This window comes from Martes martes (genome assembly GCF_963455335.1).
Source record: "Martes martes genome assembly, chromosome: 4".
Classification (NCBI taxonomy): Eukaryota; Metazoa; Chordata; class Mammalia; order Carnivora; family Mustelidae; genus Martes; species Martes martes.
The window spans coordinates 175041705-175103261 of record NC_137891.1 but is presented as its reverse complement, the minus strand read 5'-3'; the positions used below and the strand labels follow the sequence as shown (position 1 = coordinate 175103261).

The 61557-nt window shown below is 54.7% G+C and overlaps 3 protein-coding genes across 4 annotated transcripts; all 3 read left to right on the top strand.

Annotated features, from left to right (window-relative positions):
* The first annotated feature begins 20329 nt into the window (after positions 1-20329).
* On the top strand, positions 20330-23318 carry C1QA (complement C1q A chain). The gene is made up of 3 exons (XM_080801444.1): positions 20330-20424; positions 21315-21484; positions 22508-23318. The coding sequence occupies exons 2-3, from the start codon at positions 21322-21324 to the stop codon at positions 23080-23082; spliced, it is 738 nt and encodes a 245-aa protein (XP_080657570.1). The 5' UTR covers positions 20330-20424; positions 21315-21321; the 3' UTR covers positions 23083-23318.
* Positions 23319-26553: 3235 nt separating this feature from the next.
* Positions 26554-30392, top strand: C1QC (complement C1q C chain). Its single transcript, XM_080801445.1, has 3 exons — positions 26554-26617; positions 26926-27119; positions 29558-30392. Exons 2-3 carry the CDS (start codon positions 26939-26941, stop codon positions 30112-30114), a joined length of 738 nt encoding a protein of 245 aa, XP_080657571.1. The 5' UTR covers positions 26554-26617; positions 26926-26938; the 3' UTR covers positions 30115-30392.
* A 4514-nt stretch (positions 30393-34906) lies between these two features.
* On the top strand, positions 34907-40244 carry C1QB (complement C1q B chain). 2 transcript variants are annotated; one of them, XM_080801442.1, is made up of 3 exons: positions 34907-34985; positions 38133-38330; positions 39502-40244. In XM_080801442.1, exons 2-3 carry the CDS (start codon positions 38156-38158, stop codon positions 40074-40076), a joined length of 750 nt encoding a protein of 249 aa, XP_080657568.1. In that variant the 5' UTR covers positions 34907-34985; positions 38133-38155; the 3' UTR covers positions 40077-40244. The 2 variants fall into 2 exon arrangements, with proteins under 2 accessions (XP_080657568.1, XP_080657569.1); XM_080801443.1 differs by lacking the exon at positions 34907-34985 and adding an exon at positions 35796-35871 and having other exon boundaries at positions 39502-40223.
* The last annotated feature ends 21313 nt before the right edge of the window (positions 40245-61557 follow it).

Genomic DNA, 61557 nt, shown 5'->3' with positions numbered 1-61557 from the left:
AGTAATACTACTGCTGTCATAGTAATACTGCGGCTTGTAGTACTCATGGTAATGCTACTGCTGCTATACTGCTGCTGCTAATAGTGTTAGTAGTAATACTGCTGCTAGTAGTACTAGTAACAATGCTGCTTCTAGTAATAGTAGTGATAATATTGCTGCTGATAGTAGTACTAGTAGTAATGCTAGTAGTAGTAATGCTACTGCTGCCACTAGTAGTCATAGCAATACTGTTGCTAGTAATAATGCTACTGCTGCTACTTCTAGTCATAGTAACACTGCTGCTTATAGTACTCATAGTAATACTGCTGCTGCTAGTAGTACTCATAGCAATGATATTCCTATTGTGCTGTAACTACTATCATTGTGTTGATGAATGGAAGCATTTCCCATCCTGAGTGTTAATGACCAAAAAAAGGACATGGGTGAAAATCAAGATGGTTGGAATTGAGGCCCATTCATGGAGGAGCAGGGCACACCTGAGGGAAGCCCCCAATTTCTCTCCACCAGCCATTTCCCAGGGGTGGGGGGGGTGGCGCACATGCAACAGAGATTCTGCTGGACCAGGCCCCAGTTATTTGGAATTTGCCCAGCCTGACTTTGCAGCTAACGAGACAGGTAGGAGTCCCTCAGATGGACACAGGCATCTCGGTCACTGGAAAAGCTGATGCTGGACGATGGGGCTGGCATCTAAGGACTAGTGGGTTTCCCATGGTGAGTCCCAGGGTCCGACAGACTCACTGTGCAGGGGACACCATCCAACCACAGGGGAACAGGGCACACATGGGCTTCCTGTAGGCAGTCTGGCTCCCAGAAGGAAAGATCCCATCACGCACAAGCTGAGAGCCCTTGGCCTGAGCACTGTCCCTCTCTGAGCCTCTGTTGGCTACTCTGTGAAATGGGGACAAGCACAGAGCCTACCACACAGAACCATGGCTGGGGTTACAGGGTGCAAATGAGGCAGAGGAGTGGCAGGCAGAGGCTGCCTCCTAGGCTTCCCGGCCCCATGTTCTCAGGGCTAGGACCTTTCACTGGGTCTGAACCCCCCACAGATACCTGGGCACAGGTGACCCACAGAGGGGTCCAGCAGCTGCCCCACCCCGCAACCATGGAGCAGCCGTCAGCAGCAGCTCCGAGCCTCCCTGCATTGCGTGCAAGACAATGCCTGTGACTGTGAGGAGGAGAAGGCGGGGAAGAAGCCGGGAAGCCTGGGGCCCAGGGGAGCACCCTGCCTGCCAGTCTCCCTCACGCAAGGGGCTTGACACGCAATGTGCAAATGTCCACCAGACCTTTACCTCACTCTTTCCCCCTCCCCCTAAGCACACCCAGGGAAGCTCAGTGACCCCAGCCTCTGCCCCAACTCCAGTCTCTGTTCACTGTCCGTCCATCTGTCCATCCATCCGCTGAATGGGTAGACAGGCTGCCTGCCTCTCCTTTGATCTGCTTCCTGGACTATCACTAAGCGTGTCTGTCTGCCTGTGATTCTGTCCATCTGTCTGTCGGTTGTTAGGCTCCTTGTGGGTCAGACTGACTGTCAGTCTGTCTTTCTGTTGGTCTTCCTCTCCGTTTTCCCATTAAGTCTCTCTGTCCTCCCCATGGACAGGCTGGCCTCCCATTTCTCAGTCTACCTGCTGTCTGTCTTCACAACTGTCTGTCCGTCTGTCTAGTTAACTCTCCTTTTCCTGGTCAGCCTGTCTTTGAGATTGTGTGTTTTCCTCTGTCTACCTGGTGGTCCATCTGCCCTGCCTCCAATCTGTCTGCTTGTCTGTCCCCCTTGTTATTCTCCACCCCCCCCCTTGTCTCCATGCATGGAGCTGGGTTCACTCTTCACCAAAAGCCACCTTGCTTGGCCCTTGCTTGAACTAGGACTGGTTGCCCCAGTGAGGCAGAGCAGGCAGCCAGTGAGCCAGGACCCTCTCCCCCCAGCTCTTCAGACCCACTCAGCCCCTCAGCCTCTGTGGCACAGCCTCAGCCCCACCCACCTCTCTCCAGCCCTGAAGTCTTACAGAAAGATTTATCAAACGGTATTTGGGGGAGACTAGGTTCAAATTAATGGTGAAAATAAGGTTTTATGATTCCATTTCGGCTTTATTCCTCTACTGATTTTCTCCATTACCACCGAGCATCAATTGTGAATGGCTGTTCTCTGCAGTATTTATGGTAATGCAGGTTAATGTCTGAGTTCGAGGAGCTCAATTAGCAAATTCACGGACAAGGGGGTCTGTTCGCGCTTCTCTTGTGAGCCCAATGATTCATTAGCCACATGGAGACACTGGGTTTCACGTCCGCATACAAAATGCCAGCCGCGGTTCTCCCAGGTGTGTGGTGCTTCGTTCGGAGCTGGTGTTCAGGGACCAAGTGGCTCTTTGTTCCCTGTACCCATCAGAGTCCTTGGCACAGAGTAGGACCTCAATCTTTGTTTGGCACTCAGCCTTGAGCACACGGCAGTCATCTCTAAACATTAAATCAATCAATTAATCACTTTGTTCTCCGTGCCAGGCCCAGAGCCTGAAACAAAGGAGATGTTTGATATTCGCTAAAGAATTGGTACATTCCCAATCTCCTGTGCCTAACATGCACTTGTCACATGGTAAAAGCTGGGTGAGTGTCTGTTGACTGACCAACTGATTGATAATGAATGAATGAATGAATGAAGAATGAATGAATGTCACTGATCTTTTCCAGTAGCATAATCGTCTGGATCCCCAGAATCCCATCCTCAGGGTGACTAGAAGAAACGGGATTTCAAGGAGGGGTCCCAGTATGGAGAGCCCGGGGCTGGAGGAGACATGCAGAGCTCCTGTTCCCACCTGAAGACCAGACTTGAGAAAATGGAACCGCCATTTCCAGGGTCATAGCTTTGGGGTTTGCGGGGCTGAGGCATCTGGACTGAGTACCTACCTGTTCTCTGATAGTTGCCCAGCCCTGATTCTCAGGGTGGGGAAGCTGCGCAGAGAGAGGAAACTGGTCTCTCCAGTGCCTTCCCAAGACTGATCTTGGTGGAGACTCGTCTCTTGATGATGCAAGGCTGGGTGATTATTCTCCTTTTACAAATGTGGAAACTAAAGCCCAGAGAGGGGAAGTGCTTTTTCCAGTCACACAGCACGTCAGTGGCTGAGTTGGAATTTGAACACAGGTGTTCCGTGTTCTTTCCTCTGCTTCCTGCTGTTCCCTAACCCCATCCCTTGTCCTCTCTGGGCCTCTGATTTCGCATGCCCTCTCCCACTAGAATGCCAACTCCATGAGGACAGGGATCTTTTCTGTTGTTCACTGATGTCTCGCCGGTGCCTGGGACTGGGCAGGCAAATTACAGGAGCGTGCACTAAAGCCTTGTTGAATAGTGAGTGAACGAGGAGCACCACGCCCACCTGTGAGAGCAAGAGCATGACAACCTTCCCGGTATCTCCCACTCTCGCTGCCCCTACTGCATGCGTCAGGTGCCAGCGGCTCTCCAGTCTTCCAGCAGTCCCGTGGAGACAACGTCGATCTGGTCCTAATTTTCAGTCAAAGAACCTGAGTTTAGAGAGGTGACTTGGCTTGCTCTAGGTCTCACGGCTAGTGAGTGGTAGAGTCAGGATCAGGATTCCAAACCAGTGCATTCTGTATCCAAGCCCTGAGCCCATACCCACGGACCACCTGTCCTCTGCACCCCTTGCTTGAAGCTGAGCCCGCCCAGCTGCCCACGCACCAGCTCCAGCTAAGGCTCACCCCTGGAATGACGGCTCCCCAGCCCCAGGCAACCTTCGGGGTGGCCTCCTGGGGCTGGAGCCACAGCTGTGACAGGGAGACCAAGAAAGGCCAGGCCCCAGGGGAGCGAGGCGAGGCCCTGGGCCGCTCCCTGCCCGCTCTGCCTGCCTGGGGTCTCATCAGTGTCAGCAGAGGCCTCTCCGTGAGATGCGGTTGACGTTTCTTGCACAACCTGCCATGGGCTGCCTGTCTCTCCCAGGAAGGGGCTCGAGTGGGAGGGGGTGTGGCGTGAAAGGCAGGCAAGACAGCCGGGCCCCGGGGACAGGCCCAGTCTGCCCTCTTTCTCCAAGTGCTTGACAAAGAAAGCAAATAGATCTCCAGCCCCACGCTAAAGACTGGCAAGAACAGTTGTGGGCACTTAGGGTCCGTGTGTGCCGGGCCCCGCACCGAGCATTTCGTGGGCAGCCTTTCCTTTGCTCTCACAGCTACAGATAAAGGAGGCCCAAGGAATAGCCCCATTTTGCAGTTAGGGAAACCGAGACTCAGAGATGTGAAATGGATTGCCTAAGGTCACACAAACAGAGCAGCGGATGTAAAACCAAGTTCTGTTTGACCCCAAGCTCTCTCGCCCTTGAACTCCACCCTCAACAGCCTCAGCGGAAAAACAGAAGCCACGTGAACATGGCCCCTGGTACCCGGAAACCTCCTCTTGCAGCTTAATGAGACTGGGGTGTGAAGAGATGCAGATCCCCTCCTGCTTCTACCACAGACTCTCCTGCTGTGTGACCTTGGGCAAGCCGCTTAACCCTTCTGATCTCCAGCTGTGACATCCTCAAAATGGAGATTTATGCCCCTATGTCTGAGGGATCGTCTTGCTCACCTGTTCCCCAGAGGCTCCACCACCGGCCTCTCTGATTTCCTGGGCTCGGCAAGACTTTCATATCAGAAAGGAGGAGGGGGCCCGTGGCAGTGAGTCTCAAGGAAAACAAACAGCACAGTCTGTGAGAAGGTCCCCAAATGTGGACTGGGACGGAACCAGTCAAACCCTCATTAGGGATCTGACGACCAGAGAGGAGTGACTTGCCCAAGGTCACACAGCCCATTAGTATCCAGGAAAGGATTCCCAAGCCAGCACCTTCCCCCACGCGGCCGCCACAGCAGTCAAAATGTTCAAAGAAAATCAAAAGCTTTACCTTTGGCCCTTAGTTTTTTCTTTTTAAAAATCTTTATTCCTTTTTCTTTGAAGAGAATAAAACATTGGGGTTCTGGAAAACTCTTTCTCCCCCACCCTTTTAAAGAAAAAATAAGCAAACTCAGTCTAGAAGACCCTGAGGACAGAAATGGCATGTGGGTTTCCTCTGCATGCCCCCCCCCACCCCGAGACCCGGCGGCTGTCTCCTGGAGTCCCTGGTGGCCGGCACCATCGTGGAAAGGCCCGGCGGGGGTACTTTCTGGACCAGCTGCTGCATAAGCAGCTAGCAACTTCAGACAGACTGGAAAATCAGGCGCCACTTCAAAGGCTCAATGACAGGCGGCAGCGGAGGTGGGAGCAAGGAGGTGGCCTCCCCTGACGACCAGCCATGACGGGGAGGCACTGAGAAACAGCCAACAGAAGGACAGGCACACCGCTCCCCACCAGCGAGGATGCTCTTACAATATTTGTCAACCCTGAGCTCCAGGGGGTGGATGGGCCTGCCTGGGGGGTGTGGGAGCACAGAGCAGGAGCCCAGGGTCTGGGACAAGGGGACCTGACCCTCCCAGAGCCAAGCTTCACGTGCAGAGCTGTGGGTGTCGGGCAGAGGGTGGGCAGCTGGGAGCCCAGCACGCCCCTGCCTGGCTGAGATGGAGGAGCCGGAGAGGCCGAGCCCACTGACCAAGCCCCCCTAACCGCGGGTGCCAGGCCGCCAGCTGGCCACGGCCCACCTCCAGGCCCCACGACTCCTCTCTCACTTTGCGGATGAGGGGCAGCTGGGCTCACCGGCGTCAGACAGGCAGCAGGAAGCCCCGCTAGAAGGGTTGGGGCGTGTGTGTGCCCAGATGCGTGCATGAGCGTGCGTGTAGGTGAGTGTGCGTGTGTGTGCGCGCGCATGCGCGTGCGTGTGTTTACGGGTGCACTCATGCTCTCCTACACACAGGTCTTCGGCACCACATCTTTCCCGTCACATCTTGCTGGGGTTCCTTGATTGCTCCCCCCGCTTCAGGGCCCCTGTCACCCTCACTTCCCTCTGTCCTCCCTCCCCCTCCTCAGAGACAACCCAGGTTGCAGACCCAGTCCATCACTCCCAGGCCCTGCGACCTCAGACGTGGGTCACCGCCTCTCCCAGCCTCAGCTTCCTGTCTGCGAAATGGGACATATGGCTCTGCTGGCACAGAGCGGCGGTAAGTAGAGCTCACGCTGGCGCACACAAGCCCCTGGTGGCCACAGGCCCTCCCCCCGACCTCCCAACCTCCAACCTCTTCGCTCCTCCTCTCTCAGTTCCTTCCAAGCCCTCTCTGTGCCTCTGTTTCCCCATCTGTAGCATGGCGATGACACTCCCTATCTCCCAGCCTTGTGGGGAAGATTAGGAGAGACCCATGGTGGCAGGGCCGGCGGGTTCATCACGGCTGCCTGTGTCCCTCATCATCCTCCTATCTTAACATTGGCACATAAAAGCGAGTTGTTGTTACTGAATGGGAGGGAGCATTTGTGTGTGTGTGTGTGTGTGCACGCACGTGTGTCACAGCTGACGCTGATCTTAAGCGTGCTGCAAAAGGGCTTATTATACATGTATACACCCCTGAAAACACCACTGAGATAAAAATGTACAGCATCCCCAGAATCCCAGAATGTTCTGTCTCCCAGGCCATATCTTCCCCAGAGCTAACCACTCTTCTAGATCCTTCCCAAGTTTTCGTCTAGAAAATCTACCAGGTTAGACCGCACACAGGAGGGAACGGGCAAGAGTGAGGCGGGTGGGGGATGGGTGTGAGGTGGCACCAGGGCACAGATACCCAGGCAGGGATAGAGCAGAGACTGCGTTCAAGGTGGGGTAGTAGGAAAGTGCTGGCTGTCAGAGAAGGCCCCTGAGCCTGGGGTCTCAGGGGACCCCTTCTCCAGGAGGCTGCTGCTGCCCGAGGGGAAGACAGGAAGCATGCATGGTGGCTTGCATTCGTGTGCATCTGGGGCCTCTGGGCTGGGCCGGCCCGGCAGAGCCAGAAACGTGGGCAGCTGCTGTCCCCGGGCCTTTGATGTGACAGAGATGGAGACACACACACGCCCGACAATTAATTAATTGTGACTTTCACCATGCTGCGGCCGTTTCCTATTGATCTCCACCGGTCTGGAGTGAGAGAGACAATTAGGAGGGAGCACAGTGGCAGTGGCTAATTACCCACAGAATGAAAACCGTGCCTTTCAATTTATTAAACTTTTATCACAAAAATAACCGAGCTGCCCCCTCCTGCTGAGAAGCAAAGTGGGGATGCTCTGGAGGGGCACCCCCAGTTAGCCTTTCCCAGATGTTGCAAGTGCTGCGAACTCTGAACCGCCTCCTTGCGGCAGAAGACCCCGCACACACACGTGAGCACTGGGAAACAGCTGGGGGAGGGAGCCATTACGTCCCCGAAACCAGCCCGGGGGGCCTGCGGCCTGGGTTGGGAGCAAAATCAGGCAGCCAGTCAGATGAAATCAGGCAGAGGCCGTCAAGGGATCTGGAGGTTTAGAGGAGGCCTGGGAATGTCTAAGTCAAGCTGCAAAGGCTCCCAGTGACCACCCTGCCGGCCCCCTGTCGAGTGCCAGAGGTGGTGTGGTGTGCAAGCAGGGCCGAGGGGTCCCGCAGCCCCCGGTTCAAGCCTCAGCCAGGCCTCCAAGGGTTGTTGCCGCCTACCGCTCCGCAGTATCTGCCACTCCGGTGTTACAGACGTTGACACGCAGCTCTGAGAGCCAAAGCGCCTGCTCGAGGCCCTAGGGCTGCCTGCGCTGAAGCCCCGAGGGAGCTCTGCACTCCTAGTCTTTCGCCAGGTGGTCTGGGGCAAGCGACACCGTCTCCCAGAGTCCCCCACTTCCACATCCGTAGACTGGGAAGGATCATGCAGGACAGTTGTGAACATTTAGAGATTAGGAAACAAAACAAAAACCCCTGCCTGTCCTGCAGCGCGGCTGACCGTCGTTGCCCTCACAACAGGGAAACTGAGGCTGAGACGGCCTCACTGGCTCCAGGCAGGCACGCAGGCTGCACGGGGGCCGGGAGAGGGTGCAGAGGATGGCCAGCCAGCATGTGCTTTCTGCTCCAGAGATGTCTCTAGGTTCAGACCTGGCTCTGCCTCTTGCTGACGTCTGTGGGGGACCCTGAGTGAGTTACCCACTGATGAGACCTGGTACCCTTAGATGGGCCCGGCTTTGGGACACTCCCTGATGAGCGCCCTCATACAGAGCCAGCCCACAGCCCCACAAGGAGGCGGGATAGCGCCTGCTAGAGACGAAGATGCCAGCACCCCAAGGAGGTGGGGAGGAGGAAGCCGAGGCAGCATGAGCAGAGACTGGGGAGCACCCGGCCTCTAGGATCCCAAGCCGGGTCCCTCTCTCGGCACAGCTGGTGTCCCGGCCTGGCTCCCAGGAACAGTGGGCCCCATTGCCTAGGCTGGTCCCAGAGGCCGGCCCACAAGCTTTGCTTCCTCTCTGCCCCACCGGGTCGGGCCAGTTTCTGGAAAGCCCCCTGCAGCCCCAGATCCTGTGGGGGCTGGTGGGAATGAAGTTGGGATGCTTTTCCCTCCAGTCAGTGGGTGGCCAGTGGGTGCCAACCCCCACCGGTGTGTCCCAGCAACCGCCCAGAGCCATGCAGCTGCAGAAATTGGGTAGGGGGGCCCCAGAGAGGGCTTCTCAGAAGCCCCTTTTGCTGGGGAGGCCATGGCTGAGACAGGGGCCACTTGCCCTGTTTCCCCCTGTGCCTGCACCCCAAGTCCCCCAGTAATGCCCGTGGCAGCCTTGCAGCGAGGGCAATGGGAATCATGTTCTTCGTGTCACGGAGGAGACACGGAGACTCCCGGGGGCAAAGCAGCTCTCTCAAGGCAACCTGGGCACCTGCTGACTTTGAACACAAGCTCCTTCTGTGGGCTCAGCCTTCCCATTAATTTGGCCACGGTTCCCTGAGCAAGCACTATATATTTCTCGAGTGAAAAGTATCTGGTATTTCCTAAGCTCTTGCTGGATGCTTGGCACTGTTCTAACAACATTACCGTAGCGACTTCGTTCCTCTTCAGCACAGTCACGTGAGGGGCTTCTGTCACTACCCCTAGTTTACAGATGGAGTCACTGAGGTGCCAAGGGGAAAGGACTAAATTAATTGGCCACATATCGTCCAGGGAGGGAGGGCCAGGGGCCGGATGTGAGCCCAGGCATCCAGACTGCTTCTCTGGCACATGAGTAGGGGTGAAGGAAGCAAGCGGGAGGAAAGGGTGGGGAAGGTGCCACGTACAGGCCACATACAGGCCACGCACAGGCCACGCACAGGCCACGTACAGGCCACACACTGCATCAAGCCGGAAGAAGGTAACTCAGGCCCTCTAGGATTCACAGTCTGCTGGGGTTTCTGTTCGATTCAAGGAATTCAATGTCCATTCTGACCCTTCCTGACCTGTTATGGGGTCTGGTCACAAGGAGCCTCCAAGTGAGGCATCCTCCCTGCCCGCCCAAAATATGGGAGGTCTCTTACCTGGGGATCAGGGGCTATGCTGGAGAGAAAAAGGAGTCTGTGTCCCTTGTCCCCCTGACTCTGTCCGTCCCCATTTCCTCTGGGAAGGACAGAGCTAATGGGAACTTTGGTCCCCTTTCAATCAGATGTCCTCATGGACCATCTCCTGGTGGGGGGGCAGACCTCAGATCCCCATCAATGAAGACAGATGAGGCCCCTGGTGCTCTCACACCCACCATTTCCTACTGCCCACCTCCCTTCACTCTGGAGGGACCGGCTCCCTGGGCCCTCCCACCTGTACGTCCCCAGGGCTTGCTCAGTTCTGAGGCCCACTCAGAAGAGGAGTACACAACTGTGGCCTCCGGTGCCTTTTCTAGCTTGAAAAGACAGTATGGCAAGACCCAGCAAGCCACATTGCTTCTAATGGGTCACACGGGTACAGTAACATGCTAAGATTCAGGGGTCACCTAAGTTGGACGCAGTTTGGAAGGGGACTCTCACTTTTACTTTTCTTCAAGGGGACATTATCTCCACCATATTGAAAGGAAATTCCCCATTCTGGAAGGGTGGGTGTAGGTGAGACCAGACACCGATAGCAATAATCTAAGGTTTAAAGTAATAAGAGACTCGAGCATGGGGCAGATGGGGCGTTGGGTGCTACAGGGGTAGGAGAAGGCCACGGACGGAGGGTAGAGAGTGCTTCCGGGAGGGCTGGGTAATTCGAGATGGGACTTGGGGACTGGGTGGGCTTGGACCATGGAGATGGTGAAGGGCAGGCCAGAAGGAGAGGAACTGACAGCAAAAGTGTGGAGCTGATGGGACAGCAAGATGACCAGTGCACTGTGGGCTGGGTGGGGGTCTGGCTCTGGATCATTGGGAACTCTGGATCCCGGCAAAGCCCTTGGGGTGGTCCCTGAGTCGTGACAGCCACGGGGTCTCATGCAAGCAGAGACTCCAGCAGACACTGGACACCCACCTACATGGCAGTATTCAGGAGCCCAAAGCTGCCAGCAACCAAAGTGTCCATCCATGAATGAACCAATAAATAAAATGTGAAATATACACACAAAGGAATATTATTCACCTTGAAGAAAGAAGAAAATTCTGACACCTGCTACAACATGGAGGAAACGCGAGGGCTTTACACGGAATGAAATAAGCCAGACTAAAAAGAGGACAAATAGCGTATGATTCCACGTACACAAGGTCCCTGGAGTCATAAGATTCATAGAGACAGAAGGTGGACTAGTGGTTGCCAGGGGCCGGGGGAGGGGAGGGATGGACCGAGTGTTTAATGAGGACAGAGTTCCAGTGTGGGAGGATGGTAACCGTTCCGGAGACGGCCGGTGGTGAAGATCACACAACAGGGTGACTGTAGTTAGTGCTACTATGTTGTACCCTTAAAAATGGTTTAAATAGTAAACACTTTTCTGTACATTTTGCCACAATAAGAAAACAGGTGGGATCTCAAAGACCAGGCATCGAGAGAGTGCAAGATGTGGTCAAGCCAGAGGGAGCAGCGAGCCTCCAGGTCTGATGATACAAATCCTAATCCCAGACAGGCTCTGGTTAAAGGCACGCCCAGCATATGTTGCACGCCCAGGCACTACCTAGCTGTGTGCTTTAAGCAAGTTGCTGGCCCTCTCTGAGCTTCCTTCATCTCATCTGTAAAGCAAAGATAATCCTAGTTATTTCTCTTCTCTTGCAGGGTTGTTGCAAGGGCCAAACGAGGTTGTAATAACAGCTGTTTATTGAGCAATTGCTATAGCCAGGCACTGAGTAAAGCCCTCTATGTGTATTAACTTGTTTGATTCTCATGACAACCTTAGGAAGAGGGACTTTTATTGTCCCCATTTTATAGATGAGAAAACCAAGGCTTTAGGAGGGAAAATGCCCACTTGGAATTATCCAGTGGGAAGTGGAAGAACTAGAACTCAGACCTATGTCATGAGAGCCTATAAATACCGGGGAGGGAGTCACTGCTGCCACCTCCTTCCTCCAACCGGTCCTCCTCCTCCAAGGAGTCCCCCAAGATTCCCGCCCTGGGGTGACTCTTACCCATTGGGAGCTCCCACCTCTGGTTTCTAGGTGTCTCTGGCACCCCATGAGCTGCTTACTTTGGGAGTTATTCGTGTCTGCCTTCCCCAACAGAACGTAAGCTCTCCAAAAGTGGGTCTGGGTATTTTTCATTGTAGAATCCCAGGTGCCCAGCCTGGATGGCACAGAACTGCCGAAAGTCTGGGCAGTGGTGGGAGGTCCGGCTGAGGACAGGACCCTGGACAGCTCAGCAGAGCCAAGCCACCTGAAGCATCCTGTGAGGGCATTGTCATGACAATGACAGCCTTGGAAACGGAGAGGAGGAGGACGGTGGTGACTAAGAGTGTGAGGTTGGCGATCTTATCAGGGCGGGGCCCATCGGTCAGGATAGGGCAGTTATGCTGTAGTGTCAGCCCACTCATCAGTGGCTTACCACCACCAAGGTTTACTCATCCCTCCTGCAAAGCCTGTTGTGGCCCAGATGAGCCTCCGGGACAGTTGTCCTTCATGAAGACATGCTGCAAGCCATTCGGAGCCTGGGGCTCTGCCCTCACAATATGAGGTCTCCAGGAGAGCAGCAGGAAAGAGCATGTTGGCGGATCTGTACCATCGATGTTACTCCGCTCAGCATCACTGCGCCAACTAGCCCAGACCACACCTAGCTGCAAGGGTGGGCAGGGGACGTGCAACTCACCTGTGTCCCAGGTGTGCAGGAGCACTTACTATCTCTCTGCAAGTGACAAACATTCCACATATCACACCCATGACAATTCTTGCACACACATGATCCTGGGAGAGTCAGTAGAAAAGAGACCAAGGCCTTGGAGCCTGGAGTCAGATCTGGGTTCGAATCCCAGTCCCACTGCCAAACAAGTGATATCCTGGCTCCACGGGTGGTGGGCTCCCTATCACAGGAGGTGTAGAAGCCGAAGCTGGATGACCACTTTGGTCATCATCATCATCAGCATCATTGTACATTAATGTGTAATATCTCTCAAAAGATACCTACATTCAATCTACGTATAAATTATGTTTTGTTGAAGTCAAATGTCTATATAGTGAAATGCATGTAATGTAAATGTACCATTGGATGAATTTTCACCAAAGGGATACATCTGTGTAACTGACACTTCAGTTAGGATGTAGTCTATTTCTGTGACCTGGAACATGGGCTCACGCCCCCATCCCTGCAGGGTAAGAGTCCATGCTGAGGGCTGAGGGAGGTCGACTCAACGGAGGTAGAGTGGCAGCAGGACCTAGACAAGGGGAGGAGAGCGAGATGCCTGACTGGGGTGTAGCAGTGGAAGCAGGTGCTCACTCCCGGCATAGATTCTGCACTCGCACCTCCCGAGAGTGAATGCCTCCGGAAATTGTGCTCCCAGGGAGCTTCGCTCTCTTACCCTGGGCCCAGTGCAGAATTTTAGGTAAGACAGGAGACATACATGCCTGGGAGCAGGAGGACCATTCCTGCAGCCTTTCAAATCTTGTATCACAAAGTCGACTGTACCCTGGAGAGACAGACCAGATGGAGATGAGCCCCCAAGGGGACTGGGCCTTGACCAGGCAGCACATGGCCACAGGGATGTTATGGGCCAATCTGGATATTTTTTGCAAAGAGCTCCAATTTACAGAACACCTACTAAGCACCAGACAATGTTAGGCGCTTTATGTATTGTCCAGTTCTCATACAGCATAAAAAGTATGTATTTTTATCCCCATCTTTCAATGAGGAAACTGAGGCTCAGGAGTGTGAGAAAGACTAGCCCAAGTCACGTAGGTGAGGACCAGCAGGGCTCAGACTCAAAGCTCGTCCTCTCTGAGCTCCGAGCCCATTCCCCCCGCAGCCTTCCCACAATGCTCCAGACACAGGGACTGCAGGTGCACTGGGGGGAGCCCAGAAGGTGCACCCCCACTCCTACTCTGACCCCACCAGCCTCCCTCAGCCCGAGGGATGGGGTCCCTGGCAGCCAGGACCACTGTTCCCAGAGCCTGTCCCTCCTCGGAAGCCAGGGCTCCAGGCTCTGGCGGCCTTTCCCAGGAACCCAAAGAGGTTGCTTTGCATACTACGGGTGTCATTTGCATACTACTTAGGAAAAGCCTTCGCTTTTCCCACCTGCAGCAAACTCCAGGCTGATTAGTTCTCCCCACATTGGAGAGTTAATTACTCTCCCGCGTAGACCGGGTGTTTATTTGTAATCAGCAGAGGGCTGGAAGAGGGGGAGGAGATAGGGCAGAAGCAGCTGTCGTTAGCCTCGAGCCTGGAGCAGCTCTGCAGGTGGAGGGACGAGTGTGGGCTGGAGCGCCCCAGACCCGCACCCAGCCCCGGCTAATTGCCATGTGACTCTGGGCGTGCCCTGGCTCAGGGAAGGGAGGACGGATAATTGCTGAGCTCTGGGAGGTGTGGGACAATGCCCCCACCACCCCGGGAGCTGCTGGCAGGACAAGAGACGGGGCTCAGAACCACACAAGGAAGAAATGCCCAGAACCCAGGAGCCTGGGAAGGGAAGAGACTGGAGCAGGACCTTCCAGGACCACCTGGGGGTGGGGCTGCTGGGTAGATTCCTGGCCCCAGAGACTGGAGAGTGGACCAGCTCTGCTCTGTGACACCAGGAACCCACCGCCTGCTCTGAACCTTGGTCTTCCCATCAGGTGGGCTCACAGCCTGGCTGGGAATCATGTGGGCCACGCAGGGGTTGTGAAAAACATAAATCTCTACTCAAATGTAGAGACATATGTAAGACATATGTAAGTATATATTTCTGGATTCCCAGGTTGGAAATGGTCTCAGCTCCAGGGGAGATTTAGTGACCTTCCCTCCCTCTTCCTCCCACCCAAAATATCAGGACTTGCCCCTCTCTCCTACTCCAGCGAATCGTTTCTGGACCCTTCTGCCCCTGGTCTCTACTTGTGAGATACAGAATGGTCATGTCCAAAGGGCCAGGGTGGGCCCAACCAATGTGTCAAAGTTGGAAAGGTCCTGAGTTGCTGTCCGAGCTCCAGAAAGATGCTGAGCTGCCTCCTGCGTGAAACCCTGCCCAGGGCACCTATGCCAAACCCAGAAGGCACGGCTTCTAAAGCAGTAGGGAGCAGAGCAGCTGGGGCAGTGGTGTCCCAGGGACTCGGACCCAAGGGGACCACTGCTTTGGTTCAACTCCTTCCTCGTTTTCACAGAGGGAGAGACTGAGGCCCAGAAAGGTGATCTGTCGGACCACACCCAGCAGAGCTGGAAATAGAACCCAAGTCTTCTGCCGCCAGCCCACAGGGACCTCTTCTAATGAAAGTCTGGGGCAGGGAAAGATCCCCCAGAGGACAGCCTGAGCCGGCAATGATGTAGGGGCCAGGGGTCACGGTGGGGAAACCTGGCTGGGGTCCTTGGCTCACCCACAAGAGCAGTAACTGGGACCCTAGGTGGGGACAAAGGCTCATATTCGCCTAGGAGACAGAAAGGAGCCAGCCCTTGGTCCATCATTCCCTCCCAGACAGGCTTCCTAGTGAGTCAGGGACCTGTGGGACAATAGTCATCGGGTTGTGTGACCTCTGTAGGTTGCTGGAGAAAATACATGAAAAAAAATTTTTTAATACAACTATACCACATGTATACCGATGTTTATCTGAATTCAAATTTAACTGAATATCCTGTATTTTTATTTATTACATGTGGCAACCCTGGACTCATGAGCAAGTCACTTCACCTCTCTGAACCCCAGTTTCTTTACCATTGAAAAGGAATCAAAATGCTACCCTATGAGCATCCCGTGTCAATTAAATGGGATGATATATGTGAAATGTCCAACCCAGGGGAAGTTGCCTTCCGAGCACCCACAGCCAATACATTTCCCCCTCCACACTCCTCGCTCTCCCTTTCAGGGTCCCTGTTTTAGACACCACCCACCTCTGCCAGTGGAAAACCTTCAGAAAGGCTTCTGATGTGATAGAAATACCTCTACCACCGACTGGCTGTGTGACCTTATGGGACTCACTTACACTCTCTGAGCTCAGTTGCCTCATGTTAAGCCCTGGTAGCAAGCCCAGCGCTTGGGCTTCCTAAGGCCTGGCGGTTTACATCTTGCAAATGCACCAAGACACAGCTCCGATTTTAAAATACCTCAAGCTGGCAATGCTTCCCCCATGGAAAGAACGGGTAACTGTGGAATTTCAGGCCAGGTGAAGGACAGATCGGGGAGATGGTTTCTGCAAGGTGGTGGGAGAGCTATCCCTTGCGTCTGTGTGAGCTCCTTGGAAGTGGGCATCATCTGGCCTTCTAGGTGTCACGTTTCCCAGCTGTGGTGTCCCCGCAGCCTTCAGAATCCAGGGCCCTGCCACCCCAAAGCAGAGGCAACTGTCCTCACACTCTCCCACCGCCTGCTCAGTTTGGGTCTCTTAACCCTCTTCGTCTTTTTCCATCTCACCTGCCTGCATGCTTGGCGGCTTCCATCAGCACCTTTCCCCCCTAGATCTGGCTAGATTTGCCTGTTGGGAACTTCTCCCCAGGTGGGCCTCCACCTGGCCCCTGGAAGGGAGGAGGATGTGGCGGCTTCACTCTGGGTGTCCCGGATGCGGCGCCAGCCATTGCAGGGGGCTTGCTTTCTCCCTGTTTTTCTTCACCCTCCCCCAGTGAAATCGCTTTTGACTTCTTTTGTTTTCTTTTTACATTCCCCTTCCCAAACTTCTCAACTGGAATTGTGCTCAGGCCCCCTGATTGGCAGGTAGGGGAAGGAGGAGGAGACTGGACTTTTGCTAAGTCCCGCACCGGGGACAAGCCACACTGACCCGAAGCCTTGTCACAGTTGGAGGGGTCAGTTGTCACCCCCAAACCCAGGAGTTCTCTCGTGCAAGAGCGCCCAGCAAACAGAAGGCAGATGCTGAATTTGAACCCATGCTGCCTCTCATCTCCCCAACAAATTATTTGGTGTTTACAATCCCCTCCGTTTTTCATAAAACAAGCCCCCAAAACGCTTTTATCTGCCAAGAGAGGCAAAGAATAAAGCATGTGCGCTGAAGACGTGTGGCAGGCTCTGACAGCTCCCTCCCCAATTCCCAGCCCGCCTGCCAACCTTGCCAACGAGAACCCTGATCTCATTGGGTGGTGGAGAAGGAGGATACAAGGAGAGACCCTGAAGGCCCAGGAGGAGGGGAAGGATTCAGCCCCAAAGAGGGGAGACCCGTCATTAAGAAGATCTCCATAACAAAGAGCAAGGGGGGGTGAAATAGGGGTGGGGGAAGGAGAAAAAGAGGTTCCAGGAAGGGTCCGGGAGGTTTGTGAGTTTTTTTTAAGGGAAGGGGTATTGAAGAAAGAGGTGCATGGCAGTGGATGGGGAGGACGGGGTACGGGGGTAAGCTCGGTGCCTCCTTCATGGTGTGCGAACAGCACAGCAGAGAACTGAGTGCATAAGGGGATTGTAGGAGAAGGTTCTCTCAGCAGCTCTATTCATCATGAACAAAAATACCCACCAATGGGGAAGGACCTGATAAGGTGTGATATATGCACGTATACTACTCAGCTATAAGAAACGGACAGACACACTCACGACGGGGGTAAGATCGAGTCCCCCTGGGCGTGGAGGCTGCTTAAGATTCTCTCTCTCCCTCTCCCTCTGCCTCTCTTTCTCTCTCTCTCTTTCTAATAAAAGAAAAAGATTCCTGCATTTTACTGTATGTAAATTATACTTCATTTTTTTTTATTTAAAAAAAAAAACCACAAGAACTTTGGAGCCCTGTTCTATAACAGTTGACAATCTGCATTTTGCTTAATAAGATTCAGAGAGACAAAGGGTTACAAATACCAGTTTCAATAAGGTGGGGGATGCTGCCATCACTCCAGACCCTCAAGGAGCCTATTTCTGGAGTGAGCGTGGACAGGGAGAGCTGAACAGACCTGCCGTCCCCAAATCTGCCTCCGATCCCATGAGCCCTGGTGGGCTAAACACATCAATGCTGCATGATCCCGGTCTTCCAAGATTCCGTGCCTGTTTTGGGGGGCGAGGGGGATATCCGTGAGCCAGTTGCTACCCGACTGAAGAAAGACAACTCTATTCTAATGTCAAAGCCGAAACTGACCACACAGGTCTACAATGAAGTGATAATAGGGTTTCCAACATGGCGCTTTCCTTAGTTTCCCCCCCAACAATGGTAATAGTGACCATTTACAAGTTTTGCTTAATATGCTGATTTTTGGAACCCCAACCCTTGGGTAAGATGTGATTCCACCATCAAGAATGTGAGTGATTTGGGGCGCCTGGGTGGCTCAATGGGTTAAAGCCTCTGCCTTTGTCTCATGTCATGATCCCAGGGTCCTGGGATGGAGCTCCCCAATCGGGCTCTCTGCTCAGCAGGGAGTCTGCTCCCCCTCCCCCACTGCCTGCCTCTCTGCCTACTTGTGATCTCTGTCTGTCAAATAAATTTTTAAAATCTTAAAAAAAAAAAGAATGTGAATGATTTAAAAATTGTTTTTTGGTTATTGCTTAAACTCCTAACTACACCTGGGCCTCACGGATCATGACTCTACAGGCATTACAAGAGTGGCTCCTCTCATCCCCCAACCTCCCCCACCTCCTGCACCCCTCCCACCCCCCTACCTCTCCCCTCCAGGAGTCTGAGCTCTGGAGAAAAAGGAAGACTATGTCCATCCTTGCTGATTGAAGGTGTCTCTGTTGTGACATTCACAGGGCTATTGCTCACCCATTTACTTTCGCACTAATGCTATGTTCATTCCTATCGATGGCTTTTATTGCTTGGGAAGGGTTATACCCTTGCAACAGCCTGATAAGTAAAATCATCCAACAGTTGGAAATAAGGCAAATAGATAACCGATGTCCTTTCAAAGTCAAATCAAAACATTGTCTAACAAGCCCTCCTAAGGGTCATCTGACACTCTAGGGGAATGTCACTTTGCTTGACTTATTATTTGCTATTGATCAGGGCCCAGGATCTGTAAAGACCTCTGTTAGCTGGTAGAAAACTGGTAAGTTACAAATTGTTTTTGTCTGGTAGAGAAATCATGCAAATGATTTCTTTCTAATAGAGAAGATAACCCCCGACATTATGATTTTGTTGCCCTATAAACATTCACCAGTGTTGCCTCTAACTTAGCAACCTTATGAATATTCCAGAATTCTAATTTTTGGGTTATTGTTGTTTTTCTTTCTGCTAAATCTCTCTCTTCTCTCTCTCCATATATAGGTACATGTAAATGTTTCCTTCTCATACCCTTCATTGAACTAGCTTTCTCATCCTGCTGGTTCCTTCACTAACAGGCTACAAAAAAAAATTTAAAAACTCACCTGTGCTCACTATATATTTCTATAAGAATGGTCTATTCAAAATTTCAGAAACTACTTTGAGAAGACTTTCACAGTATTTGGGTTTCCCCATGCCAACTCTGCCACTTTCTTCGTGACCTTGGGCAAGCGTTGCCATCTCTGGTGGTTAGTTTCTTCATCTGTGAAATGGGACCCATCAGCCTGGCCTTTCTGACTCCGACACATGATGTTTCTAACTCCTCTTGCAGGGAAGCAAGACTGACATGCTGTGGTCAAAGAAAATGCGTGCTCAGAGCTGTGTTCCAGGGTTCAACCTTCCTGCAACCTTCCTGCCTCCCACCACTCCCTCACCTTGAGAGATGACAGTGAGGCTCAAATTGGTTAGGTAACCTGCCCACGGTCAGAGAGATATTATTCATAATGATGGTTTATTTGAATGTGGTATATGACAGCATCAACTTCCTCATAGAATCTGTAGCAGCCCAGTGAGAAGGCTATATCATCCCCATTTTACAGATAAAGAAACAGAGGTCCAGAGAAATGATATAGCTTGCCTCAGGTTACACAGTGAGTTACAAGTGGGCACAGCCTGTGAGATTCCAGCTCTCCTAATCTCCTGAATCCCCAGGAGCAAGAGAGGGGCTGGCAGGAGTTGCTCCGGGCCCCCACTCTTGAGAACCCCCATTTATATCTGTCAGATACATACTGGGTACCACACAAGATTGCAAATGAAAAAGGGGTCCCAGAAGCTTGAAAACCCTGGCTCTGGATGATCTTCATCTGCCCAGGTCAATAGACTTCTCTTTTCCCCTCCTCATCTTCCTTTTGGTGAAATAGAGTGGGGAGGTGGTGAATATGGTCGTGGGAAGAAGCAGAAAGACCTGGTCAGCCTGGGCCTGAACATATTGCTCTCCCGACTGGAGAGAAAGGGTAACTCGATCTAAAGGATGCTCGGGTTCCAAGCTGGTGAAGTGATGTGGGCCGACCGGTAGTGAGCACCCTGTCAGCAAGAGTAAGCAAGGCTAGATGATCCTGCCAAAGGGTAACTCTTTAAAGGATAGCATTCTTGGGCTTTTGTTGCTGTTTTTTAAATCCAACAAAAGCTAATTATTAAGTGTTCATCCCATGCCAAGTGTTTTGTATATATATTATGTCATTGAAACTTTATAATACTCCAATGAGGTAAAATCTGTTGTTCCCAATTTATGAATAAGAAAACCAAGGCCCCGGACGTTAAGTAACTTCCCAAGGGCAGCTAGGAAGTGGCAGGTCTAGAAAGCTGATTACTAAGCTTCTCATCACTACTGCACCGTCCGTTGTGTTTTTCTGTATTTCCCAAGCTTTTGACAGTGAATACATGTTGCTTTCATAAACTCGAAAAAGTCTTTCAAGTTACTGACTTTTAGAAAAAACTCCATCTGCCCTGATATTCTGTGCTTCCCTGGTTCTCACACCCCACCCAGGACCCCCTCCACGGCCTCTGTCTTTGCAGACTCCTGCCTTGCCGTCCCTGCCCCCACACCAGCTTGCGTGCGTGGGTGGGGAGGGGGAATGTCCAGTGTCCCAGTCTTGCTGAGGTCTGCTCAAACTGTCTCCAGGAGGCCTCTGGCCCCTGGGGCAAGGCTGGGGGCAGGCCCAGGGAAGGAGAAGGGGAAGTAGGAAGGGATGTGAAACTTGGCTACAGCCAGGCAGGCAGCACCCCTGCTGGGTGTCCCACAGCGGTCCCTGGGTGGAGGACAGGAACATCCAGTTGAACTGACAGCCAGCTGAGGCAGGTGAGGCCAGTGCCTGAGGGGGAGGGGGCTGTGAAGTTCAGGGAGTCGGGGAGCTGGCCTAGGGGGGCCAGCTAGGCTGGACCACAACGGCAGGGGAGCGGGAACACTGTCCTTGGTTCTGTGCCAGGACGGAGTTGGCCAGTGGTGGTGGTGGGGGTCCGGATCCAGGACCCAGAATAAGTGAGTGGGGGGACCACCTTCATTCCTCGGGTTTGGGAGTTAGTGGGAAGTGGTGATATAAACCCATCCCTCTAACCAGAGTTCCTGGGTTTCGGCCCCCCCAAGACACAAGAAGCTGGGGAAAGGCTGGGAGTGTCAGAGCCAGCACAGGGGTCCCGTAGACAGGCCAGTGGGTGCTGAAAGGGGTCGAGTATGTGGTGGGGGGGGCGGTGAGCACACGCATTGTGTCAGGGGGCTGTGAATTCCTATGTGTACGCATAGCTCTGCCATCTGGCTGAGAGAGTGTTAATTAAATACGAAGTAGGCGCTCGATAAATATTTGTTCAATGGAATTGATCATCTGTAGCACTGTATGAGTGTGTGGCTGAGTGCGAGATGGAGTCCATTTGGGTGTCATTCGTGCATCCGGGAGCGTGGAGTGGATTGTGAGTCTGCTCCCTGCATTTGTCGGTGTGGGATTGGAGGCCAAGTTTGTGTGTCTGAGGGTGTAACTTCAGTTGTGTGTGGGCACCGGTGCGAATTTCTGGTTCTTCATGTATGTGCGGGGTCACGGGGGCTGGGTGCAAAGTAGACATCGAGGGCCCTGGAGGTTTGTGTGCACCGGTGGCAGGGGTATGTGTAGATGTCATTGTAGGTGTGGGATTCAAGTGTATGTATGAGTTGGGTGAGTGTGAGTGTGTGAGGTCTAGCCCTGCCCTATGTCTTCGCAGTGGCATCATGGAGGCCCCGTGGGGCTGGCTGGTGGGCTGTGTGCTGGCCATATCCTTGGCCTCTACAGTGACCCAGGATGTGTGCCGAGCACCAGACGGCAGAGCAGGGGCTGCAGGACCACCCGGCCGGGACGGACGGCCAGGCCTCAAGGGGGAGCGAGGGGAGCCAGGTAAGCCCTTCCCTCTAGACCCCAGCCCCTTGTCCCTTGGCTGGGCCTGGCCTCCGGGGTGGATGCTTGGGGGCAGCCCCAAGAAGCAGGAATCCACCTGGGCCCCCGCATGAAGCCCCTACAATCTGCACTTGGTCCCAGGGGCTGAGGGGAACCTGTCCTCCTCCCTGGACGTGTCCCCAGGCTGCCAGGCCTCTCTCTGAATCCCCCTTCCTGCCTGAGTCCTCTCTGTCACGGACCACCACAAGCAACAAATGTGAAAGGTCTTGGAGCAGCGCCCAGTCCTGGGTTGTCGTTCAGTTACCGGAACGAATAAGGCGCTCATCTTTGGACTCAGGAGACTCATCTTGCTGTGTGACCTCGAGCAAGTTACTGACTCTCTCTGAACCTCGGTTTCCTCATCTGTAAAATGGAAAAAATCACCCTACCTGGCACGTAGAGATGATCAGTTCATGACAACTATCCTTTCTGCATCCTTCCAGCTCCCACACCCAACTCTGTCCCTGCTTCCCAATTCCCAGCCCCTTCCAGCTCCAGAAACTCACACTCTTAAAAAAAAAAAAAAAAAAAGGTGGGGGGGGTGGCTGTGAAGGAAAAAGGAGGAGGACATGCTCAGAGTAGAAAAAGAAAATCTCGGTCCCCTTGAGCCTCCCAGTCCATAGCAGACTAGAAAGATCTGCATAAAGATTTGCAATACTTGGCATCCAGCCCTCCTAAATGTAGTCCCAAACCCAAAGAAGTCAGGGGCAGTGGCCCTGCGGGGTGTGGAGGAGCCTGTCCTGCTTTTGCAAGAACCTGACAGCTTCCAAGTACCTGTTCTCACTTTCCTCCACTTTAGAGATAAGGAAACTGAGGGTAGTTGTTGAAACATTTGCCTAAGGTCACACAACCAGCCAGAATCAAGGTCTTGGAGGCCCAGGCACTCCCGCATCCTCCATCCCACCGCAGCCGAGGGTCCCAGCCATCTCCCTGAGGACTGGTAGACACTGGACCCCCCTCCAGATCTGGCCTTTCTCCCCACAGGGGCTCCCGGCATGCGGACAGGCATCCAAGGCCTTAAAGGAGACCCGGGGGACCCTGGGCCCCCTGGAAAGCCTGGCAACATGGGCTTTCCTGGGCCCAGTGGCCCCCTGGGGCTCCCTGGCTTCCCAGGACCTAAAGGCATCAAGGGCAACCCAGGAAACATCAAGGACCAGCCACGGCCGGCCTTCTCAGCCATAAGACGGAACCCCCCCATGGGTGGCAACGTGGTCATCTTCGACACGGTCATCACCAACCAGGAAGGCCCGTACCAGAACCACACGGGCCGGTTCCTCTGTGCTGTGCCGGGCTACTACTATTTCACTTTCCAGGTGGTGTCCAAGTGGGACATCTGCCTGTCCATCGTGTCATTCGGGAGGAACCAGTTCCGGCGCTCCTTGGGCTTCTGTGACACCAACAGCAAGGGAATCTTCCAGGTGGTGTCCGGGGGCATGGTTCTCCAGCTGCAGCAAGGAGACCAGGTCTGGATTGAGAAAGACCCCGTCAAGGGCCGCATTTACCAGGGTCCGGAGGTGGATAGTGTCTTCAGCGGCTTCCTCATCTTCCCATCCATCTGAGCCCCGGAAGGACCCCCCGCCCCTGGCCGCACATGCTTCCTGCTGTGTGACTCCAGCCCACGCCTTCTACCTCTCTGGTTTCTATGGTCTGCTCTCTATCGGGGTGCTGTTGCTTTAGCTGCCTGAGGGTGAGGGCTGGCTCCCGGAGCCCCCAAGAACTCACTGCCCACTGCCCACTGTAAGATGGATTTCCTAGAATTCTTCCTAGAATAAACACCTGAGTTCCTGTGTGCTGAGCCTGAGGTTCCGATGCTGTTCTGGGCACCAGGAGGGAGCATAGGAATGACAATCGTTGAGTGCTTACAAGGCAGGCCTGTATTTCGTATTTTACGACATGTATTGTTGTAAATACATGGGAGCCTCATCGGCCTGGGTTCAAATCCTAGGCCACCACTTACCAGTTGGCCAACCGTGTGTATATGATATAACTTGAGTGACCTCAGTTTCTTTATCTATAAAATGGGAATAACAAGGGTACTTACTTCAAAGGCTTGTTGGGAGGACTGAATGACTTAATACATGGAAATTGCAGAACAAGGACTGCTTTGTAGTAAGGGCTTCGGAAGTTTGAGCTATTATTGTATTTTGTTTAATCTGTAGGGCTGAGGAGTGAGGCGGGTATCACGACCCTACTTTCCAGAAAATGAAGCAGGCTGGGGGCATGGGGTGGACATAAAGCCCACGGTCAGTGTTGAAGAGAAGGAGCTGGGATTTGAATCTAGAACTTACCAGTATCCAAGCCTGTGTGTGTGTGACGGCGACCCTTGCCAGCCTCCACAGCCACATGCCTGACAGGTGACACTTGATTTCCAACCCTGAACCAGCAAAACATGGGCAAGGCTCAGAGAAGGGGAGCAACTAGCCCAAGGGCAGGCAGCAGTCCTCCCCGAAACTAGGTTTCCTAAGTCCGGCCCTGGGCTTCCCCCCGGGCAAGCATGGAGGCTGGGGCTTCCTCCCTCCCGGGCTGGGCATCCCTGCTGGCTGGGACTGAGAAGGTCTGGGGCGCCCAAGGTGCATATTCCTGGGGTCCCACTTAGCCTGTGCAGAGCTGCTCAGAGGCAAGGAGCCCCACCTCGTCTTCTGAATTCAAAGACAGTAAGTAGCTGGAAGTTTGGTCCTGAGGATGTCTAATGCCCTGGGCGCTTCCCCAGAGGAAGCCATTTGTGCCCCGCGCTGCACACACACCACACACCTGCACACCACACGTGCACACTCGTTGAAACCTTCACACCCGCAGACATACTTGGGGTATCCGTGCTGTCCTACCCAGGCGCTCTGTGCCTCAGACACCCAAGTACCCCTCCTAAACAGTCGGAAGTACACACTTACACACACACACACACTCTTTCTCACACACACACACACACACACAACCTCGACACATATGTCCCAGGCACACCCCTGCCACGCCCTCCTCACCTTCCAACACGCATGTGCCTTAGCACCGCCACAATTCTCTCACTCGCTGACCCTCACAAGTGCTCACACTCCCACCGGCCTGCCCCCCAGCCCCAGGATCGGAGTCTCCCACCTACTGTCGGACACAAGGGGCAGCTGGAGTCCCCACAAACCCATACCACCCCCCAGACCTATGACAGACTCCCGAGACCCTCTCCTGGGCCGGGGCTGTCCCACCGGCAGCTTCTGGGGGTCGGGAAGGAGAGGGTGACCCCGCTGCAGCCCCAGGGCTGTGCAGGTCTCCTCCGGCCCCTCTGCCTGCTTCCGGCCTCCGCTCCGCCCCAGCTCCCTGCCTCCCGGCCCAGAACACACGCTCCCATGAACCAGGAAATGAAGCAGATCTTCGAGCACCTACGATGGGCTGGGTATTTCCTAGCCACGGACACACCGGATCTCAGCGATCCCTCCTCACGGAGGCTCAGGGAAGGGAGATGCCTACCCACCGTCACACTGCCAGAGAGTGGCAGGACCGAGATGTGAACCGGCTCTGGCTGACCCCAGAGTGGAGCGCTCCTTTCATTGCAATGGGACTCGAGGATGTCCGGAGTGCAGCCCCTGCAAGTGGTGGGAGAGACCAGGCTAGAGAAACTTGAGTGCAGGGAGGGTCAGGCGGCTCCTTATCCTAAATCCCACCTAGACGCACCCCTGCACCCACCCTGCCTGAGGCAGATCACCTGGAGGAGGGGAACAGGCTCGGGCAGAGCCCGGCAGGGCGGGGACGCTGGGCCAGGGCAGGCGGAGCATGGGCCAAGGCTGCCACCTGCTGGACAACACGGACCCGTGCAAATAAGATGAGAATGGTAGATGGGGTCTCCCCAGCAATGTCATGTCTACCCTTTCTGCTCTTCCCAGCCCTCTACCTGCTGGGGGCTTCCGGGGCCAAGTTCATTCACATCCTTGCCCTCAGCTCACATTCTGCAGCCCCAGGCCAAAGGGTGTAGGGACAGAAAGGGAGACCGAGGCCCTTAAGGTCACTTGGTGGGGCAGGGGCAGAGCTGTGAACTCCCGCTCACGCCTGGCACCAGGCTAAGCACTGCGCTTGCCTCACGCGCTGGGTCCTCACCACTGCCCTGCATGGGAGCTATTGGAACCCCCCACTTACGGAGGAGGAATGGATTCTCAGGGAGGTTAAAGGCGTCACCCCGAGTGACACCGGGGGTAGGTGGAGGGTCAGGGTGGGATCCCTCAACTGCTCAGCAGGCCCGCCTCCTCAAAATGTCATAGGAGAACAGGAAGAGAGGAAAGGGCCCTCTCCCAGCTCTGCGAGCCTGGCCCCAACCAGTAACCCTGCAGCAGCCACCACAGTCTCCAAGACCAGATGCAGGGGTGCCGGAGATGGAGGCGAGGGAGGCAGGGATCATCAGGGGCCCCAGCAAAGGAAGACATGCACACATGCAAAGCCTGGACCTGCCCCCCTCCGCCACCCCCCAGTATACAGACGGGAAGACTGAAGCCTGGAGTGGTTTGCAGAGGGCCTCAGAGCAAGGCAGTGGCAGGGCTGGAGGACATCCGAGGCCACTGACTCTGTCCACCACAGCAGGCTGCCTGCCATTGAGGCTTGCCCATTCTGGGTGTCCACCCCCAAGTGTAACAAATGAGAGGGGCAAACGGAAGATTCTAGAATAAGGCTTACCACTTCACAAGTGCAAGCAAGGTTTGTTTCTTGGGGCAGCGAAGCAGAGGGGTCAGAGCAAGGCTTTGGACCCCAAGAAATCAGTTACACGTGATTTTTGGTAAGGACTTTCACAAACACACACACACGCACACACACTCCCTTCAGCAGACCCGGGGAGGTAGACATTTCCTCATTTCAGACACGCATGACCCTGGGGTGGGGAACACAGGGGCATTGCTGCGGTCAGCCAGACTCAGTACCCAAAAGAAAGTACTGAGTCAGGAAAAATTATGGGAAAGGGGATGTGGGATTGGAAGCAGGGTGAGCGGAGGGGAGGGGGCCGCCCAGCCTGCTCTGGGCCCTCCTCGATGTGTCTACTCTGACACGGTATCCTCCCGCCTGGGAGAACGGAAGCAGATCTGAGGACATCTCTGTGACCAGACCAGAATCCTGCCACCCCAGGTGAGGCCAGGACCCCTGCCCAGGCGAGGGCAAATGGTAGTTCCCCCTGCCGCCTTCCTGAAACGTGGGGACAACCTGATTGGTGAAAGGAAGGAGGGTCCCCATCGCTGCTGAGCTGAGGGCCTGGGCTCAGAGACGAGGTCCCACCCTCCATCCATCCTGCGGTCCCAGCCCGCAAGGGGCAAGGGAAGGGGCCTGGGGAAGGGAGGTAGGCTCCGGAGGGCTGAGAAGAACTGGCCTGGGGAACAAGAGAGGGAGGAGGGTGGGTGAGGGGCTGGGTGGGCCAACTCAGCTCTCTCCCTACCCAGATCCTTCCCCAGGATGGACATGGAGTCCAGTTCCCGGCCCCACCTCGGACTAAACCTGTTGCTGCTCCTGCTGGTGCTGCCGCTTGGGGGCCAGGCCAGCACAGGCTGCTACGGGATCCCCGGGATGCCGGGCCTACCAGGGGCCCCCGGGAAGGACGGGTACGATGGACTGCCGGGGCCCAAGGGCGAGCCAGGTGAGTCTGCCGGCCTGCTGGGGAGATGCCCCTGCCTGGGCGCAGCAGGCAAGTGTCCATCAGGGGCTAAAGCTGGGGGGAGGAGGACAGCAACTTGCTAGCAAGATGTGCATTCCTTCCTGCTGCACCAGCTCTCAGAGCAGAGTCCAGCTTTCCCGGCAGGTGTCACCCATCTCTCCTCAGACCCCAGGACTCGGTTCCCCCGTTCCCCAATTTTGTGCTTCAGTGTCTCGTCTGACACCGAGGAGAGAATGAGAGCACCCGTCCCAGGAAGTGGGGGGAGGATCACAGGAGATGATCCTGGAGACCTAAATTCTAAAGTGTTGTGCTCTTTGATTACAACCCCTCCACCACCTGCTCTGCAGCATGGACCTCAGGGCGGGGGTGCTGGGGGGGACCCAGTGGAGTGGACATGGTGAGTGTCCACAATGCACGGATGGCCCTACCACTTCCTTGTGCAAAGCTCCTCAGTGTCCTCATCTGTCGAATGGGGACACAGTAGTACAGGCTGCAAGGGGGCGCTGGGATGATTAAACAAGTTGGAATGTAAAACAGCACCGCTCACGTGGTAAGGTCTCCCGGACTCGTAAGCTATGCATGTTACAGCTGTCATCATTGCTTTTATGGGAGGTGTGTGCTCACCTCCCCCCTTGGAACTTGAGTAGTTGGGGGCATGGGGAGTGAGAAGTCAGGGTTGCAGAATGATGGGCAAGTCCTAGCGTGAGCAAAGGGGGCTGAGGACATGAGGGGGTGTGGGTGCTGGGCAGGTGCTAGAGTTTGGGGGTGCCTTCTGGGTCAGAAGGTGCATATCTGGGACGCAGGTGTGTCGAGAGCCAGCATGGGTGAGACTGGGGTGAAGTTGGACGGAGGTGAGGGGGGGCAGCAGAAGCGGGGGTGGGCAGGCCAGGGACGAGGAATGTCCTTAGGATTTTCCCCACTGCCATCTTCCCTCCTGGCACTAGAATGGAATTTTGCCAACAATCCAGAATGAATTCTCTGATTCAGGGTGAGCCAAATGAGGCCCCCAGGTCTGCCATTTTTCAAGAACTTATACTACAAGGCTGTCTCTGGCCATCCTTTTTTAAAGTGCCTTACGGCCATTTTATAAATATTAAAGCTGAGGTTCAGAGAGACTGAGCAACTTACCCAAAGTCACACAGCAGAATCCTGTCCTATGCCAAAGGCCACCACCCCCCACTGCCTGTCAGGCCCCTCCCAGCATGTCCGCCTCCTCCCAAACAGTTGCTGGAAGCTGTCCTGAAGGATAAGACAGGGCCCTGCGTGCCTCCAGGCCTCACCAGAAGCTGACCTTCCCGAGCACTTCCTGTGCGGTGCCCGGCTCTCGCACGCTCCCGCTCCAAGCTCCCAGTGGCTCTCTGGGATCTGTTCCATTAAGCCCCTTCCTCAGTTAGGCACGTGGAGGCTCTGGGAGGGGAGGTCACCTGCCCAGGGTCACATAGCTTTCACCTGGGTCTGTTGGATCCTGATCCCCTTTCCTAACCCCAGGACCTAAAAGGCTCACAGAGCCATTGAGGGAGGACCTGCCACAAATAGGTCAGCCCAGACAGCCAGCCCTCGGGAAGTCAGAGGAGGAAGCGTCCATGAGGCCTGGGGGGCTTGGCCAGAGAAGGCTTCTGGGAAGAGGAGACTAGAGCCAGCCCCGAAAAGATGAGGACACCTAGGACAAGGAGAGAAAAGTCTCACAGGGGCTCAGATAGAGCTGTCACAAGGATCGCTCGCTCTGACTGGGACTCAACCAGACTTGACTTACAATCCTGACTCGATCTCCTCCTGGCTGCTGGGCCTTGAGCAAGTGTCTGGTCTCAGTTTCCTCATCCGTACCATGAGAGAAATTGAACCAGCCCTGGTGTCATAAGGGGCTCGGGGGCTGAATGGGGCCAGGGGAGCGGGAGACAGCAACCCCCTTAGGGGGGGCAGTTTCTGTTTGGCTCCATCCAGTGGTTCCTATGTGCTAAGCTGGTCCGGGGTGGTTCCGTCTCAGGCACGGATACAACTTTTGTGGGATTCTGAAGTTTATAAAATCATGAGGGCTCTCTTTTGAAAAGTAACAAAAAATTTTTGGTACATCTGATTGCAGGGAATGGGGTGGGTACACATATCTACACAGGCTACAAATCGTGTTAGAATGAGCCCCAACACCTCCAGATGCTGGCCAGGTCTACTTTCTCCATCAGAAATGTGGAAACTGAGGCCAACACACTGGGGAGCACCTTAGCCATGGTCAGAGGGCAAGTCCATGAAGAGGCGGGAGCCAGGGCCTCCCTCTCCTCTAACTCCCTGCACATGGCCCCCAGCTGACAGTCCATCCAGAGAAGGAGGTTCCAGAGGCTAACTTCCGGTGTTTTGTCCCCTGGAGGACACCCCCCGGGTTCCCGTTCCCTGTCCCATCACTTCTTTCCCACCTGCTCTCTCCCCAGGAATCCCAGCTATCCCTGGAACACGAGGACCCAAGGGTCAGAAGGGAGAACCCGGCACACCTGGCTTTCCTGGGAAAAATGGCCCCATGGGAACCTCTGGGATTCCAGGGGTTCCCGGCCTCATGGGACCCCCAGGGGAGCCGGGCGAGGAGGGCAGATACAAGCAGAAGCACCAGTCCGTGTTCACAGTCACACGGCAGACGGCCGAGTACCCCAGGCCCAACAGCCTGGTCAAGTTCAACACAGTCATCACCAATCCACAGGGGGATTACGACACGAGCACCGGCAAGTTCACCTGCAAAGTCCCGGGGCTTTACTACTTTGTGTACCACACATCGCAGACGGCCAACCTGTGCGTGCACCTGTACCGCAGTGGTACCAAGGTGACCACCTTCTGTGACCACATGTCCAACAGCAAGCAGGTCAGCTCGGGCAGCGTGCTGCTGCGGCTGCAGGTGGGAGAGCAGGTGTGGCTGGCGGTCAATGACTACAATGGCATGGTGGGCACTGAAGGCTCCGACAGCGTCTTCTCCGGCTTCCTGCTCTTTCCTGACTAGGGCGGTCAGGCCGGCTCCAGCCCCAGGGCCGCCCCGCCTCCCTGAGCTTCCCCGCAAGAACCACTGTACACGGGCCATTCTCCCCACCTGCTGGACTCCTCTTCCAGGAAGCCCACCCTGCCCTCCTGCCCCACGTTTTCTCCCTCCCCTGAGCTCCTTCAGGAGTCACTGCTTTGAGACTTAACCAACACCTTCTAATACTGTCAACATTTTTTGCCCCCCCCACCCCCAAGTCTTGGGAAAGGCAAGGAGATATATGAATAAATAAATAAGTTGATAAATATGCAAGTCTCAGGCTTCTCACTGCCAAGTTCTCCAAGAAGCGGCCTCTTCATCCTCAGCTTTGCACCTGCCACCGCCATCTGCGGGCTCTAGATTTAGACAGAGCATCTAACTGGTGCTCAGTAAAGGTTGGCACTCAGCATCCCGTGGCCATTTGGGAGAGTGTGATTGAAGGCCGCCAGAGGTCCCCAATGGGCCATCTGCTGTCACTTGTTTGGGTGAGAGGTGCTCCTGTCATTAAAGCTGTCCATGCTCACGGGTAAACAGGCGTGTTCGAATTCCCAGACCTGTGTTGAATTGTGGCTGCGCCTGTCACAGGAGGGGTCTGGGCTCAGGTAAGCCCAATGTAGACCAAGAGCAGATGGACGGTGAATTTGTGCCGAATTAATGAGTTAGTTCGGGCGAATGAATGATTAAATAGTGGGCAAATGAGTGACTAAAAGCAGAGCAAGTGTATGAGTGAGATGGGCATGAGCCAGTAAGAGAGAGAGAATCTGTCCCCCCATTTGTCTGATTCACCCCAAGAAACTGACAAAGTCTGGCAGCCCCCAGGAGCTCCGCGAACACCACTGCTGTCCCCAGGCTGGTAGGCTGCCCCCACAAGGCTCCTGATGGTTGGGCCCAGATGCCATGATCCTTGCTGGAGGACCAGGAGGCCAGACTCTAGCCACAGCACTTTCCCTGTGGTGACCATGAGAAGGGTTGATAGTTCAAGTTCAAAAAAGATTAAAAAGTGTAACTTTCCTGGGCAGACTGCCCGTCCAGCCTCAGAGCCCACCGAGACCCAAGGAGAACCTGCCCGGCCCGGCTGGGATCTCAGCTTGCTTCCACAAGGCCCCACGGGGCTCACAGGGACACTGATCCACCCGGGGGGGTGTCAGAACAATGGCTGCAGCCTACAACCAGCACCACCAACTTTGGCTCTTTTGTTCGTGAAAGGAGCCATTCCACACCCTCCCGCCTTTGCCATGTTGTTTCTTCGTCCTGCAGAGCCCCCCACCCCGCTCACACTAGCCCTCCATCCACCTGGCTGATACACACTCAGCTGTCAGGGTTCAACATAAAAATCACCTCCTCCACGAAGCCTTCCCTGATTCTCCCTTCTGTGTCTCCACAGTGCCCTCCAGAGCCTTGGATCACAAACTAGGTGGCTTTTTAGAGCCTATGTTCCCAAATCCGGTGGTACAAGAACGTCATGCATGTGCACACACGCACGTGCACACACGCACGCACACACAGAGTAGGAACAGAGGCAACAGTGGGAACAGAGCCGGGAACCCCGGCTGGGTCACGGGGTGCCTCTGGCAGGGACAGGGCCAGGTCATGGGCCACTCCCCTCGTGGCTCTCCTCCATCAGCCACTTAGCAGTCCGCCCAGCAACGCCTCAAGTGATACATCTTTCTTCTCATTCCTCTTTTGTTTAAAAAATCAATACACCATTTATGTAGGCCACAGTGTCAGATCAGAAACCTGTGCTTTGGAAACAACAACTTTTGTGCCATTTTTATTTTCCATAATTGTTTCCTTGTTGTTCTTGCTTTGTCATGAGAGAAGGGCCTTTGAAAATGCCAGCTTGCTCACTGGGCTGAGCGGAACCCTGTGAGGGCTTCAAAGGGGGGCAGGCAAGGGGTGGGGGGGACCAGAACAAGAAGAGGATGCCCCAAGGCATGGCTTGAGTCTGCTTGAGGTTCTCTCTCTCCCTCTCCCACGGCTTTTCCCCTTGAACAAAATAAATAAACAAAAACTTTAAAAAGAAGACAAAGACACCCCAAGCCTCAAGGAATCCCTCTTAGACAGCGGAAACTTGAGGAATTGTACGTCTCCGCTGCCACGCTTGGTAGGGATCGTTCCCTCTGTGTCAGGGATGTGAGGCGGAGTTTTACAGGTACAGACACCAGCTAACTCCTACTCAGGGGCTGAGGCCCAGAGACCCCTCTGCTCCTGATCCCTGATCCAGGCATGGCTCCCATGCACCCAGGCTCCAAGTATTCATTCTTCTCTTCATATATATAACACTGCCCCTGGGTTCGCATGTGGGACCTACAGAAGGCTGGGCCCTGGACATGCCGGGTTACCTCAACGGCCCCCCACAACCCATGCCTTCCATTCATATATATGGGGAAACTGAGGCCAGTAAATGTGCCTGAGGCCCCATAGGTAGACCAAAGCAAAGCTGGGATTCAAACTTGGGAGAGGATGCGTCCTAAGCCCGTGGCTGTCCTCCCCTCCTGACATCTCCTGCTCTTAGTCTTCAGCTGTCTCCTTGAACTCCAAGGTCACCTTTTCTCATTGCCAACAGCCATCAAAGAATTAGAAGCCCAGGCCCAGGTGGCCCTTGGGGGCCCTCAGAAGAACCCTAGACCTGCAACCTATGAATTTACAATTTCATAGGCGCAGAGACTAAGTGGTACAGAGCTCTACCCTTCTCCCTGCTCAGAATCCAATGCCTTCCCTCCTCATCCAGGCTCAGTCCCTTCGAGTCTATAGCTGGCCAAGCCCAGAGACTCTTTGGTTTTACCAAACTAGTCTCTTCTTTCCCTAATACCCACTGCAGGTAACCATTAATTTCCATCAATCAGCATCCACAAGCCCAAAGATGTTCTGTCTCCAAACACAGATGTCAAGTGGGGCCCTCCTGACCTGTGGCAGCTCCTGGTCTAGCTGAGCACCCATCCCTGGGAGGGGCACCCATCCCTGTGAGGGACACCTGTCCACATGAGGGGTACCCATACCTGTGAGGGGCACCCATGCCAGTGAGAAGAACCCATCCCTACGAGGGGCACCCATCCCTGCGAGGAGCACCCATGCCAGCGAGGGGAACCCGTCCCTGTGAGGGGCACCTATCCCTGTGAGGGACACCTGTCCACATGAGGGGTACCCATACCTGTGAGGGGCACTCATCCCTGCAAGGGGCACCCATCCCAGTGAGGGGCACCAATCCCAGTGAGGAGGACCTGTCCCAGAGAGGGACACTTGTCTCTGCGAGGGGCACCCATCCCAGGGAAGGGCATCTGTCCCAGAGAGGGACACCTGTCCCCATGAGGGGCACCTGTCCCCACAAGGGGCACCCACCCCTCTGAGGGGCATCACGTTGCCTCAGATGCAGTGTCAGTGAGCAGGCTGAGACCCTGGTGTAAGGGATGGCTGGCTCTGAGTCCCGCAGCTGCCACTTGTATGAGGTGTGGGCTGCAGCCATCCCTTCTTTTTCCTTTTCCTTTCCTTCTTTTTTTCTTTAAGATTTATTTATTTATTTTAGAGAGGAGAGTGTGTGCAGAGAGGTAGAAGGGGAGAAAGGAGGAGAGAAAACAGCACCCCGCTGAGCAGGAGCCAGGCACAGGGCTCGACCCCACGACCCATGAGATCACACACTGAGCCGAAACCAAGAGTCCGACGCTCAAGGGACTGAGTCACCCAGGCGCTCCTAGTCCCCTCTTTTCTCTGACACTTATCACCGAGGCCGTGAGACCACTGCACCATTCAATGTTTAAACCAGTCTCCCCCTGTAGAAGGAACTCTCCTTGGGGACAGGAGACACGGCTGATCTGCTTATGACCCCATCTCCAGCACCCAGCACAGAGAGGCTCGTGATAGACATTTGTTCAGCGATGACTTTCTCCCCTCTGAGCCTCAGTTTCCCCATATAGAAGGCGAGGGGCACGAGCTGGGTGACCTCCAAGCCCGTGTCCAGCCCGGACCTGGTGTGATCCCAGGATCAACAAGCAGTAAGCCCCTGCCTATGCCCATCATGGTCACCAGCTTCGAGCCCTGCTGTAAGCAGAGGAAGGGCTATCAATAAATAATGACCACATTCAAAATTCATGATTAGATAATTTTCGGAGAACAGGGCAAGAGCGGAAGTATAGAATGGGAAGAAGGCAGAGAAGATACACCCAGAAAAGGGAAGCCTGAGACATGTGTGATCTTAGCAATTAACATGCACCCTGTTCTTTCTAGTTTACCCTCCGCTTTCTCCTCCATGATCGCAAATGAGCCCCCCAGTGCCCTGTGCTGTCTACAGCACAGGTGTCCTTATGGTCCCATCATCTAGCAGAGGAAATTGGGGCTCCCTTGGGTCCTCTAGGCAGAGAATATTTTGGCCCCCATTCCAGACCTCAGGAATCAAGTTCACTGTTGAGTGGCAGAGCCAGAAATGAGTCACGGTTTCTGACTCCAAATCCAGTGCTCAGGCCCCAGGCCAGCCATGTTCTCATGTCAGGGAGGAACGCCCATGTCTGCTGGAGGGGATCGCAAGGCTGGGGGACCTTGGCACGCAAGCCACCGGTTGTGGCCGTTCTCCCAGCACAGCCTGTTCTCCCAACAAGTGCTGAGCTGGCGAAACCAAACCGGCCAACCACCCTCCCCATTTACAGTAAACCCCTCCAGATTGCAGAAATGGGACCTGAAACTGCCTGGGTGGGCCAAGAGTGGAGGGGGCCGTCCTGCTGGGCCCAGGGGAGGGGGCCGTCCGGGGAAGGCCCTTCCTGTCTCTGGGGACTGGAACTTCCGCTTTGGCCTGAGAGCAGCAGGCGCCTAGGTCCTGGTCCCACTGCTGCCCAGCCCAGCGGCATCACTGGACATCAGGTTCCCAGGTGAGGTTGGGGCTTGGCGCCTGGGGGGAGCGGCAGCAGGACCCATATGGCAGAGGGTGATGATTTCCAAAGGGGACCCCTTGCGTCCCCTGCCTCAGAGCCACCAGGGGCAAATAACCATGTGGCCCCCTGGGTCCAACCCCAGACCCGGGGAGTCAAACTCCCTGGGGATGGGCTTGGGGGTCTCGGCTAACCCTGAGTGATGGGAGGCACCCACATAAGAGCTTTGGAGTCAGCAAGACTTGAGCTGAGTCCCACTTCTGTCTCTCAGATGCGGGTGACCTGGGGCGAGGCAGGTAACCTCTCTCAGCTTGGACCCTCTCTGGGAATAACAGAACATTCTAGGGGCACTGAGAGCCCCAAAGGAGATCAAGCTTGACCTGGTTCGGGATATGTCAGAGGCAGAGGTGAAATTAGAACCCAGGTCCCCCTCCGCCCAGCCCAGTGTTTCTCCAACACCCGCCTTCTCTCATTTCCTCTCCACCTGCTGAGAAAACTCAGCCGGACTCTTTCAAGGAACGAATTTGACTTGTAGCAGTTAGTAGTTAGCCCTGAGTGAACCGAACCCTGTTTGTCAAGGAGGGGGTGGGGCCACACACCCCATGAGAGACCTCGTTCCTCTCAGGCTCCATCTCATTGACTCCTCCGCCCTGACAGGTGAAAGTTGCTCAGGAGGCCCAGGGAGGTTAAGGCCCTTGCCTGAGGTCATGCAGTGAGCTGGCAGCAGAGGGGCAGGATAAGTCCAGTTGGCCTGATTCCAAGCTGGGGGTGGGGCGGGAAGGGACTGTGGGGGGCTGGAAGGATTTGGGAGGACTGCTGACATGGAAAAGATGTGAGGGGCAAGGCTGGCGGTGGTGCCGCATGGCTGGGAGAGGGATCAGATCAGGTGAGTCCTAGGTCCTTGCCCAAATCTGAGACTCAGTGGCCCCTGAGATGAGCCAGAACCCGGATCTTCCCCCTCCCCCCACCGCACCTCCTGCTTCCCCAGGAAGCCCGAATCTCATGGTGGGTCTGGGCCCACTGCCCTCATGCCCCCCCCCCCCGTCAGATTGGAGCTCTCCACCCCTGGGCGGCATCCCCCTGAGACCTCCTCTCCCCGAGCCCCATCTCCCAAAGGGGCTGGATCCTGTTTTATACTTTTCCAGCCATCCTCTGTCATATCCAGGGGTTCATGGATGATGGGGATAATACAGAAACAGCTTCTATTCGTTCAGCATTTCCACCATGCCAGGTCCTACCTCATCCGTCCTCCCACTAATCCTACGTGCCAGAGGTTGGTATTATCCCCATTTCGTGGAAGGGGAAACACGCCAGAGAGAAGCGATTTGCCTGAGGCCCTTACCTGGGAGAGGCAGAGGCCTGACTGGGGTCCTGGCAGTGTTGCTAGCCTTATGACATCGGGGGTCCCTCACCACTGCCCCTGACACAGAGCCCGCTGGGCCCCTACAGCGGCAGGAGCAGTAAGGATAGACGCCTGCACTGAGTGCCAGCCCCTACCCTGCGCTGCTCCAAATGCCACCACACATTGACCCCACCAGCCTGTCTGGCTCCGAAGCCCACGTTCGAACCACCAGGCTCAATAGCCTCTTAACAGAACACCCTGTGAGGTTGAAGATCTAAAGGACATGGGTTGGAATCCCAGCCCCAAAGTGGCCTTGTGACCTTGATGGGGGTCCCACCCTCTCTAATACCCAGTCTCCCCATCTGGAGAAGGAGAAAGCTGGGTGCCTCCCCGGGGGTGGGTAGGGGCTGTGTTGAGGACCACATGCAATGAGACAGCGGCACGAACCATGTTTGGCCCAGAGCCTGGCTAAGTGCCCAATGTGTGGGTTACTGAAGTGGTCCAATCCGTCATTCTGTAAAATCTCCAGGAAGAATGGGAACCGGTCTCATGCAAAGATAAACAATTTAAGTTTAATTTTTGTTATGTGAATGACCCTCGATTTTTTAAAGATTTATTTATTTTAGAGAGAGAGAGTAAGCATGAGCGGGAGGGGCAGAGGGAGAGGGAGAGAGAGTCCCAAGCAGACTCCGCACTGAGCCCAGAGCCCGACGTGGGGCTTGATCTCACAACCCCAAGATCACAATCTGAGCCAAAACCAAGAGTCAGGTGCCTAACCAACAGCGCCACCCAGGTGTCCCTGTCCCCTCAAATTTTTAAAGCAACAGTGGATCCGATGAGTTTTAAGTTCCCTTCTGTCTTGAGAATTGATGCTGTTGGGGGTTGGCTGTGCTGACCAGATCAAGACAGCACAGTTCTTCCTAGTTCTCTGGGATTCAGAAGTGGCCAGGGTTTCCCTCCTCTCCCAGCCTTTGGAGGGACCTGAGAATATTTCATCACCAGAGATGGACTGTTGTGCCGGCAGGCACACTGGCTTGAGAGGCAGACAGGCCTGGGTTTGAGTCCTGGCTACAGTCCTTCCTGTATGACCCTGAGCAAGTGTTGGGGCCTCCCTGAGCCACTGGGTCCTTTTTGGTATAAAAATAACAGCTTCCTCCAGGCTGTGCTCTGAGGATGTAAAGTGGCCCTCTCTGGAAATAGCACTGGCTCCCTGAACTCAGAAGGTCTATTGAATGAGAACGCTTGCAAGAAAATCCAAAGCCAGAGAACCACAGCCCTGACGTCCCATGCCTCCGACCCCTCACTCCCCTCCAGCCACACTGGCCTCCCTGCAGGGTCCTCGATGCTCCAGGAGCTGTCCTACCTCCGGGTCTTTGCCCCTGCTTCCTTTCCTCCTGGAACATTCTTGCCCGAGCCCTTGCTGAACCTCCAGCTCTCAGCCCGAACACCCCTCTCAGAGACGCCGCCTACCCACTCCCAACCCAGAAAACCATCCACCTGCCCCTCAACCCCAGCTGCTCTCCCTCTCCTTCCAAGCACCCCTGCGTTTCCTACAGAACACTCTGCACAGACTCTCCCTGCTTCCATTTACTTCTCTGTTGACCTGGTTATCATCCGCCTTCTCCTAAGGCTGCCAGTTCCACGAAAGCAGGAGCCATAGCTGTGTCACCCCGGCACCCAGTGCAGGGTCTGACTTGGTGGAAAGGACACACTCAGTGAGTACGTGAAGGGGTGAATGAATGATGGCACACACGCTACGAGTCTCCGTGGTCATAACCCACCTCATCTTCTTGTCCCCCCCGCAGGCGGAAGCTGAGACGGGGCAGGGATGAAGGCCCCGAGGGGCTGCGTTCTGGTGCTGCTGCTGCTCCTGAGTCTGTCGGGTGCCTCCCGGGCCCAGAGCAGCTGTACCGGACACCCGGCCATCCCCGGCATCCCGGGCATCCCCGGTGCACCAGGCTCTAACGGCAAACCTGGGACCCCAGGGATAAAGGGAGAGAAAGGTACTGCCCGCTTTGGGGGATACGTTTGTGTCATTGAGCAAGGCCCCATCTCCTACCTCCCCAGTCACAGCGGCTGACCCGAGAGATCGCAAAAGCACTTGCAAATCCATCAGCTTGCCAAGCCCCCCTTCTCCTCCACCCCTCAATGACTTTGAGAAGAGGGAATTCCAATTCCCATTTTACAGCCTGAAAAACTGACGTCCGGAAGGACTACTGAATTGCCTGAGGGAGCCGCGTCCATATCGAGGCTAAGACCAGACCGTGGCTCTGTCACCCCTAAGTCCATGCAGACAGAGAGCACCGCGGCAGACGCACAGCCCCGGGCTGCCTCCGGGGTGGGTGGCTTCCTCTCCCTGAAATGCAGTTTCTTTACCTACAAAATGTGGGCAGATTCTTTATGGGGTTGTCACAGGGTTCAAATTAGACTTCCCACCAAGACAACCCCCTGTAAAATGTCATTCATTCGTTTATTCATTTAACCAAAACCAACTTTTGTCCTCACATAATCGCAAGTGACCCTCGCAAGCCCGCAAACTATCCTCATGAGCCCATTTTACAGAGGAGGAAGCTGAGCCCCAGAGAGTGTGACTCCATCAAGGGGACATGACTAATAATGGCAGGCGTGGCGGGACATCTGTCTGTCCCTTGGGCCCATGCTTTCAGCCACGATACTCCGCCCCTTCCCTGGAAAACAGGTTTTGTCTCGCACTGTGCCAAACAGAGGGGTAGCGGCCGCATGGAGGGCCCATGAGAAGGTTTCCAAGACCCAATTCTAGGCTCCAGTGAAAGGAATGTCGGGATTGAGTAAAGATGTCTGCCCTGGGGAGGGAGTGAGGAGGGAGAGTATGTGGGCCGAGAATTCATTCTCCGGCTCCAGGCTGGAACCGGGGAGCCTGTATGAGCTGGTGAGGAGGGCAGGCCCAGCATCCTCCCTAAGGAGACACCACTGTCCGCTCCTCGGGTGACAGGTCCCATTGCTGTGGGGAAAGCGGGGCTGGGAGGAGACCCCACCACCCTCCTCTCTTCCACACACAGCAAGCTGAGGCCCAGAGAGGAGCAGGGGCATGGCAGAAGTCACACGGCCAGGCTCCTGGACTCCCAGGCCGCGGTCTCCTTCTTTGGGTTCTCAGTGATCCCTGGCCCATCATGTCTCTTGTCTCTGCTTTTCCAGGGCTGCCAGGGCTGGCTGGAGACCATGGCGAGTTCGGGGAGAAGGGAGACCCAGGGATTCCTGGGAAACCAGGCAAAGTAGGCCCCAAGGGCCCCATTGGCCCCAAAGGCTCCCCAGGCCCCCCGGGAGCCCGTGGCCCCAAGGGCGAGTCAGGGGACTATAAGGCCACACAGAAAATCGCCTTCTCTGCCACGAGGACCATCAACAGCGTCCTGCGGCGGGAGCAGCCCATCCGCTTCGACCACGTGATCACCAACGAGAACCGCAACTACGAACCTCGCAGCGGCAAGTTCACCTGCAACGTGCCCGGCATCTACTACTTCGCCTACCACGCCAGCTCGCGAGGGAACCTGTGCGTGAACCTCATGCGGGGCCGGGAGCGCATGGAGAAGGTGGTCACCTTCTGCGACTACGCCCTGAACACCTTCCAGGTCACCACGGGCGGTGTGGTCCTCAAGCTGAGCGAGGGGGAGAATGTGTTTCTGCAGGCCACAGACAAGAACGCCCTGCTGGGCTTGGAAGGTGCCAATAGCATCTTCTCTGGGTTCTTGCTCTTCCCAGATGCAGAGGTGTGAGCTGTGGGGCTGGCTGGCTCCCTCCCCATCCCCTCCCCCTGCCAGCAAGGCTCACTTGGACCCCCACCCCCACCCCCACCAGACCAAAACGCACAGTAGGGCTCTGTGGATGTTGCTGAATGAATGAGCAAATAAACTTTCCAAGGCCAAAGGACAGTGGTCTAATTCAACTCTGTCTCCCAATACCTAGCACACAGTAGGTGCACTGCAGTGCTGCTTGGATGCTGGTTGAATGAATGAATGAGTGAATGACCTCTGAAAGCAAAAACTCCATCTGATTGGAGGTGAATGGAGAGCCAGACTGCCCAGCTCTGTGACAGCCACACAGTGGGATATGGGGAGGGAACACTGTCTATTGAGCACCTACTGTGTTCCAAGCGCTGGATTAGACCCTTTTGTTTTCTCATTAAGCCTCACACTCATGCTGGGAGATAGGGTACATCGTGCCCAGTTTACAGAGGAGAAGACTGAGGATCAGAGGGACGAAGGGATTGTCCTTGATCCCACAGGCAGAACTGGGCCAGCCCACTGATGACTTGAGACCCCTTTCAAGGCAATGTACTGAGGCTGGACACTACAAAGGTTTTGTCTTTTCTCTTTTCTTTTCTTGTCTTTCCTTTCCTTTCTTTTTTAATATTTCTTTTGAATCTTTATTTGAGAGTGAGAGAAAGAGAGCATGCAAGTAGGGGGAGGGGCAGAGACAGAGGGAGAGAGAATCTCCAGCAGACCCCACACTGAGTGCAGAGCCTGATGCAGGGCTCCATCCCACAACCCTGGGATCACAACCTAAGCCGAAATTAAGAGTCAGAGTCTTCATCGACTGAGCCATCCAGGCGCCTCACTTACAGAAGTTTTCTGCTTATAACATCACATCTCCCCCGCCCAAGGGATCAAGGGGGCCTCCTGTAACATCCAAACTGACTGTGAAATCAAGACCCTTCCCCTCTTGATTCTCCCCACACACACACCCCCCCACTCCCACAAAACCCTTCCCAGCCTGGCACAAACTCGGCCATCCAGTTATAACAAACATCACTAACCTGCTCACTAACCTGTAGCGGTTCCCCACTGCCAACTGGATAGAGTCCCAGCCCATGAGCCTAGCCTTCCAGGCTCTCCGTGGACTGGCCTTCTGGTCTCACCCCTGCCTCTCCCGGACAAGGACTCCACTCGGGACCACCGGGTCCTCTATCTTCAGGCAAGCTCTGTGCTGTCCCACCTCGATGCCCTTATGCTCACAGCTCCCCTCGGCTCCTACACAGCCCCACTCAAGTCGCATCACCTCCCTGCAGCTGGGCCATCCCTGAGCTCGCTCTTCTGGTTCCTCTGACCTCCCCCCGCCCGACTTCTCACATGTGCAGGGCTCAGCACACACAGCCTGCCTCGGGCTTTTCACTCATGCCCAGCCCATCTGCCCAGCCTGGCAGGGCAGAGCTTACCGAACCCCACAGAGCCCAGTGGGCACCACAGCCACTCCATAAAGACCAAGGACACAGGCATAGGACCGTCCACTGTCGCACCCCTCTACCTGCTCACTGTAGCCCCTCCTTCTAGCGCTAGTCCACCAAGACCAAGGACCGATCCTGACCTGGGGTGGGAGGGATTCAAGGCTCTCTACTCCCGCCTACCACAAAGGGTCATGGCAACCAGACGCTTTGGAGACTGGCCTGTTTCTCAGCACTCCGTTCACTGGGCATAGCTTCTGGTCTCCTGGGCCTCAGGCCTGGCCTCGACGACCTGCCCCAACCTCAGACTCTCCAACAGGGACCGGCAGCCTTTTCTCATAGGGACTGGGCCTTCTTTTTGCTGTTCATCCCTTTCGGTACAAAGCATCTGCCTGGTCTTTGACTCTAGGAGTGATCGTTACCACACCACAATGGAGTTACTGAGCCCCTATCGCTCCATGTACCTCGTTCATTCAAGTCCCTCCACAAAGCCCAGGAAATGCAAAGTGCTCTCCCCATTTCACAGGTGAGAATCTGAGGCTCAGAGAGAGCAGGTGATTTGCCCAAGGTCACACAGCAGCAGGGACACAGGGAGGGCCGGAGCCTGCTTCTGTTGGTCTCAAAGCTCTTGCTAAACCCGTGAAGCCTCCTCCTTAGCCCCCCACCTTCCACCCAAATCCATCGGACCTTGCGCGGGCAGGGGGGTGGTTTGTGAGCCTTTGCAGTTGGATCACTCCATACAGGGCTGTACTCCCTGCGCAGGGGCGGACCCGGCTGCAGGTGTCAAGCACACGCAGGGCACCCCCTCTCACTGCAAGGACCCCGGCACAGTCGGCGGTGGCCCAGAAACCAGCGCTTGTCTCCAGTGTTGCCTCTAGCCCACTGGTTCTCTCGCAGGACCCACGCTCCTCTGATGCCTGATGCTGCCACCTTTCCTCCACCGGAACCTGCACCCCCACCCCAGGCAGGACCCTCTTCACAGGGCCCTTTTTGTGCCCTCCCTAGTCAGCTCCCAGATCGGCCAGAAATCCAGGGCTCACTGTGTGTCCCGCCACACCCACCCCATTAAATACACGTGAGTGTACACAAACGTGACTACAAGGAAACCCTTCACCTTTATTATTGCTGTTTCCCAGCCAGTGGGGAGGGTTCACCTCAATGGCTCTCTGGGGAGATGGTTGGAACCAGGAACCAGAACCAAGATAACGGGGGACCCCCGAGGCGACCCTTGACAGCTCTCAGGACCGGCCTAGCCCATCACTGCCTTGATGCCTCCTTTTCTCCTTTGCCCCCTTCTCATAGGGAACAGGATTGGGGTTGAAACTCAGATCTCCTGGCTGGGACAGCAGTTGGGCAGGGGAAGGGAGGGAAGTGGTTCCCCTCAGGCCTATGACCCCTGACCTTGCACACTCCTCTTGACCCTGATTCCCAGCCCTCCACATGCCAGAGCCCTTTAAGATGCAAGTGACAGAAACCCCCTCATTTCGACTTAGGAGCAAAGGAGGAACTTCTCAGGAGAGGCCAGAGGTGTCCTACTGGACCCAGGAGCAGGTGGGACAGCCCAGTCTCCGTGGACATGGGATCCAGACATGGGTGACCCCAGCCCAGGGCCATCTGGTGTCCTTTTGAGACGTCTCAGCTCTGAGCTTCTCTCTGCAGGTTGGCCCTCTCGACTGTTAAGACAAGTGGAGGAAAATGCATGTCTCTAAACAACGGCCTTGCCCACCAACTTAGACCCTTCCCCTCACAGGAGTGACACAGAGACTAATGCCTCCAATTCCCAGATCCCAGCAGAGGGGATCCGACTGGCCCTCTTTGGAGCAGGGATACTGCCCGCCCCATCAGCAGAGGCCTGGAAGGCACAAGCCTGTAGCAATGACAGCAGCTGCTGGTGAGCATTTTCTCCTGTGCTGTCGCAATAAGCCTAACGGGTAGATGTTCTAACCGGTGCTTCTCAAACCACGGGAGAGTCACAGTCCCGGGGAGGGCTGGTATCAGCATTGCTTCTGAGCTCCCTTGTCCTGGTGCTGCAAAAGCCTCTTGGAACCATGCTTCAAGAACCACTGCTCTAGGGGCGCCTGGGTGGCTCAGTGGGTTAAGCCTCTGCCTTCGGCTCAGGTCATGATCCTGGGATCCTGGGATCGAGTCCCACATCTGCTCGGCAGGGAGCCTGCTTCCCTTCCTCTCTCTCTGCCTGCCTTTCTGCCTACTTGTGATCTCTGTCTGTCAAATAAATAAAATAAAAATCTTAAAAAAAAAAAAAAACGCTGCTCTAATCTTCCTGCTCCTGTTCTATAGATAAGAATGCTGAGGCGCAGGGAGGGGATGTTACCTGCCCATGTCACACGGAAGATCTAGGATTTAGATCCAGGCCTATCTAACCCAGCAGTCCTCGTATTCAGCTCTATCCCCTATTCCCCAGACCCCAGGGGCCTGCTAAGAAGAGGAAAGGAGGATAAAGGGCAAAGAAGAAGGCAGGTGGGGGCTGAATGTCCACTGCTCCCACAGTGGACAGCTCTGAGCACTCATGTTGAGTCTTGTAACCTTTACAATTATGTTCCCTTTTCACAGACGGGAACACTGAGGCACAGAGCAGTTAAGTGACTTCCCCATACTGCACAGTTAGTCATAGAACCGGGATTCACTGCAAGGCAGTTCAGCTCCAGAGGCCACGCTCTCTGCTACAGCCGGTGCGAAGCCTCCCAAGGGGTTGTGCAGTGCTGTCGTTAAGAGCACTCGCTCTCCAATCGGACAGACCCAAGTTCAAGTCCCACCTGGGCTTCTTAGCAGCTGGGTGGCCCTGGTTTCCTATTTTACCCTCTTACAAACAGCATAGCCACGAGCAGCCGGCTTGCATCCTTGATTCTTCTCTCCCATTAAATTCCAGCAAGCGGACTCCCTAAGGGCAAGTGCGTGCAAACTTTGAAAGCTTTGATATGCGGTTCCAAAGGCAGGGACAGGCGGTGAAGGCTGAGCGTGCCAGGCCAGCTCCAGGTTTGCTGCCACCAGGGGGAGCAGACACCGCGAGAAGGACAGCCTGGAAGAGGGGCTCAGATGGGCCTCGGAGCTCCACCTCCCGCTCTCCCTCCTCCCCAAGACCGCCCCGCTCCCAGCCTGCGCTCTGAGCTCTTCAGGTGGGGCCCAAGGTCAGCTTTGAAGCCCAAATGTCCTCAAATCGTGGCTCCAGCATCAGCTGGGAGATGGTTAGAAAGGCAGATTCTCGAGCCCCTGGCTGGGTGACTCAGACTCGGGATTTGGGGGGTGTGGGCAGGGCGCTGCAGTCCGTGTTTCTGCAGTCCTGCAGGTGATTTTGAGGGAGCTAAAGTGTGAGAATTACTGCTGTAGACCAGCAGTTGCCAAACTTTTTCCATAAAGGGCCACACAGGAACGATTTCAGGCTTTGTGGGCCATAAATATGGTTTCTGTTGCAACCACTCAGCCCTGCTCCTGACGCCCGGAAATGGCCGTGGACAATCTATAAATAAGCGAGTACAGCTATGTTCCAGCCAATCTTTATGGACACCGGCAGGAGAGTTTTACACTCCTTTCACGTGTCACAAGATATTTTTTTCTTTTGATTTCTCTTCATCCACGTAGAGACGTAAAAGCCATTCTTCACTAGCAAATGGCACACACATCTGTGGGCTTGATTTGTCAACCTGCTCTAAACCCAGGTATGGCTCTAGGCTTGGAAAAAGAGGAGCGGAGACTTGAACCCACCACCGCCGGATTCCCAAGTCAAGGCCGGTCCCCAGAGTCCTAACCTTGGGACATGGACAGAAATACTCTTGACTGTGGAACGGGCATCGCAATCCCCGAGTGATCAGAGGCATGGGGTCTCCGATTGTGGGACAATGAAATCCCCTGGAGACTGGCTAGTGTCTAGGCCCCATCACAGACGTCCTGATTCCGCAGAATCCGGAGGGATCTGGGGAAGAGCCTGCACTTTGCTCAGACACCCCAGATCACTCCGATGGAGAGGGCTCTCTGCCCTCAGTGTGAAGGCCGAGCCAATGGATCCAAGATGAGAAGTGCAGCAAAGGAGGCAAGCCTGGGGCCTCAGGAAGTGGAAGGACAGAGACGCTGTATTCAAATCCCACCTCTGTCACTTATATGCTGTGCATTCTCCAGCTGAGTACTTAACCTCTCTGGGTTATAGTTTGCTCATCTGTAACATGAAGGCAATAATCATATCCACCCCAAAAAGCTGATGAGGCTTAAATGAGATCCTATGTGCAAAGCCCGTGGCACTCAGGAAGTCCTCCACAAGTCTGAGCCACAGCTCCCGGTGGGTTGCTATTAGAATTGAGGTGTTGCCAGGGGCGAGGCGCCTCAAGCTTTGATGATTTGCACCTGGAGTCTTGGGAAAATGCGTATCCCCATTCAGAAGGAGGCCGGGGGTGGAGTCCGAGAGTTTTCTCTAATGAGCTGGGGTTGGGGAAAGGTGATGCCACGGAACCAGGAACCACTCTGGAAGCAGCCAGGACTAGGCCAGAGACCATTCTGGAAGTGGCCACGGTTAGGAGCTCTGGTTCCGCTTGCTGACGGCCACGAGCTGGAATTCTCTCATACCCGGGCAAGCGCTTGGTGGTGAACTTCTCACTGTTACTGCTGCCACTGTGGTCCCTGTGATGATGTCCTGATGGGGACGGCAAGGGAGTTGGCAGGCAGACAAAGGAAAGGACAAAGCGTGGGCAGTTGGTTTCCTGCCGCTGAGCACCCCTTGCTCTGAGCATTGCAGGCCTCACTCTGTTTCTCCTCCATGTCCCCGCCTCTCTGGTCTCCTGCTGACAATGGGCACCAGGTGCCCTGCCTGCGACCGCCCCCACCCAACGTGCACACAAACACATGCCCTCCTCGGAGAGCAAGCTGCGAGCTGCGTTTATTTCCGCACGTAGCCAGGAGGCATGTTCATAGACGACCCTGTTAGCCAGATGCAGGAGAAAAGGGGGTGTTTGTTCAAGAAATCCGGCAGGGCCCACCCAGGCAGGGACACCCACAGCGAGGGGACCCGGCAGAGCAGGAAGCCCCGGGGATGGCAAATCAAGAGCTCCCAGTTCTAGTCTGGCCTTGGAACCTGACTTACTGTGTGACCTCAGATGGCTCGCTACCCCTCTCTGAGGCTCCAATTTCCCGGCAGAAAGAGGGGCTTGAACTAGGTCAGTGGCATTGGACTCGCCTGGAACAGACAGATTCCCAGGCCCACCCCAAGCCCATTGATTGGAAACCGAGGGGAGCTTGGGACCCTCTTAGGAGAAGGGAGAAGCGTTCTGAAGGGTGGTGACGGGGGAAGAAGCTGTGTCCCTCATTCTACCTCACCTATCCCACCGCCGCACCTACACAGAACACAGTGAGGACCCAGGTGGGAACAAAGGAGGCCAGACAGGCACACTCACAGCGCAGAGAGCCCAGTAGATCCATGTTTATCAGATGAATGAACGAAAGCACCGATGTACAGAATCATTCATTGACTGATGAATCTTTCTTACTCCAGAGTGTACAGGGCCTGGAGACAGACATCATACATACACGCTCAGAAAATGATTCGACGCAAGGAAGAAAGAAAAAATGGAAGGAATGGAATGGAATTCCTTCCAAAAAATGGAAGGAATGCCAAAATTATGTCTTATCTGGGGCCCCTGGGTGGCTCTGTCGGTGACGCATCTGACTCCTGGTCTCAGCTCAGGTCATGGTTTTGGCTGTGATCTCAGGGTCGTGAGATCGAGCCCCACATCAGGCTCCACGCTGAGTGTGGAACCTGCTTAAGATTCTCTCTCTCAGGGCGCCTGGGTGGCTCAGTGGGTTAAGCTGCTACCTTCGGCTCAGGTCATGATCTCAGGGTCCTGGGATCGAGTCCCACGTCGGGCTCTCTGCTCAGCAGGGAGCCTGCTTCCCTCTCACTCTCTCTGCCTGCCTCTCTGCCTACTTGTGATCTCTATCTGTCAAATAAATAAATAAAATCTTAAAAAAAAATAAAGATTCTCTCTCTTTCTCCCCTACTGCCCCCCCATCTCTCCTTCCCTCTCAAAAAAAGAAAAAAAAAATATATATATATACCTCCTGCCTAGGAGAGCCTGTATAATAGTATTTCCTAGGCCCTTGGGGCAATTTCGATGGGAAGATTTGGCACTCCAGGGGAAACAAAGGCAGGCAGGGAGAAACGTAACCGAGGTCATGAATGGGCCCACTTAATTTTCACAACACCCCCCACCCATACATGGGTGCCATTACCCCCCCATCAGGCGCATGGAGACTAGGTTACACCCTGATGTTGCAGCAGGGAAGGGAGCCTCGAGGGCTCTCCAGAGGGACGCACTGGCCACAGGTGTGCAGGTCCACAAGGAACAGTGTTTCTTGGGAGCCTTCTTCCCTTCCCTTCCATCCTAGACCTTCCTGCCTCCACCACTTTGTTTTCCTGAAGTCTGTCACAGAGCCGCCACCTTCTTTTTTTTTTTTTAATTTTTACAATTTTATTTATTTATTTGGCAGAGAGAGAGCGAGAGAGTGAGCACAAGCAGGGGATGTGGGAGAGGGAGAAGCAGTCTTCCTGCCGAGGAGGGAACCTGATGTGGGGCTCGATCCCAGGACCCTAGAATCATGACCTGAGCCGAAGGCAGAGGCTTAACAACTGAGCCACCCAGGTGTCCTGTCTCAGTCTTCTCATCCATGCCATGTGGTCCTGCTTGTCCCTATGAGCACTTACACCATCTGGGGAGCAGGGAGGACGCACACGTGGCCACGGTGGACTGAGGACAGGAGAGGCAGACGCGGCGCACGGGCCACCAGGTTCCCGCCCCGAGCTCCATGCACGTTCCCTCCTGGCTTTTCACAGGAGCCCCACCGGGCTCAAATCCAGCTTTGCTGGGCGAGGAAGTCACCTGAGCTCTAGAAAATGGAGCTGTACTGGCTAATACTGGTGTGAGAAATGAGCCAGGGGATACAAAGTGCCTGTCCGGCACACAGTAGGCACACAACCAAGAATGGTTGTCACGAAGAACCACACACCACACCCAACACATAGTAGGTCCTCAACACATATTAGCATTGTCATCTGTAAAATGAAACTATTTGTTGTTGTGAAGTTCCTTGGCATGGGCTGCAAGGGACCAAAAATCTTTGCAGCCACAAAGGTCCTGGACTCGCCTTGGGACAAATTTCCCTTCCTCCGTCCCGTGTGGCCTGGTAGCTGGGGAGTGCAGGCTGTGCCCCGGGGCAGGCCTATCTGCAGCTCTGGGTCCCCAGGCAGCACATCTGGGGCAACTCTTCCTATCGGCCCGGGCATCCACGAGACAGCTGGGCCCTTGTTAGTAGGGCATCTGCACACCTTGTTCGGAACGCGTCGGCTAATGTGATTAAAGACAATACATAAATGTCAACTTTGCTGGGACCCACCCCAGCTGGTTTCCAGGGAAAGAGACCTGAAAATGTCTTCATTCCTTCTGTGTCATGGCTCAGGCCATCGACGGCTTGTACGGGGGCGTTCACGGAGTTGGAGGATTGTACGGAGCCTGCCTTCAACCAGCAGAACAAGAGTGTGACCCGGAGTCCCCCTGCCCCCTTAGAGACTGCTTCCTCATCTGTAAAATGAGGACAATTAAAATAAAATAAAACAAAACAAAACAAAATAGGGACGATAATCTATGTGCCATGGGCCACTGAGAAGATAAAAAGAACGTTCAGTACCCAGGGCAGCGCCTGGCACAGAGGAAGCACCCACTGCAAATCAGGAAAACAAAAACACGGACACTGGGAGATCAAGCCGCACGCTTTGTATACAAAGGTGCTCAATGACTATCCTTTCATTGGATCCAGGTTAGTAAGGATTTTGAGATTCTCCTGAAATGATATTGGAAGAGAGTAAGGTTCAGCAGCACTGGCCCCAGAGCCATTGAGCCCACTGTGTGACCTCAGGTAAGTGACTCTACCCTCTGGGACTCAGTTTCCTCATCTGTAAAATAGGGAGCTTACCCCTGGCCTGCCCAGGCTCTTCCTTCTGGAGCACTGTGATTAAGACTGGCCTGCCGGGTCCTTGCAGGCCCTGACAGACTGAGCATAGATCATGCTCGGATTTCAGAGCTCCCCAGGGTTTGAATCCCGCCCCCGCCCCCACGATGGGCTGTGGGCCTATGAACCCATCCCCTCACATCTCTGGATCTCCATACGCTCAGAAAGATTGGGCATTCATATGACCAGGCGCCCCGAGGGAGCCTGGCACAGAGAAAGCACTTGATTGGCAGCCAGAGGTCAGGTTCAAGTTCTGGCCTGAGCATCTACTTGCCATGGGACTTTGTGAAGCACCCTTCCCCTCTGGAGCCCCGGATGAAGGGGACATGAGGACGCCTGCATCCACAGACCCAGGAACAGCAGGATGAGGGCAGGAGAGGGGAGAGAAGACTCCTTTCCTAACTGCTTCTTAACCTCAGAAACAGAGGATAAGAGCCCTGGCATTGGCTAGGCTCCTCCTTTGTTCCCGGCTCCGTTTTCAACACCTTCTATGTCTTAACCTTGTTTAATTCCCATGAGGCAATCACTGGCATTAGGCCCATTTCACAGGTATAGAAACTGAGGTACAAGGAGGCTACATAACTTGACCAAGACCTCACAGCTAGTACGTGGCAGAGCCGGGACACAGACTAAAATAGTGTGGCCCCTAAGTGGCTCTCTTGATGAATAGCTTCATGGGCTCCTGATGTGTGACAGGCCATCTAAATATCCATCTTTATTGGGCGATCTCTTTTCACTGTAATCGTAACAGCATCTTTAGGGAGAAGATGTTTCATGGATCGTATTTCGCGGATCGGGACGTGAAGGCCCAGAGAGCTACGGGGCCTGCCCCTAGTCACACAGCCAGAATGCTGGGATTCCAACCCAGACCTGCCTGTGTCTAGGGCCTGGACAGGACCCCTCCCCAGAAACCCCGAGGAGGTGCTAAAGCATGTGTCAAGAGAGACACAGCCACGGCTGTGTGGACTGTGAAGAAAGGCCTTCAAGCCCTACCTCAGAGCCAGGGAGGAGGGGCCCGGAACACAGCGACGTGGTGCGGGGGGCCCCCACGAAGGAAGTTTGGGAACTTGAAGAGCTGCCGTGAAGTTCACACAGCACCGGAGTCACGAGGGCAGGCGTCTTTATTGAGCGCCTGCTGTGTCCAGGGCATGAGACTAAGTTCTTTGTATCTGCCGTCGCTGAGTTCTTACCTGTGATGTAGGTGCCATTATCAACCACCCTCATTTTCTGGATGAGGAAATTGAGGCTCAGACAGGTGGAGTCATCAGTCTGGGGTCACGCACGTAGCAGGAGGTAAACTCAGGTCCGTACGTCTCAAAGCCATTGCCTTTCCGCAGGGCAAACCTTCCCTCCCGAGTTCGAGTACTCAGCCCCTCAGAAGTGCATGGTATCCAGGGCCGGGTGGGTACACTGGGAGTGGAAGCCTGCCCTACCCCCTCCTGGCTCCCTCCCAGGGCCCTCAGAGGGTTAACTTCCCTTCAGCCCCGCGTCATCCCCGTCAGACCCGGCCTCTTCCCTGCATTATGAGGACCAGACCAGCTCCTTGCTCCCGGCAGCTGATGCGTTCTTTGCTCAGTGGTTCGCGCCCCAGATATTAAATTACTCATAAAATATTTGGCCTGTCCCCAAAGTGGCTGCTGCCTCCTCCCTATGCCTGCCACTCACCGCCCCCCCCCCCACAACTACCAGGTCAAGTTCTTCAGTGTTGGGGGGAGGCTCAGAATATGAACCGAACTTTGCCTGGAATTAGCCTATGTTAGTTCTTCGGGTTGCTGGGGAGGGAAGAGGCTCTGGTAGGATTGGGATTTTTCAGGGGTAGGGATTCTATCTGTGACCCTTGTTCTGGGTTTGCCAGGCCTGGCCTGAGCTGAGGCTACTCCCCCAGATCCTGTCACTGCAAGGTGTGGGGACCCCCAGACTCCTAACCACCCCAAGTCCCTGAAGACAAGGCCAAGGGTGATTTGGATAGGTTCCCATTGTCTGAGGGGCAAGTGGTCTCTCCTCTCCTCCTCCCTCCCCCACTCAGTTGTCATGGTAACCACAGTGGGGGGTGGGAGGCTGGACCGCTCAGCTCCTGGCCAGGCTACCCAGCATGCTCTGCTTTCACCCAGTTTTCTCCCTCGCTGCCCTTCGGCAGGCGAGGAGGGGGAGTGGCAGGGGGGTCGATCCTGCCCTGTCACCAGCCTAAGGACGGTTCATATCCAAGGGTCACCACCTCCAGTCCCCTGCTTTAGGCAGGAGGTTTTCCTGCACAACCCTCAGGAATGGGACTTTTATGAATGTGGTTTGACAGAGAATGATTTGGGGGGTCTCTTTCGAGCCCCCTGCAGTTAATGAAGTCAGTTAAGCCCTAGGATTAGAAGGTCGGGGTCATGGGTACAGCTCATGTTTGCAGAGTAACACCCCACCCCACCCCTAGCTCCCACCAGCTGTTTCAGAAATGCCTGATGCTGGTTGTCTAGGGAACTGGTGAAGGGGTGTGGATGGGGCCTGGCAACCCCAATCCCAAGTACCACAATCACAGTCCCTTAGAGCCCACACCCTGCAGGTTGGGCATTGGGAGCCTCACTTCTTTCTTTCTGTCCAAGAGAAGGCACATTTTTACAGCAGTAGTACCTCCATCAACAACTTCTCATCACCCTGGCTTGGGGGTTCTTAAATGCAACACCCAAATAAACCGGGCTTTGGCCTTTATCATGGCACCTCCATTTGGGGTACACTGCCACCAGGTGGCGGTAGTCACTGCCAAGGTGTAGGGTTTCCCTGAGATTCCAGAAGGTGATTTTCCAGTTCATACTCCTCCACAACCTATAAAACATAATGTTTTTGCTTCTTTTACTTTTATATTAAGGTTATAGGACTTTATAAATTGCTGGACTTAAAGCAGACTTTAAACAAACTCCATATTGGTGTGTAATAGCAGATAGCAAAGACTCAGGAACCAGACCCCCTGACTTCGAATCCTGGTGCAGCCGCTTGCTAGCTGTGTACTTGGGCAAGTTCCTTGTTCTCTCTGTGCCTCAGTGTCTTTCTCTGCAAAACGGAGATGCTAGATGGTCTCTCGCCTCCAGGGCTGTTGTGAGGACTTAATGAGTTAATGCACTCGTAGTGCTTAGAACAGTGCCTGGCATAGCATTAAGCTCTTAAAAAAGATTGGTTATTAATATTTAAAGATGATGCATGACAGCAAAGTTTCAAAAATAGTTTGTATTCTGAGATTTCACAGACATAACTTTATCTATTCGGTCTTTTATCTGACTTTTCTAATCTGGTGATTTGTTTTAGGGCTGCACTGCTAGGCACCCACAGTCTGCCCAGATGCTGCGTCCAGCTCGCTCAGCCCCACATTCAAGACCATATCCTAATGTTTCGCCTCCTAAGTGTCTGTGGGGACCTGCCCCCTCCACCTCCGACTCACTGACGTCCTAATCTCACTCCTGAACCTCTGCCACTAGCCCGTGACTCTCCACCTGCTCCCCGCAGACCCCATCTCCTCCCTGTAACCATAATGATTTTTCTAAACTAAAAATACTCCTCTGCTCAAAGACCCTGCATGGCTCCCCAGCACTTCCAGGATAAAAACCAGGCTCTGTAGCTGAGTCCCAGTCCACCCCACTTCCCATTCCAGCCTCGTCGGCCTCCCTTTGCTGTCAGAATGCCATGCTCCTGCACCAGCAGACACCTTGCCTTTCCCCCAAAGCCTCAGGCGCCCTGCAGCTCTATGGCTGATGCAGGCGGGAGGTGGGGAGGGGGAGGGCTGTGCCCTCTTCCCTTATCTGTTCTCTCTCTCTCCTGCCTGGTCAGCCTCAAGACTTGGCTCCTGTCTCCCCTCCTTTGGGAAGTCTTTCTGGATCCCTCTGCAGCCTCCAGATCGGGTGAAGGCCCTTTTTTGTGTGCCCTGACCTGTCTGCACGCAGGAAGGGCCTGTCTTCGTCCACCTGTGCCCTCGGTGATGCCCTGCACAGAGCAGGTCCTCCGTGAACCTCTAGGAAACAAATCCAGGATGGCCATCCCATGCTGTTTAGCCTAAAATGTCCCTCTTTTCCATCTTCTCTGTCCCAGTACCTTCTATTGATCCTTCCGGGCTTGGCTAAATGTCTTCTTGGAGACTTTTGGTCACCTTGACTCCCAGTTTTATCCATGCATGACATTATTTCACTCCCTCCTCCAGCAGGCAAACATAATGGGCATGAACTAAACACTTGGAATGCCACAGCTGAAGCCGCAGGTCCTACCAGAGCGCCCCACACACCCTCGGAGCCCGGCAAACACGTCAAACACGTGAATAGACGAAGGACAGAATTATTGTCCAGACCAACGGTTTTCAACCAAGGTGATTTTGCTCCCCAGGGGATATTTGGCAAAGTCTGATGGTTTGTCACACATTTGGGGGGGGGGTGTGCAGAATTGGTACTGAGAACTAGTGGGACAGGGCAGCTCCCATGATACAGAAGTGTCTGCCCCAAAGTGTCAGAGCATCCCTAGTCTAGAGCCGGTTACACTCAAATCTGTCCCCCTTGCACACTGAGGGCCCTCAAGGGGAGGATCTGATCTTAGTTCTCTGTTTCCTTCTGCATGCCCCAGAGTGTATGCACTCAGCAGCTTTTTAAATAAAAATTTTATTTATTTATTTATTTATTTATTTTTAGTATTTTAAAAAAACTATTTATTTGAGAGAGAGAGAGTGATCGAGAGAGAGAGAGAGAGAGCACAAACTGGGGGAGGGACAGAGGGAGAAGCAGACTCCCCGCTGAGCAAGGAGCCCAACCTGGGGCTCAATCCCAGGACCCCAGGATCATGACCTGAGTCAAAGGCCAACCCTTAACTGACTGAGCCACCCAGGCGTCCCTAAATAACAATTTTCAATAATTCTCTCATCGGTAAGATAATTCCTGTCCCTTTCCTCTCCACAGCTGCCACGTCTTGCTTGGAGCCCGGTCTCAAATGCTGTGTCTGATGTCCCCGCTGGGACGATTCCCTGGTCTCTTGGCTCCAGCCTGCCAAGTCCCTCCCATTTCTGCTGGCCCCAACCTTCCTTCCGCAGCTTTTCCTGATCCCCACACTCATGAGGAATGAGCCCTCAGAGAAGGGAGAGCACATTTTGAAGATGGAAGGGAAACGCTGGGTGGTGGGGGCCCCGAGAGCAAGAACGGGCAAGGCACTAACTTGCCCTGTGACTTGGCTACGTCCCAACCCCTCCGGGTCTCGGGCTCTCAACGAGGTGATGAGCGCGGACGCAGATCCTCTCTGAACGTGCCCTAGGCATCACCCCCTGCTCCCTGCGTGGGAGCATGCTTTCCGCTAACCCTGGGGGGCGGGGGGGGAGCGGGTTCCGGTGAGCCCAGGACTTCTGGTCCTTCCCAGAGCCCGGGCGCTCCAGCACACACAGGGTGCTGCGGTCTCCCAGGGCGCCGCTGTCAGCTGTGACCCCTGCGCCCCCAGAGGCAGTCAAACAAGCGGCCTTTGTGGTCTGGGCTCTGGCGGCCTCAGGGAGCGGCACAAAGGGTGGGAAGAAAGACGCCAATCCTCTTAGGGCCAGCACCGCGCTTTCCCACTGCGGTCCATCTGCTCCCGGGGAGCCGGGCAGAGGCGGCCGGCGGCCCCACGGCAGAGAGCAAGCAAAAGCTGCCCGGGAATGAAAGACGGGCCTGGCCGGCCCAGATCCCCACGGCAAACACAGGCCTGGCCCAGGGCCTGGGAGGGGGCAGGGCTGAGCCGGCAAGAGAAGGCGGTTAAAAGCACCGCCCCAGGAGGGGGACCCCGGGCTAATCCCTGCCTGCCCTGTGCCTTCCCTTCCCACACCCATGCGCCAGGCTGGGGCAAGGGGACAGGGGAGGAGGGGAGGGGCTGTGATCCAAGGTCCTCCCTAAGCGCCAGGCCCTCAGTGGGGCCCTTTGTCCTCAGACTTTCTGTGTTCCTTGCAGCACCCTGTTTGACAAATGGGCTCGGCAAGGCGGCACTTGCCCAGAGTCACCCAGCTGCTATATGGCAGAGCTGGGTCTCATCTCAGGGCCAAATCTCAATTCACTCATCCGCGTAACTGCGGTTCACTCAGCCAGAGCTCTCCCACACCTCTTTCTTGCAAACACCCTTGGACAGTTGGGGAAACTGAGGCCCAGGGCAGAAGGTGATCTGCCCGCGGTCACAGACCTCATAAAGTCCTGGCTGTACCCCAGCCCCTGGTCCCAGCCCCCATAACTCCATGGGCAACCTGGGGCAAGTTAGCCTCTATGGGCCTCAAGGACTTCACCTGTAAAATGGGGTAATATTAACCACCTCATAGGGTTGTTCCAAGCGCTAATTTAATTAAATAATTACTTAGAGTCGCTTAGAATGGCGTCTAGTTCACCTTTAAGTGTCCCACAGTGTTTGCTGTTATTGGTTGCGGAACGGTTCACAGCGGCTTTGAGGGGGGGACAGGTAACGTTATTTGTCCCATCTTATTGATGAAGAAGCTGGGGTTCAGAGCGGGAGGGTGATGTCCTTGAGGGCAGGAGCAGAACCGGGACCAAAGTCATCTCTCTGGCTGCTTGTCCAGCCCCTCTGTAGTGCCAGAGTTGGGGTGGTGGTCCGGGGACCCCCGGCTTCAGCCTCCGCCTGAGGTGGGCCCCAGGGCCCGCTCTGCCATCTCGGACTCACATCCTCAGGCTGGTCCCTGCACTCCCCCAGCCTCCCTGCCCTCAAATGTGAAGTGGGCACTGGCAGAGAGGGTTTTTTAAAAAATAATTTTCATTAACATATAATGTATTTTTTGCCCCAGGAGTACAGGTCTGTGAATCGCCAGGCTTACACATTTCACAGCACTCGCCATAGCACATACCTTCCCCAATGTCCATAACACAACCACCCTATCCCTACACCCTGCCCCAGCAACCCAGAAAGGGTTTATTATGAGGGTTCGATGAGAGGACGTATTCAAGATGTTAGTTCTGGGCCTGGCACACAGCAGGTGCTCCATAATGGCAGCCACAGTCAGTATTGAATGGCCCAGAGCAGGTTGGATCCCAGAATGGGAAGAGAAGGAAGCACTGAGTTTCTGCCCATTGATGGCTGGCCCCAAAGACTCATTTTTACCCCCCATGGTTGGGGTTTATCTGGAGGAGTGAAGAAGGAGTCAGGCAAAGCGGGGGGAAGTGCTGGAATGGGGAAGGGGAGGTAGCAGCTGAGGTCCAGACTGAATCCCTTCCAGGGAGGGGACAGTGGACCAGCTGCCCCCACCCCCCACTTCCCAGCCCTGTGAGGCCCAGAGCCCAGGAGTACTGGAATCCAGGATATCAGAGGCAGATGCTGTCCTCTACACAAACACCCCCCACCCTGCCCCAGCCCTATACCGACTATTTTACAGACACCGAAACTGAGGCTCAGGAAAGGGGCCACTCCTGTCAGAAGATCACCTAGCTCTAGAGCACAGCCCAGGCCTCCAGCTAGCCTCTCCCCTCCCAGAGGGGATCTGGCCCTGACTCCCACAAGCTTCCCTCCGCTGAGGGGTCACACAGGGGCAAGGCGGTCAGGGTCTTCATGCTCGGGTTGAAACAGGCCTATAAGCTCTCCCAGCCTCTCCATTCCCCAGCTCTGGAAGCGGGCTCTGCCCAGAGAATGGAAGTGAGTCTGGTTCTCTCCTCTCTCCTCCGCCTCCCCTCCTGCCTTCCTTGCTATCATTTTGCTACTTGCTTTCCACTTCTTTGTCTCTCCTCTCACACACTATCTCTCCTGTCTCTCACACTGTCTCTCCTCTCTCTCTCACACTGTCCTCTCTCTTGCTCGCTCTGCCCTGCCCCCACCCATGGCACACATTCCCCCCAGAGAACCTAGCTTCGTGTCCCTTGCCCTGAACCAGGGGCTCTCCTGGGAGCTTCCCAGACAGGTCTTGTCCCTCTGGGTCATAGTGTAGGGCCAATCCCAGGCAACTCTTTGCTCTTCTCGTAGATCCTCTTCCTCTGAGCACCCAGCTTGGGGTACATGGCCTTACAAACACTCCATCCCCAAAAGCCAGGGTGCTTGCTTCGGCAGCACATACACCATCCCCAAGAACCAGGGCCATTCAGTGATTTGAGAAGTTATATAAGAACTGTATTCACCTTCAGAAACGTTTCTTCCTCCAAATCCTGGTGTCTCTTCCGACCTCCCTGGACAAACCTTCCACACCCTGTGCCCTTAGGAACCCCCATCTCAATCACCCAACCTGACCTCCTGCCTGAAGCTCGTGGATTTCCCCTTCCCAGAGCACAGTGAACCCCAGTGAGGTCCTGATTCTGATTCACCCCAAGATGCTACCAGCAGACCATAGCATTCCCAGTTAAGCTTGGCCTTGAGGGTTACAGGAATAACTGAGACTAGGAACTAGACAACCGCGGTTCAAATCCTGTCTCTACCCCATACCTGGCTGAGGGGGTCAGGCAAGTTACTTCCCCTCTTTTGGCCTCACTTTTCCTCCTCAGTAAGCTGGGGATAATTACTGATTTGTAGTTGAAATTTAAGAAGCAGATATTGTGAAAGAAGCAAAGCTAAGGTGACATTTCGTTGAATTCATGGGTGAGCTAATTTACATACAACAGAATGTCTGCTCAGCATGAGCCTTTTTCGCTTGAGGAGAAACTGAGGCTGGGAGAAGGAAGGCCACCTGCCGAGGGTCCAAGAGCGAGCAGCCACAGTGCCCAGACTTGAATTCCGGCCTGGCTCTCAGCAGTTACTCAGTGCAGACTATCAAAGACAGCCAATTCCAGAAGGGAGATCAAAGGCCTACTTCTTTATTCACAAAGAGAAATCCTCATTAAAACATGGCCAACGGCTGAGGCAACCAGGGAGACGAGCCACATATGCACAAAAAGAGAATTAATGATCCCAGGCAGACTATGCTGAGCGGCAAGGGAGCCATTCAGAGGGTCAGCTGTGGAGAGCTGGGGTCAGAGCGGGAGAGGTCTGGGAGGGCTTCCTGTAGGAGGAAAAGACTCAGGCCAGCCTCATGGGGAAGAGAGGATGTCCAAGGAGAGTTGACTCTAGCTACCATTTATTGAGCACCTGATGTGTTCTAGACACCAAAAGGATGGGGATCCTATCCCCATTTCCAGAGGAATAAACAGAGAGCTAAGGGACCAGTTTGAATGATGTCCTTGGGCAAGCCAGAGCCAGAATTTAAACCAGCTCTGGGGTCCCCACACCTCTTGTCTCCACCAGACTGCACTGCCCTTGTAGGCACAACGGGCGTGTCTAGGGGGAGGAAGGGGATGGGAACATGGCCTGTCACCACTGCAATTTGTCAAAGCAAAATCCCTGGGAGGTTGGGGGGGAAGGGTCTGGGAAGGGCCTGAATGGAACGGCAGGTTGAGGCCAGGCTGAGAAAATGTCCTCCAAGAATGCCAGCCGGGGGATTCATGCATTCAGCCATTCTTTGATTTGGCCAAATGTTTCGTGAGCATCTCCTGTGCAACAGGTCATGTTCCAGCTACTAGGGGCACAGCAGCGACAAGAAAAGATGGTGCCCGGTCTCATGGAGCGGATCCCTTGGGGAGAAGCACGGGGAATGAACACATAAATAAATAAAATAAAAAATAAATAAAATTTTGCATGCTGTACTATTGTCCTGGGACGGCTACAACAAAAGGCCACAGACTGGGCGACTCGGAACAACCAAAGCATAGCATCTCACAGGCCCCAAGCCCCGGGGTCTGGATCTACGCTGTGGCGGGGCCGCGCTCCCTCTGAAGGGAGAACCCCTCCTTGCCCCTTGCAGTTTGTGGTGGCTCCTGGCGTTTCCTGGTTTATGACAGCGTCCCTCCAGCCTCCACCTCTGTCTTCACACGGCCTCCCTCTGTGTGCTTGCCTCTTCTTACAAAGACTCACTCCCCTCCACAGAGGAGGAAACTGAGGCCCAGAGAGAAATGACTCCCTCCAGGCCACACAGCCAGGGGTTGGGCAGCTGAGATGGAAGTGGAATCTGACCGACCCCCAGATGCTATGTGGGGACCCCGGCTCTACACTGCATGTAAGGGGGGGCTGGGCGCTCATTACTTCTGGGCGAGGAAGGCCCTCGGCTCTGTGGGCTTCAGCCTGAGGGAACGGCTGTCAGCGGCCCCGAGGCCTCACCCCTCCTCCAGGCAGCAGCCTCCCGGATTTCCTCTGGGGAACTCCTGTCCTTCCTGGCACTCTGTCATTTGGGAGCGGCTGACACCGGGGCCCCCACCCACCCCACCTCCCAGTCCAAGAGCAGGCCCACATCCCAGGCCCCGCCAATCCGCACAGCCTGTTATTCTCAGCCCGCGGGAACCTGTTCCAAAGCGGGCACGTGACTCCTGTCCAGGCGACAACAATCTGTCTGGGAATTTTGTGGACAAATATTGAGAAGAAGGTGTCCTTTCTTCCCTTGGCTTACTATTGGAGGAAGCCGCCTTGCCAACGCTTGGGGAGAGAACACCTGAGGACAAAGCCCTTGAGGAGGGAAATCAAGGCAAGGGGACTGCCAACCTCGTGTGAGGGCCTGGATCCAGCTGTGCCAGTGTGGGGCTAGCATGTGGGCGGGGCTCACCCCGTTGCCTGAGGAAGGACAGGGGCGGCCTGGGGTTGGCATTCCCACGGCCCAACTCAACCATAAGAGACCATAGTCTCTTCATCAGTGAAGGCCTGCACGTGAACGTCTCCCACCTCTGGACATATCGCACACCCTCTCTGGACCCCACCTTCTGGGCCCCCAGCTCACCCCTCATTGTGTCCCCACTTCCCCTCTGGGCTGAGCTCTCACTAAGCCTCTCCTTGGCCGCCCCTCCATGGAGCTGGCTTGGATCAGGCAGTGTTTGCTCAGCAAGCTGGAAGGAGACAGAACCCCACAGCTCCCCCCCCCACCCGCCATGGCTCCCGGTTGTCTGGCGAGCAGGATCCAGGCCACACCCCCCTTACCAACCTCTCCCCTTGGTTCCACAACAGCAGCAGGTGTACCCCAGATCGGGGACCGTTCCCCTGGTCCTCAGTGGCACTTTCTCTCCCACACAAACCCATCCCCCCCTCCAAGGCCCGGGTGCCAATCTGTGGGGGGACCACACACACTTTGAGCCCCAGAAGTTCCAAACGTGATTTATCATCCCCTCCCCAAATTTGCTCCTGCACCAGAGCCCTGACCCAGCCCCTAAGCAGGCACCCAGACTCTGACTCCCAGCCCTCCTGTCCATCTGCCTCCATCCCCCTCCTCCCCCGGCCCTCAGTCGTCACCCTGCCCTGCTCCCAGGAGGGGATGGGATACAAAGGCTGCCTCCTCACTGGCCCCTGTTTCTCCAGGATCTCCTCATCCGTTCATCTGCCTCAGAGTGTGGATCCCCAAGACCCCTTCAGGGAGTTTTTGAGATCAAAAGTTTTTCATGATAATAAGCCAGACATAAAAGAGATCTGCAAAGATTTAAAACAATGCCACTCTGCCCACTAACGACTCTTATGTTGGAAAGTACAGTTATCTTCCATAAAAATCTATTCTTTATTTTAACGTGTAATGGGTTTATTATTGTTACTTTGAAATGAATTAATAAATATTTCTTTTTAAAAGTCTTTTTTTATTTTTTATATATTTGACAGAGAGAGACAGACACAGAGAGAGCACAAGAAGGGGGAGCAGCAGTGGGAGAGGGAGAAGCAGGCTCCCCACTGAGCAGGGAGCCCAATGCGGGGCTCGATCCCAGGACCTCCATTTGCTTATCCGTGAGATGGCATCAGTGACATGACTGCTCCTCTCTACTTCACAGAAATGTTTTGTAAACCATAAGGGGCTATGCACGTGTCAGGTTTTCTTTATAACTCTTAGCAATGGGAAGGAACTTGGAGATGGTAGGATAGCCTTAATCTCAGAGCTGAGAAAAGAGCTGCCCAACACACTTAGTCAGCCTCCTCATTTTACAGGTGAGAAACTGAGGCTCAGATGGGAGGAGTTACTGATTTCATGCCACAGAGTGACATGGAACACAGGAGGATCCTTTTCCACTCTTGACTCATAACCCTGCTTCTCCCTCTATCGACACAAGGGATCCCAGGATCATGGGGAAACCTCCTTTCCC

Excerpts from the sequence above, each read along its gene's own strand:
- C1QC (XM_080801445.1), top strand. The coding sequence starts at position 26,939 with ATGGACATGGAGTCCAGTTCCCGGCCCCACCTCGGACTAAACCTGTTG. Across the intron at positions 27,120-29,557 it reads GGGGCCCAAGGGCGAGCCAG|GAATCCCAGCTATCCCTGGA; the intron begins GTGAGTCTGCCG and ends CTCTCTCCCCAG.
- C1QA (XM_080801444.1), top strand. The coding sequence starts at position 21,322 with ATGGAGGCCCCGTGGGGCTGGCTGGTGGGCTGTGTGCTGGCCATATCC. Across the intron at positions 21,485-22,507 it reads GGGGGAGCGAGGGGAGCCAG|GGGCTCCCGGCATGCGGACA; the intron begins GTAAGCCCTTCC and ends TTCTCCCCACAG.
- C1QB (XM_080801442.1), top strand. The coding sequence starts at position 38,156 with ATGAAGGCCCCGAGGGGCTGCGTTCTGGTGCTGCTGCTGCTCCTGAGT. Across the intron at positions 38,331-39,501 it reads AGGGATAAAGGGAGAGAAAG|GGCTGCCAGGGCTGGCTGGA; the intron begins GTACTGCCCGCT and ends CTGCTTTTCCAG.